Source organism: Bombus terrestris, chromosome 7 (genome assembly GCF_910591885.1).
Source record: "Bombus terrestris chromosome 7, iyBomTerr1.2, whole genome shotgun sequence".
NCBI classification, from domain to species: Eukaryota; Metazoa; Arthropoda; class Insecta; order Hymenoptera; family Apidae; genus Bombus; species Bombus terrestris.
The window spans coordinates 11,924,837-11,988,464 of NC_063275.1; the positions used below are offsets into that span (position 1 = coordinate 11,924,837).

General features: G+C 34.5%; 6 protein-coding genes and 1 long non-coding RNA gene across 13 annotated transcripts in view; 3 read left to right on the plus strand and 4 right to left on the minus strand.

Moving 5' to 3' along the window:
• Nucleotides 1-323, minus strand: part of LOC100645125 — a 15,933-nt gene extending 15,610 nt beyond the window's left edge. The window contains exon 1 of the mRNA XM_003396682.4: nucleotides 54-323. The gene's annotated coding sequence lies outside the window, so the exon portion shown is untranslated. The remainder of the gene's footprint in view (nucleotides 1-53) is intronic.
• A 12,042-nt stretch (nucleotides 324-12,365) lies between these two features.
• LOC100648165 (phytanoyl-CoA dioxygenase domain-containing protein 1 homolog) lies at nucleotides 12,366-18,789 on the plus strand. Its single transcript, XM_003396867.3, has 5 exons — nucleotides 12,366-12,522; nucleotides 17,137-17,280; nucleotides 17,364-17,477; nucleotides 17,569-17,719; nucleotides 17,811-18,789. The coding sequence occupies exons 1-5, from the start codon at nucleotides 12,502-12,504 to the stop codon at nucleotides 18,227-18,229; spliced, it is 849 nt and encodes a 282-aa protein (XP_003396915.1). The 5' UTR covers nucleotides 12,366-12,501; the 3' UTR covers nucleotides 18,230-18,789.
• On the minus strand, nucleotides 18,316-22,677 carry LOC100646660 (transcriptional protein SWT1). 2 transcript variants are annotated; one of them, XM_012310116.3, is made up of 12 exons: nucleotides 22,364-22,677; nucleotides 21,511-22,129; nucleotides 21,193-21,372; nucleotides 20,683-21,116; nucleotides 20,338-20,574; nucleotides 20,034-20,264; nucleotides 19,706-19,960; nucleotides 19,427-19,619; nucleotides 19,233-19,348; nucleotides 18,987-19,144; nucleotides 18,783-18,923; nucleotides 18,316-18,708 (listed from the first exon to the last, which is right to left on the minus strand). In XM_012310116.3, exons 1-12 carry the CDS (start codon nucleotides 22,493-22,495, stop codon nucleotides 18,474-18,476), a joined length of 2,931 nt encoding a protein of 976 aa, XP_012165506.2. In that variant the 5' UTR covers nucleotides 22,496-22,677; the 3' UTR covers nucleotides 18,316-18,473. The 2 variants fall into 2 exon arrangements, with proteins under 2 accessions (XP_012165506.2, XP_012165507.2); XM_012310117.2 differs by having other exon boundaries at nucleotides 22,248-22,398.
• Nucleotides 22,678-22,831: 154 nt separating this feature from the next.
• Nucleotides 22,832-27,181, plus strand: LOC100645447 (exonuclease mut-7 homolog). Of its 4 annotated transcripts, none has more exons than XM_003396518.4 (13): nucleotides 22,832-23,226; nucleotides 23,299-23,439; nucleotides 23,631-23,815; nucleotides 23,896-24,134; nucleotides 24,200-24,381; nucleotides 24,453-24,647; nucleotides 24,709-24,906; nucleotides 24,987-25,136; nucleotides 25,216-25,494; nucleotides 25,698-25,846; nucleotides 25,945-26,328; nucleotides 26,403-26,593; nucleotides 26,673-27,181. In XM_003396518.4, the coding sequence occupies exons 1-13, from the start codon at nucleotides 23,061-23,063 to the stop codon at nucleotides 27,043-27,045; spliced, it is 2,832 nt and encodes a 943-aa protein (XP_003396566.1). In that variant the 5' UTR covers nucleotides 22,832-23,060; the 3' UTR covers nucleotides 27,046-27,181. The 4 variants fall into 4 exon arrangements, with proteins under 4 accessions (XP_003396566.1, XP_012165505.1, XP_012165503.1 ...); XM_012310115.3 differs by having other exon boundaries at nucleotides 26,412-26,593; XM_012310113.3 differs by having other exon boundaries at nucleotides 24,453-24,644.
• A 405-nt stretch (nucleotides 27,182-27,586) lies between these two features.
• Nucleotides 27,587-30,984, minus strand: LOC100647264 (paraplegin). Of its 3 annotated transcripts, XM_012310118.3 has the most exons (10): nucleotides 30,817-30,984; nucleotides 30,472-30,705; nucleotides 30,144-30,413; nucleotides 29,860-30,076; nucleotides 29,481-29,786; nucleotides 29,232-29,400; nucleotides 28,800-29,152; nucleotides 28,225-28,721; nucleotides 28,023-28,148; nucleotides 27,587-27,837 (listed from the first exon to the last, which is right to left on the minus strand). In XM_012310118.3, the coding sequence occupies exons 2-10, from the start codon at nucleotides 30,637-30,639 to the stop codon at nucleotides 27,712-27,714; spliced, it is 2,232 nt and encodes a 743-aa protein (XP_012165508.1). In that variant the 5' UTR covers nucleotides 30,640-30,705; nucleotides 30,817-30,984; the 3' UTR covers nucleotides 27,587-27,711. The 3 variants fall into 3 exon arrangements, with proteins under 3 accessions (XP_012165508.1, XP_003396581.1, XP_048263791.1); XM_003396533.4 differs by having other exon boundaries at nucleotides 30,472-30,984; XM_048407834.1 differs by lacking the exon at nucleotides 30,817-30,984 and having other exon boundaries at nucleotides 30,144-30,427; nucleotides 30,472-30,608.
• A 5,970-nt stretch (nucleotides 30,985-36,954) lies between these two features.
• Nucleotides 36,955-38,763, minus strand: LOC125385385. The gene is made up of 3 exons (XR_007224568.1): nucleotides 38,511-38,763; nucleotides 38,350-38,399; nucleotides 36,955-37,693 (listed from the first exon to the last, which is right to left on the minus strand). It is a non-coding gene; the product is annotated as an uncharacterized LOC125385385 (long non-coding RNA).
• Nucleotides 38,764-57,018: 18,255 nt separating this feature from the next.
• The window catches only part of LOC100648711 (fork head domain-containing protein crocodile), a 6,793-nt gene continuing 183 nt past the window's right edge, over nucleotides 57,019-63,628 (plus strand). Inside the window, exons 1-2 of the mRNA XM_012310119.3 lie at nucleotides 57,019-59,148; nucleotides 59,993-63,628. The exon at nucleotides 59,993-63,628 is cut by the window's right edge and continues 183 nt beyond it. Of these exons, the coding sequence (XP_012165509.1) occupies nucleotides 57,788-59,148; nucleotides 59,993-60,119 (1,488 nt within the window). The 5' untranslated portion in view covers nucleotides 57,019-57,787 and the 3' untranslated portion in view covers nucleotides 60,120-63,628. The remainder of the gene's footprint in view (nucleotides 59,149-59,992) is intronic.

Here is a 63,628-nt window from a genome sequence, read left to right on the forward strand (position 1 = left end):
TATTAGATATTATAAATTTAATATTAAATAGAAGAAAAATTAATATTAAATACAAGGAACTGATTACTACGATGATCCCAAATTAGACGAATTTGACGGAATACTCGAAGGATAAGTTTGATATTAGATTATTTAATATTAAATACAAGGAATAAATATGGTTATCACGATTCTGAGTGGGCGAGCAACTAATTATAGGGAACGTAGGGAGTGGAAGGATAGGAAAAACACGTTGCAGGAATCGAAGAGATTCGAGAGAAAACGTCGAACGTCCACGCTGACGTCGAGCGTACTACTACGCGGTTCCACTCACGATATGCCAGTCGAAAGAGATTAGAACAGCTGGTTCCAGGTCCCTACCACGAGTTTCCCCTAACTGCATCATGTCATTCGCGATTCCATCGAAAATGGTGAATCATTGTGATCTTCTCATTCGATCGGTCGGACCGATCGCCCTATCGATGGAGAGGATAATTTTCTCTGAGCTTAAAAGCAATTTACTCCTCTTCCCTGTTGGGAGATCCTATTTTCGTGAGAGACTGTGAATACAGATTTTTACTTTTCTTGTAAGACCAGGGGATTCCAAAGTTTATTTGTAAATTATTAAATTTACTAATTCGAAGATCGTACATCGTGATAGGAATATTGCTGATCGTTTCAGAATTTTGTCAGATTTTTTTAAAAGCTGAAATAGTAGAAAAAAGGGTGGGGTTTGGTCTAGATTATTAATCTTAATTTTGAATCTGTATTTTCATGAGAAATTAATAATTAATATGTAGATATATGATAATACGATGATACAAAGTATGTATTATTTTTCATGATTATCAAAGCTGTGTATTGTGGAGTATTAAAACACGATAAAATTGATTTCGACGTATTAATCGACGTATATGCATTTTAATTATTACGTTATTTATTACTTTATTAATTAAGTACGTTATTCGATGTGCACGAATACAGCAAGCTTGTTATTACTACAAAAAGGTGCAAAATTATATATTTCATACGAGAAGTATCAATTTTCTAACTTTTCGATGTTAATTAAGTATTTTTTATTTCCCTTGATTATCGATTTATCATTTCTCTTATACAATTACTTCTCAACGGAGAAAGTCGTAGAAAGTGATTCGGCTTGTTACAATTATTTCTGAATAAACGCGATGAAAATTAATATCTAAATCGGTAAATCCGTAAGAGTATAAGTTTCGATTATAATTAATAATTTTTATCGATAATATGTAACACGATAAATCAATAATGTTTCGGTCATAAACCGAATGCTTGTCGTCGTAATGTCAGTGAAATTAAAAATCCTCCGTTAACGTAATCGTTTGTATATTAATTTCTTTAATAGTTACTCAGACTCGCAGTTATAAATACGCTGAACATATAAAAATTCGATAAACACACGTAGTAAGGAAATTGCAGACGGTTTCAGCGTACAGTAAAAGCCAATGAAACGAAACTTTCGTGTCGACACGATGACGACAAATTTCTGCAATATCGTATCGAAATATTAATAAACAGAAAATAAAAAAGAAAAAAAACGAGAGTAACAGCGAAAAAATGCGCACACGAGCTGCTTTCTATCGTACTGATGACCTAGAGGTCGATCCAGTCGACCACCATTGATTTTATCTGAGGTCAAGAGACAGTATGAGTGTTCTACCGTAATACTTCTACGTAATCGAAGATCGTCGTTTTTTCAGATAAATAATACACGAGCCAACAACAATCACGTTCAATAGGCAAATAGAATCAAAACGAACGTGTCTCTTTAACTTGAAATTAAACGTTGTTCCTACATGAAGAATTTGCATAAATCGTATACGCCTTAAGTATCGTTTTATGTGGCTTCTGATGAAATCGAGTAAGAATATACTCATTTATACTCTGTAGTTCTAATTGAAATAGCAATGTGTATCTGATAAAAATAAAAATATATTGTAAAAATGAGAATTTTGTATAGCGAAAACATTTCTATCGTATTTTTTTGATTTGAACTTTTTTTATCGATATGTATGAAATTGTATTTCGTAATACAGTCTTTCGATACAACACGAAAAATACGTATTCTAATTCGTTTAATTTTTATTTTGTCTAACGACTGTCGGAAGACGTAGATAAAAGATGACAGAGGTTGAGAAATGTCTCTGTACCGGAGGAACACTTGTTCGAAACGAGTTCAAAAACTTATACAGACGATAAAGTCTAGACGAATGAAAAATCATATTATAGATGATGAAATTTGTATAAAAAAATAAATATCTATCTGATATTTAAACTACAGGATGATAAACGTTAATCTATTAATCACGAAAATGGCCATTATCAGGTTTCCTTGCTCTGCCGCCGTACAAGAGGTCATCCTAGCTTAGAAAAACTAATCGAGGAAAACATAACTTTACGAGCTTCTTCTTATAAATAAACGTATCTATTTTCAGAAATAAAAATACATTAGAAGTGCGAACGATCGTGGCAAAATCTCGCGGAATAATCGAAGCTGCTTTCAAGTACTTGGCACGTGATCGGTGAGCAATGCACGTGCAGTCGGCACGTGATCGCGAATGTAAAAGCTCGGTACACGTGCGTCAAACACGCACACATCATTCCAAAAAACGATGAAATTTCGACTACACTCGGGCAAATTAGCGATGCGTGATCGTGATTAATCAACGCACGCAGGACTGATGAATTTTTGGCCGCGTCATTAGTCCTCGTGATTCGGCAGAAATTACACGAACTTCCAGCTACTTCCTTTTTTTTGCTCCATTAGAGTCACTTTCAGGCTTGAGACATCACAGTTAAAAAATAAACGGAAGCTTTTGTACGTTGTTTCTGTTGTGATGTAGATCGATATTTTTGTTTACTAATTTGTAACTGTGTATGATCGAATCTCGAGATGAGTTAGTGAACGCAAATATGATTTCCCTCGTAACGTAAGATGCACATATACATATTTCCATTGTTCTTATGAAAATAATGGAAACAAATCTATTTCGGAGACAAAAATCCTGTTTGTTCCGGTTGAAGCGATTGTTTGAAGAAGATACGAATGGATTTTACCGGAGGCTAAGACGAAACTCTTCGAACTCTTCGACGAAAAGCCATTGTTTCGATATGGCGAAAATAGGAGTTTTAACGTTTGTTACTGATCGTAAATGTTTTCATTCTTGTTATTAATAATTACCGACGAAAAGTATTTCTACCATTCTATTCAACTTGCTGATAGATTTAATCGCCGAAATTATGTGTTATTACATAATTTACATATTGTGCTATTGCATATTAAATTATGTATATTATATAAAATTATGTGTGATTTTCTTTTAAATTGGTAATTCTGACTTACGTCACTTTTTAAGAAATAATAACTTCTATAAATAATTTTTATATAATATTATTGTTATTATTGTTATTATTATTTATATATAGAAAATCCGAAACAATTCAGAGAACAAATATACGGACGAGGAAGAACGAAGATGGTGAATTAAGCGAAGCGCCTAATAAATTGATTAACCTACGAATCAAACTCCTTAGCCCGTTGCTTATTGATATTAATGATCAGCCTTCAAACACGTGCGCATCGATTGTTCAAATTGTATCGAGATCTATTCGAACTTATCAGGTCATCTATTAGAACACTTGCACGGAAACTACGTTTAATTAACTCCTCTTCTCTCGCACCTAAGCTATAATATCTTTATAATTCGCAACATTAATACCTAGAAAGTTGCTCGTAGAGACACTCGTTGATTAATCATCCTCTATTGCATTACCCTTATTCGTTTTAAAATTGGAAACTTTCCAGGGAAACGTTCGCAAACGCGACAAACGAAACGACTTCTTCCTCGTTGCATTACGCCTGCCTCTTCCCTTTCTTCTCTCAGCTTTAGAGCTGACTTTTCACCCATAATTATGTTGAGTTATTCTTCTGGAATGGTAGGAAGTTTCTGAACTTGACAATTACTTTCTCGAATGACGAAAAAATGTGTTACTAAAGGAACATTTATAAATAATTCACGACAACCTATATTTTACTTTATTAATAATCTTTCGAATTGGTTGAAAGGGTGAGGAAGAAAGTACTGTAGCGGCACTCGACGGTAAAATTCATAATGGTTTCCGTCCAGTGAACCCGCTACACAAAAACTGTGTTTATCGATAGATTAGTTTATCATAGATCCGACAACCTTAGGCGGTTACCGAAGGTCAATCAAAATCCGTCGTTTTTGTTGTGATCATATGCCTTCGATTCGACCACCCGAAAAGTGAAAATTCGTAAACAAGGTCGAGGGTTCAGCGACCGTTGGGATCTTTCGAGAACGCCTTCGAAATTAAAATCCGGACGCCTTTTGTCAACTCCGACGGTTATAAATATAGCGAATAGGGAAGCGAGGCAACCTTTTGTTATCGAGTGACACGAGCAGTAACAGTTAAGTTGGTACTTCCCTGCGCCGATATATTCGTAATCACGAATCAAGCCAGCAAGTGTGTTATACGACTAGTGTACACTTAGGATATACATTAGTAAATTATATTGTTAAACATACTCTAGTGTCTCTAAACCTTCTATCGCCTACATACACCTCAGTACATATTTAACCTACGTAATAACCGGCTGCTGTTATCCTCGAATTCTTTACCTTTACGAAATAAGACAGTAAATATACGTTTGATAAATAATTGTTGAGCGACAATATACACACATAGAAGTAAATTAAGTAAATTAATACAAAATGACAGAACAACATAAATTAGTACAAAATATTGTAATAAATATTACAAATTTGAAACTTATAGTAAATTTCTGAAAAATCCGTAATTATTATAAATTTAAATAACACGTCAACTCTTTCCGCTTCTAACAAAGCAGCATTTTTATATGACGCCTGATTAACGATGGCCAACTTAATGTTTGACTACTGGATATTATCATTATTATTATTATTCACAGGTTTACAGCTCTTTAGTATACAACTCCGTTACAAATTGTAACGTTAAATAATACAAACTTATGGCTGACAATATTCTATTAATATTATACCTGAAGAAGGATTGTGAACAGGAATAATCCTTTACTATTACGCGGTTAAATTGGCTACAGATCGTACATTGATGCAACGGACTACTTGATTTCGTCCGAATAACGCTGACGTATATAACTGGAGAGGAGACAGCATATCAGGGAACACAATGGTGTCATTTAGATGTACAATATCTCATGAAGCGGAAGTCGTTTACTATAGAAAAATCCTACCGGTTTAACTAACTCATCTTAAAAAATGACAAATAATCGACGAACCATGCGAGTTTCGACAGAAAATCAAATTTCCCCAAGACAATTTTGTATTCGCTGCTCGATGGGAAATCCGTTTTAAAGCGAATCCCGGATTATGAAAACCACCGCGGAATACAGCCGCGTTCCCGTAGTCTCCGGTCAATAAATATAATCCAGAAATCGCATTATCAGCCGGTACGCTAATCGGGATAATTAGTTCAATATCAACCCGAGCCAAATTCACCCCACGCGGGCTAACGCCTCTCGCTTCTCCTCGTACGGAATTCATATTATCGGTTCGATCCTGTCGCGCCGTTTCCTTGTTACCAGTGACGGTTTTTACGAGATTAGCCACCTACGAGCTTCGAATAAAATTCCTGCACTCTGCTTTTCTTTGGTTTCGCCCTCATCTTTCCCTTCTGTTGTGTTTTTGCTTCGCATACACGGTGGTCACCTCATCGTTTGTATGACACTTTTATTCGGCGTTTTGCCTTAACTCTTTCGGCTACAATTTTTGTGCCACTTCTATCTCGCTATTCTGCTACGGCCAACAACTCCGTATAGCATAAATATCGTAGACTCGAAGTATTGTTAGATGTAAATATTTTTAAACCAGATTTTCTGTCCCATTATTTCACGACTCTGTTGCCTGTGAACAATTGTTCCGTGTACATTTTATACATATGAACGCTTCTAGGTTGTTAGAAATAATCTATATTTATGGATGCTACGAAATTAATTCGCCATTTTTTAAAGTCCCGTAATAGTAAATAGCTGTTAAATAATTCTTGGATTCTTACTCTGAGAAGTGATCAGAACATTCTCAACGATCATTCTAACGTAACGTGCATGAAATAAAGTATCTTAGCAAATATAATAAACAAGAACGAAAGGAACGATAGCGCGTGTATTCTTCGACGGTGATCGTAAACGCGAAAATAGGAAACAGAACGAGAAAGCTGTTCGCTCGAATGCGTTTCTCTATTACTGGCAGCTTTTATGGGATGTTTTGAATAAAGCTTCTCTTTTTGTTAGTCGAGCAGCGTGTTTCTCTATTCTCGTTTTGTTTACCTCCTGTTTCTGCTATTTCTTTCCTTCCTCTTTTCACACGTTTCTCTCGTTTTCCGCTCTGTACCGCGTCATTTTCCTTTTTTTCATCCCCTCTGCCTTTCCTCATCCTTCTTTCCTCACCTTTCATCAATCTCGCTTCCCGAATTCTCTTTCATCGGCTTTTTCTTATTTTCCTTTTATTATCGCGTTACCTTTTTCATATTCCGCCTCCTTTTTCGTTCTCTTTCGTTCCCTTAATCCCCTGTTTTATCCTTTCTCATTCGTACAAACGTTTTACTTCTCCGTGCCTCGTCTTCTATTTGGTTCTCGTTCTCTATCAGTGTCTCTTATCCCGTCATCCCTCTAAAACGAACGTTTACGACCCAGTTCTCGCCGTTTATCCCTCGTTTATCTTTTTTCTTCCCCCTCCTCCCTACATCATTTCCTCGCTTTCCAATCCGCTTCATTCATTCTTTTATACTCTTTTTTAATCGATCGTATTTTCTTCCTTCCGCTTGCTGTTTTATTGTGTCCTTGTTTCCTTTCTTCTGCTGCCTTGAATCGAATATCTGCCGATCCAATTCCTGCTGTGTTCGTTTCCCTAATTCTTATCCGTCTTTCTTACTTTTCGCTCGAAAACAAGATGTTACTCGTCGTTGACTTGCTCCGTAGAAAATTACACAACTTTAATGTGAAGATTAGGAAACGCTATTTATTAATCGTCGAAAACTAAAAACGCGGTCTCTTACCATCCTTAAGATTTATCAAAGGCTAACAAAACGAGGGATACCGACCAAAACAGCCAATAACACGTCAGAAGAGAAGGAATTGCAAATAGTTTGGACCGTTCAGGTGTGCCTAGCCACCAAAGTCTCCGACACTGCGTCCTTGGCAAAATACCAACGTTCCCCCACAACGTGTACATCCCCGTCAGGTTATCCGGATTATCAAGAAATAGTCGTAACCTGCCCCTTTCTCGAGAGGAGGGATGGATGATACGAAAGGGTAGTTGCATCTCGTTCCGGGCAGCGGCACTAACGACGACCCGGCATTAATAGCGCAATAATGCTGCACCAGCTAAGCCTTACGGTCTAAAAAGAAACTAAGTCGGCGTCTGGCTTGGCTAGCAGTCAAATGGCACCCGCGTGCGCTACAATTCCTGCGAACTTTATTCCGGTCGAGTCTTGATTTCGAGCTGTTTTCCTTGTTCGTGTCGCAACCAAAGGAAGTCTAATCGTTTTTCCACCTGGGACTCACGGTGAACGTACATACTGCCTGTTATGCGAATTTTATTTTATATACGTATCTTGTTCTGAAAGCTGCAATAGATTGAAATATATACCATTACATTTAACGTTCGCGAAATATTATATTGCGCTTGCGAATTTTTCTCTGGCAATGTTATTCTTGCTACTCTCGTTGTCGAGAATTTTCTGGCCCATGAAATTCATCTTATTTTAATCACGTTCAAAAATTTGGTAAAACGTCACCGATCAACACCGTGCCGGGGTTGGAAACATCTTCTAATTCCCAATGTAACTAACGTAACGAATGGTTAGACTACGAATATTTCTACTAACTTATATTTATATATATATATATATATACACACACACACACACACACACACACACACACACATACAATAATAATAATGTAAGACATGGAACTTAAGTAGAAGATTGTTTTATCTAGTAAATATGGTAAAAGATATACTTTCAATGTTTTATACGTTTTTGCGCATTACAAATTTCTTTTAAATTTCCCATAAATACGTAAGGATGCGGCATATACTAGTGACACTTGTTGTTACATATATTCAAGATAAAACGTTCGTTCTAACGTTTAGCGAACATGGCAACAAATATCTATTTAGGAACCACTTCTTTACTTCCATTCATAGAAATATGAAATTGCATAAACATGCCGAGATATAAGGGGCACGAGGTCGCGTCACCTGTACTGATATACTACTGGCTGGAAATATAGTCAGGTCGCGATAAGCGATGTAATATATTTCTCCAGCGCGGAAAGTCCGCGTCGTGGGACGGATAAATCGTTCTTCTGCGCGATTTGATGCGGATAAATTATTTCTTTCGGGGAAATCATCGCCGCTGGGGCCATTTCCCGTGATACACTGCGCAGATGAATCGGCAACTCGCCCGTATACCTATACGTGATCTATCTCATATACGCGATCGATTTCCTGAAATTAATCAAACATTTAAAAAAAAAACGTAAGATTCACGTACAATCGGAAATTTGAACGTAAAAATCGAAAGAAAAATTTTACACGGATATGTAGTTTTGCTAAGATCGCGGTCTAACCGATTTTACACTCTTCTCACCGTGCAATACCTGTAGATAATTTTTAATTTGCATGAAAAAGAAATTAATTCGAGCGAATACACGGTGATTTGCGTGTCCCAGTTTTTCTTGATAAAAAGAGGTCTTTTTATTCCTTGCACTTTTACATCGCTTTCTTGTGATATCTCTATTTTCCCATGCTCTCTGTGTTTTCTATTATGTTTTCCCTGTTTCTTTCTTTTGTTTAAGAATATTTGTTACATCTCGCTGAGCTTTCATCAATTCTTTCTAAACAGTGCACGTATCGTAAGTACAGAAGTATTCCTTGGAATTTTTACATTTTTAGTTGATAAGTTACCTTAATTATTAGATACCTTCACAGATTTAAGGTAACGATAAATTTTGCCGAATAGATATGCATGCGTACGTGTTCACCGGAGCAGAAAGCATTAAACGTTACAGTTGTATTGCTTATCTCATAAACTTGTTCAAGTTATTTAACGAGTTTAGCACTTTGATACTTTGCGAGAACGCGAATATCGTTAATCGTTAACGGGACTCTCAATCTTTTTTTTAAACGTTCTTCCTTTTCTATTCTTTCCATCCCTTTAGGGGAATGAAAAGATCACGTTGGAAGTCCCTCGAATTTTTTACATTCTCTCACTAGAGAGAAGAATGGATAAAGTGAAGAGGCGCAAGGTGGGAAGTTCGTTTCACGCGTCACTCGTTAATATGTTAATCTTACGAGCAAAAATCTTATTTTATTGGCCGACGCCAGGCGCGGAAGACCCTATCGCAGGCAGAAAACGAGAACGTAAACGATTATTGCGACTTGATAAAAACACGGGATGAATAGGGTGTCGGTGTTTTCAACCCTTCCGTCCCGACAGCTTTTTTGCTCGTTCCAGCTCGGCAATCGCGACGAATAATAACTTTTTGCCTGACATTCTCAAACAGATATTTTCAAATAGGACCGTACATTCATAAATTCTTAATACTGCCATCAGTGAAAATACACGTTGCCTTTAACACTTTTGTGTCACTTTTTCTCATCTAACATCATTTTCTAACGATAATAGAAAAATTTATGTCACGTTTAAATTCTAAATAAACAACCAAAACTATATATCTATATATATATATATTTTTTTTAGATAGAGATGAAAAAGAAAAAGAAAAATGGAGAAAGAGGAAGGTGTTAATTCGGTTTATAACATTTTGATTCTGAGTAAACGAGAAAAGATATTATATTGTCTAAGAGAGAAACAAAAAGAAAATAAAAAGAGCGAAAATGTTCGTTTAATTTATCGTTCGTTGGATTTTAAACAAGTAAGAAACAATCTATGTTATCGAATAGAAATAAAAGAAAAAAATGGTATTTGACTATCTCTGTCTCTATTCAACGAACTTTTTGTGAATTTCTGCAACGTTCTTGAGAACTACTTTTATGAAGAAAGCTATGAAGAAAGTATGATTTAACGAGTACGTAATTCGCCGATTATCAACGTCCAATTCGTCTGAATCTCAATTGGTGAAACTCATTTCATTCAAGAAACAAATGAGTAACAACATGGGAATTCGTTGCATCTCGCGTATTTTGAATCGAAGAACAAGAAGTTTATAGAAGTCAAGAACAATTGTTATGTTTTTATTCGAAATTACTTGTCTTCGTTAATATAAAAAATATTGTCGTCGTGCTTTTTAACAAGTAATTTACATACTGATTCTGATTAATTCATCGTTAATTTGAATACTTTGATAAAATTCATATGTCGTTATAGTAAGAATGGACAAAAGTATCAGGATATATAATTATTCAGTATATGTTATTATTCTGGATATCGAGATCAATGTAGGACAGTGTGTTAGAAGTTTTCTCCGGAACGAAATAATTCTGAGGAAAATGTAACGTGGGAGATTCTGTTGATACTTCGAATAATTGTGTCTTTGGCTGAGTCACGTTTAGAAAAGAAACGATGAGGTAACGTAAGGGGTAGCATTTAGGCGGAACGTCTGAGTAAATTTAGTTCAAAATAAAAGCTAAAAGCAAGTGTGAGTAACAGGAAGACTGTTCAAGTTTTGAGTGAAGAAAGTTGATTCATTGGTAAATTTGAAAATTGACTGTAAGAAAACAAATTAAATTGTAAGCAGTAACGAATTTAGGATCTATCGTTAGACTTGTATCAGCCAATAATTTTTACAAAATTCCATATCGTACGACTGTACATATGTATTTTACGTGAATTACTATTGAAATTTATATTATCTGAACTACATAAATAAAGAATATAAAATAGTATTTTCCTAGCATAAAAAGTTCCTTAAGTTTACAAAGAATACGAGAAAACCGTCGTTCATACACAATTCATACATCAATATTTTTCTTGAGCCACCGAAAATTTGCTTATTCGTTGAAATGGGAGCGCGATTGAGAGATAAAAATTCGAGAATAGTAACGGAATTAAAAAACAAAGCACCTTGGGTGGGTCGAAATATATGGCAAATAATTATTCATTCGTTTGGATTAATTTTAAACGCGGAAACCATTTCATAAACATCGAGGCATTAATTAAAACGGTATCAAATAGCGAAAACAATATCTGGTCGTATTGAATTATATAGGTTACGTCAAAATTCACGGGAAGTCAGACTAAAATTGAAGAATTGCATTTGTTTGAATCGCATTTAAATGGAAACGCGTCTGGAAAGACCAGCACGGTGAAGTGTTGCGGTCGACAATTTACGAGACCGTTTCAATTAAACTTAAATGTACAGAGCGTTTCAGGAAACGAGGCGAGAAGTGAAATTAAACTTTCAACATTTTGCTAATGGTCAACAGAAACGAGTTGGAACGCGGAGAATATTCTGCATGTAATTCGCCAACAAATTAAAACTTTCAAGTTAACTGGGCTATCCGTTTGAATATTCCACCAAGATACAGGCTTCTTCAGTTTTTCGTAAGTAACCAGATGCGTAGATATTGAATCGTACGTTGATCGATGGTCATCTAAGTCAAATAAATTTAAATATATTATGTACATTCTATAGATAACATAATATCTAACTGATTGAAAAAATATTATAAGAATACCATTGCTACAGCTTGTTTCACAAAAATTGTCATCGATGTTATGAATATATTGATAAAACTTGAAACCAACCTGAAAATATGTATAGAAAATATAAAGTACTTATCGCAAACATATATTTGGTAAAAAATTGATATACTGCGTGAACCTATCTTAACCATAATACAATGAGTGCTAAATATAATTACTTAAACACTTGTATCAAATATCTTGTCATTTCTATATACGTTTTCAGATTTGTTTCACACTTTATCGACATAACCATGATAGCCAAGTCTCATACTACGCGGTATATACTAATAAAATTTCAAAATACTTCGTATAATGCACGTAATAAATTTGTAAAAGATGTCCACGAATGTTCTAATACTTTCGCGAGCTTATGTATATACATATATTTAACTCAATATAATATATTTAACCCATAGTGACTAAACCGCGTAAAAAGTTCATAATCGACGCATGCGTAATCGCGTACACGTGTTAAAGAAGCGCACCAATAGCATAACGTGGCGCGTACGCGTTCAAATGATGACTCGACTCGACCCGACCCGACCCAACACGACTCTGTACGATTCATCGCCGCGTAGGCCGACTCGACTCGATTCCACACGACTCGACCCGAGTCAACCGTCGTCACAGAGCCTTCGCGGTTCACCTAGTCATTTCGTAGTAGCATTCAGTTGCGGACGCGGACGTATAGGCTCGCTCGACTGCGCAGCAAATCCGACCGACCAGTCCGAGATCGGCTGTGACGGACATAATAGGATGAAGGATATCCGCTCGCAGGTGAGTTAGTTGCTCACGACTCCGTTACCTTGTTTCGAACAGAAGTCAAGGTCCGACAGAATGTTCGCGCCATAGCGACCACGTGGAACTTTGCCGCGTTTAAATTCTCCGATATTCCGACAGTCGCTTCTTATCTTGTCAGTTACATATATTTTTAAAATCATTTTTCTTCCTGTCAATCGTTAATTTTTTTATTTTTGCATTTTATCTTGTTTGTATTTTTGTCAGAATTTGTAGGTAAAGAGAAAGTTTGTTAATGTACAATAGTATACAGTGAAATTTGTATTTTTTGATTAGAAGATAGATATTGTGTTCGTGAAGTGAATGTAATATTTTTGTTGGCTCTTCTTGTGGCTTTGTTCGTGAAACTTGGCAGGTACAACGTAAGATCAGATAAGATCGTATAAATTCAGCTCGTGTTTTTAAAAGACGTTTTACCTTGCCTCTTAATAAACGTTCTACCTTTTTTAGCGTTGAGATTATTCGTTTAAATTCAGTTCGTGTCGCCGACATTTTAAGTACTTTCTCCCTTCTCCACAAATTCAATCTTTATTCCTAAAACGATATTCCATATTTACTAATCAAAATATATCCCAAGAAAGCAAATTTCGTATAATTAATGTAGAAAATTACAATCTCCTCCAAGTTTAACCATCCAATTTTCCTATCGGAAATCAAACTCCCATTCGAGATACCATGGAACGCGAACAGGCTGTTCGCCTGTATCAAAAAATTACGCTCGATATCATAAATATCGTCATATCGTCTCGACGATACATCAAAGTCTAGAACAAAAGCGACGAAGACTCGGTATTATCGTTTCAACTATCTACGAGCATCGAAATATTCTTTGCCTTATTTACAAGTAGCGACCACGTCGCGAAAGAAAAACAAGTAGTAGTCGATCGATCGCGATTCTTAATCGCCCTATCAAAGGTCACCAGACCTCGTTCGTCGATCGAACGATCCGGTGTACGATCACGACGCTATATACGGGCTCGCTAAAAGCGAATCCCAACGACACAGTGTCTCTGTCGAAAGGGAAGAGACGACAAAATCAGAGCTGAGAGACCAATGGCCGGTGCCGTTATCGGAGAAGACTGACATAATCGAGCCCGACCTATCGTTTCAGGGAGGTCAGCATCCTCCTACTATGGACCACGTCCCAAACAAGTCGATATAGAATAACGTTAACCGTTCTTATATACTCGTGAAAGTATTTGAACGCTTGTAAATATTTTTTACGTGTATATTATGTATGTTATGCGAAATATTTTGAAATTTCATTAGTATTATGAGTCTCGACTATCATAATTATTTTGGTAATGTTTGAAATAAATCTGAAAATGTATATAGGAGTCACAAGATATTTAATGCAAGTAGGTATATAGTTAGCAGAGATCACAAAAGGATTTAATAAAAAAAATAAATTCTTTAGTAGATGATTGCACGTTGAAATGAAGTTGTTGATATCTACTGAATAATGGTAATATTTAAGTAATTTCTGTTAAGTAATTAATGTTTTTAAGACATTTGTATGATTAATCCTTCGTAACTAAGATTTCATTTGATCACAAGAAATTATTCATTTGTATACTACACAACGTTATTGATATATCTTCGTAGAATCACTGTTACGCTTAGGTTTTACACGTATAATTGATCGATCATTGTGGAAAATATTATAGTATCAATCTGCGTTACTAGTATTTTTTTCTGTATCTATTCAGAGCGTCTGAGTTAAATAAATTGTTTTCATGGAAATCCTTCGGAAGAATGATGACATTAGGAATGTTACACAGACAATAACGAGTTAAATAATTTACCTAAATTGTGATCGTTGCATAATTTATGTCACTATTATTAACAAAGGACTTTCCAGCGTATTCATTGCAGTGTTTGTTGGTAAAAGTGTCTAAGTAGTTAACTAACTGTTTGTCTTGATAATATTATGATAATATTCAATATTTGTAATACTTGAAACGATCTGTCAATTTATTCAACGTTTTACCAACACACAGTTATTATCTCTGCAATTAATACTCTTGTTAATTACATCATCGTTACTTCTGGCTTTATTTCACTAATGCTCGAAATTCGTGTAAATTGTGTCCAAATAATTTTATACTAAGTTAAAATCGCGTTAGCGCATAATTATTTTTTATAGAAAAATGTAACAACTCATTTTATCACAACTTTATTTTACATAGATAAATTGTACATTATATATGTACACATGATCATGAATACAAAAATACATCATGATTTAGAGTGAAATTTTAACAGAGGCAGACAAATACGACCGCTAGATTGCAGATATTTATGCAAAGTCATATTTTTGTCAAACACGATTGAAACAACAAAATTTAGACAAAAATTTATTTCACCTAATATCACGATGAAATCTCTACTTTGTAACTCTGCGCATTTTTTCATCTTTAAATTTCGCTTTAAATAAATGCATAAAAATAATTACATAGTCTAATTATTATATATATATAGACATTAATATCGTTATTACCGACAATATAATCGGTCAAACAATTTCCAATCGCTGATCGAGACATATATAAATCGTATATATAATAATCGGATGCACGTGGTCAACGCTGTGATCCGGCGATCCATTTTTAGATTCCGGTTAAGGTGACGATTAAACGACCAAGGGAGGCCAACGCGTATTACATCCGTGTTCTTGGACGACGAAACGTCATTCTTGATCCTCCCACGCGATCTCTTGAAACGGAAATACCACGATGGCTCTAGCAAAGAGAAAGAGAAGAGCTAATTTCTTTAATGGGATGCCACGCTCGGTTTAAGAGACTTGTTCACATTCAATGTCCTTTTACTAAATACATTAATAATTACCCGTGCAATCGTTCTTCTCTTTAATGATGCGTTTAATCCTTTATAACAAGGGAAAATCATTTATCACGCTAATAGTAACATTATCTATAAGAACATGAATTTCCAACGAATAAAAAAATTTCTGAAACATTTATTTAAGTATTTAATTACGGGCAGTCTACTTGAATGTTCGAATGAAAATTCTTAAAGCTTGTGAATCGGTAATTACGATAATCATGAATCAGGTTACAGAGATTTCTTATACAATTACATAGTGGTAATCAAAATAAATTAATGGTACTTAGATTTGATAGGAAATACATCGATCCAACGTGTTTATATTGAAATACGACAATTAAGGAATCAATAATATTGTGATTCTAATAATCGGTGAATGAATAGTTCAGCGTGAAAATACAAACGTCCCGCATTCCCGCCACGTTACGCATTTCTAATTGCGACTTGGCGCATCGAGCGGCAATTAAAAGTGACGCGCGCTTTCTACAAAGCAGAAGATTAATACGCGCATTCTCTGCTCTACATACGCCTTGTTCGTTAAAACATCTCTTCTTACTCTCTCGTCTCGCTACAGCGTCTCGTTCAAACGCTTACAAACCCACCTTTTTCCTCCGTTTCCTGCTCCTCCTCCCTCGCTAAGATGCAGCCGAAAGCGAAATACTACGTGCATCTTCGTGTGAACTGTAATCGCAAGCAACGTCTTTTCACAATGATATTGAAAACGTGAATCTTAAAAAATAACATTTGCACCGTTGTCTGATCTTTTTCGAATTTGTGGAGATGATCAATGTGAAACTCTTTTCCTAAGCGGTTTATATTTCATCGGTCTGACGCATTCGTCGGATAGAAAGTTTGTGGGAACACGAATTCATTGTAATCGTAACTTTAATTGTACGTTATCAAAGTGGTGAATGGTGGACGAAGGGAAAGTTCAGATACGGTCTCTCGCGAAAGAACAACTGGGTCCCGGGGTCTCGACCTTACTTTGGTCTAATGACCACATAAAACGCAGGCTCGTGGACCCGTGAAACACGAAAGGCTGCACCGTGTCCATTCACGAAGAAGAATGAACGCCTACGCGCGCGCCTTTCTATTCTGGTCCGGACGAATCATGCTCATTCGTCTGATTCAGCCGTGACATGGGATGAGATTTTTCCACGATCCCCTGAATCTATCCGAATTATTCGATTCCTGTATAGGAAAAGAGGAAAGGTGGAAAAGTCCTGAAGTAGAAAAGAAATGTCAGATTCGGTAAATCATTAGTTTTTCGAAAAGAACTTCTATAATATGTTTTTCTTCGTCTTATTATACAGGATGCGGTCGAATAACATGTACAAGCGGGCACGAGGTGATTATTTATATATTTCGGAAATAAATAAATAATTTAGGAGAAAATATAATGACAAAAATAGAAAGTTTCTCCACGCCTTCCTTATTTTTCCTGTAAATTTTGTTACTTAGAAATCACAAACGAAAAATACCATAAATAATATGAATGTAATTTAATATCAGAAGTGAATAATCGAATTGGTAATGCTTCGGGAGCTCGTTTATAAACTAGAGCCAAGCCAAGCTTGATTTATGTACAAAACAGTTTATGCCTAATGTTTACGTTCGTATAAATTATATCAATAGTATTTAGTGCCAAACGTATCGTGTTCTTTCGAGAGATACAAACGAAAATGAATCATCTGAACTCGTCGCTATTAGCATGATTAACAACGAGATAAAACATTTTCATGTTCACAGTTTGAGAAAAATGGCTTCGTCGTTCTGGAAGATTTCTTCCAACCGGAAGAGATCGACGAACTCAAATCTTGCGGAGAAGAATTCACTACCAACTTGCCTCCGGAAAATGAGAGGAAAGTTTTCAGTACGATAGAGTTGCAACAGGTACGAGTTGAATTAAGGAAATGTCTTATTTATTTAAGTATCATCGACACGACGCTTGCATTTCGAATTTATTTATTATTCAGAGCAAAGATAAATATTTTCTGGACAGTGGTAACAAAATCAGTGTGTTCTTTGAGGCTGAAGCTTTAGACGATAATGGAAAGTTGAAAGTTCATCCTCGAGTGTCCTTAAATAAGGTAAAATAGAAGATACTAATTTGAAATAATAATAAACATTTACAATAATTACTTATATAAATATCAAATATTTCCTTTGACAAAATTACAGGTAGGTCACGCCCTGCACTGGCTTCACCCTACATTCAAAAAATATACTTTTGATGAAAGAGTTAAAGAAGCAGCTTTCCAATTGGATTATCAAGAACCAGCTATTTGTCAGTCAATGTACATTTACAAAAATCCAGGAATTGGATCAGAAGGTAAAGAGAAACAAATATTTCTTACTTTTTTTTTTATTTCGTTAAATTATTTCAATTTTCAACATCTAAATATAAGTTAATTTCATAATAGTAATAATGCACCAAGATGCAACATATTTGTATACGGAACCGGTGAAGCTTGTTGGTTTCTGGATCGCTTTGGAAGATGCTACTCAGGAAAATGGATGTCTATGGATCGCACCAGGTTCTCATAAGAGCGGTGTTCATCGACGTTATGTAAGGAATAAGGATTCAGAATCCAAGGAACTGTTAGTCTACGACAGAGCTGCACCTTGTTACCAGCTTAGTAATTTTCGACCAGTCCCAGTTAGCAAAGGAACCTGCATTCTCCTTCATGGACAAGTAGTACATTTTTCACATCCAAACAAAAACGATAAATCAAGGCACGCTTACACGTTTCACGTAATCGAGACGCAACACACCTCCTATTCGAAAGAAAATTGGCTGCAACCACCTCCAGGAGGATTTCCAAAGTTGTACAGAAATTAAATTTACAGAGATAATGCTCGATCGGTAGAGCACTGTCAAATTATTTTATTACAAATTGCCAGGGAACATTATTTAATATCTATTGCTATTCTGGCTGTGCATTTTTATTTTCCACCTTGTACAAAAGTTATTTCTTGTATTATAATATAGAAATATTAGTATAAGTGTTACATACATTATGTAAAACGGATGTAGCTGAATTCAGAAGAATTTTAGTCGGTTTATAAATAATCATCTATGTACATCAGTAGTTCGCTAATCTACTAAAATGAATATTGAGTTCTTGGAGCTGACGTAGACCTCTATCCAATACGTCCTCCTTTCGTTTCACGCAACAATATACATCAAGAGGCTCTATTTTAACATCGTTTAACTTCAGTGCTATTAATGCATTCTCAGGAAGAAACGTTATCAATGTCTGATATAAATCTATTAGTGTTCGATAATCCGTACAAGAATTTTTGACTTGTTCTACTACACTGCAATAAAATATGATTGTTACTATGTACACATATAAAAGAGTGGTTAAATAATTTAATAATAAACAACTTACGCGCTTAGATTGCATTCTAATTTATTTACATTCGCTGCAATTTCTGGTACTGTTTTTTTTATAAATTCTACAGATGGAGCTGGATTAGAAACATTGTACTGCAAAGTGCAGGGCATTCCTATTGTTTTGGCCGTTATACCACTGTACATATAAATGAATAAATATCAATAATACATCATAAACAAATATAATTAGGAAACTTACGCCATATCTCGAGCGTAAACATATGCTGCTTCAAAATACTGAAAAGCTTTCTGTGCTCTTTGTTCTTGTTTCTCGACATCATTTTCAACTCCGATTACATTATACAGTTTGTGATTATTTATTTGAGATTCATATTCACGACATTTGCCTTTTAACTCCTAAAAAAAACGATACCGTTAGGAAAATGCATATTATTTCAGGATACTTTAAAATGATATTAATAGAAGAAATTGTGAGAATAATTACATCAATTTTTTTAGATATTCGTAACATTAAAACTGAATGTTTATCTATATTAACCATTTGTACCAGATCATTAAATTTGTCCAAGATATAACTATTTTCCTTTAAAGTCTTTGGGCCTTAAAGAGAAAAATGTTTAAACATTAATAAAAATCTTTGAAACGATGATCTTTTTTAAAATATAGAAACAAAATTACCAGATATATCTTTAAATATCTGTAATAATTCTTTTAAAGTATATTCTGCTGCTCTTCGAAATGATTCACTTGTAGCAGCTATCCAATGTTTTACAGCACATTGTAAAACAGTCAAAGTTGTCCAAGGTGGTTTTATAATAACATATTTTTCCCAAGATGATCCATATAAAGCATACATTTCTTTACTGACTATCTGTAAAAAAATTACTATTAATTTATATATATATATTTTTTTTTCTTATATTACCTAATTATAACATATATCATCTTTATGCTTACTACTGTTAGAAAGTCTCTTATAACACTTTTTATGTCCTCGTATATTTCATCTGATAACTGCAATTCCTCACACATAATTGATGTAGAATTCAAACTGAAACTTTCTCGATTTCCATTATTAGAATTAGACAATGATTTATTTACATTGGTGGCATTAAGATAGTCGACTTTTTCAAGGGGATCATTTCTTCCAAGTGTCACAATATCATAAATCATCGCTTTATTACAAAGATTTACGTCATAAGATAATAATACCTAAATAATAAAGAACCAAAATATAAAGTCACATTTAAATATTTTGATAAAAGTACGTTATATTATAACTTACCACGGATTTCCCTAAATCACGAATTTGTAAACAAGTCTGTAGAATTTCATCGTCTGGACAGTCGATAGAAAATCTTTCTTTATTTTTAGCAACATCTTCTGGTGTTTGACCAATTACGTGAGATTGTTTAGAAGAGAAAAGTTTATTAATGTAATTTATAGCTTTCCTTGCATTCAAACATAACGATATTGGTCTTGATTTACCATTATCGTCTTTAATGTAATCAAGCTCCTATAATAGATTATTTATGAAAGCTACAAATGTTAGGATATAGCAAAATAAATAAAAAAATATGGAATCTTACACGTATAACAGTCCATGGTATTGTAATTATTGAATGATCGTAAGTTTTAAAAATAGCTTCCCTTGCCAGTTCAACAGCATCAATATTTGACAGAAAAACATTTGTATCAACAACAATATACAAATGCCTTTTTGCTTGTTGTTCTGATAATAAGGGATATTTCGAAGTATTACTAGGGATATTGCAGGTTGTATTTACATTGTTTTCTGTACAAAGTTGGGTTCTAACAGCTTGAACCTAAATAATGTAAATATAAGTCATACTTTAACATTTGTATATCTATTATTCATTATAATAATCTATATATGACAACTGAATAAAATTTATAAAAGTACTTGACATTACTTCAAACATAATTTTTTCATCTTCCAATGGTTCCCAGTCCATTTCCTCACAAAAAGCATCTTCATAGGCTGACTTTGCTAAATCATCTGAAGTTGTTATTGAATTTTTAGATGCATTTGCTGTTTCTTTTATTTTGGGAGGACTTAAATTTGTATTAGTGGCAATCTTATTATTCGAACATCTCTCCCTCAAGCGTTCCAATCTAACTTCCGCGTCTTTATAAACACTTGACATGGGCATTTCTTCACAAACAGAATCTTCGTAGGTCCATTTTATTATATTATCTACAGTTGTTATTGGATCTTTAGATGCATTTGCTGCTCCCTTTATCTCACGAGTATATATACTTTTATTATTAGCAATTTTATTATTTACATGTGTCTCCTTCAAACGTTCCAATCTAACTTGTGTATTTTTAAAAATGCATGGCATGTCTATAATTGTTCAAGAAATTAAATACTAAGAATAAACTTCAATTTATGATATCAAAAACATTGTTACAACACTTACCAAATTTCTTTGCAGAAGTAGAACTTGTAGGACTATTATAACTCAGATTATCATCACACTGCTGTGATGATAGGCTTGTTTTCAATCTTTCCATACGTTCTTTTCCTAAATTTTTTTTCATAGACTTTCGACCTTGCACTTTTGGAATATCTTCACCTGAATTGCCGCTTTTTCTTTTGCCTACCAATATTTTTTTTTATTACTATGGCTATGTAATATACGATTTACATTAATATTTTTTGACTTTAACTTTTTAACTATGTACATAAAAAGATTATAGAAAATAACATAGTATAACTTCTTCTTCCGTATACTAACCAACTTTTGGGCCTTTTTGTACTTCTCTCTGGCTTCTGCTATCTGAGGGAGATGAAACCTCTGAAACACTTTTTTGCTTAGATACATTTTGATTTCTTAACCGTGTCTTAATTGGATTTTCTCCTTTATCTATCACATTGCTTCTGTCTTCCTCTGTCTTTTTGTTAGGACTACTTTTTGATGTCCTTCCCTGCCTTTTTTCTAAAAGTATTTGCATTTGTGGTGTATAAGATTCTTTTGAGTATGTATAAACATCAGTTTTTTGTGACAGTGGACTAATTTTACTAAGCCTTGAGGGTGATGATTTTGAAACATCTTTAGTTGATTTGGAACTCTGAGGACTTCTAGGAATAATTTTTTCTTTCTTTTTTAACATTTTCTGACGAATTTCTTTCATTTGAGGTGTTTCATTTCCTTCATTAGCTTTAGTTTGCGTTTGCCTATGGAAACGTTTAGCAGTAAGTATATTTCTTCTTGTGATCTCTTTTTCAGATGCACTCCCTTCAGATGAATTTCTTTCAGAAACAGTAAACTGCGCTCCATTATCTTCATCATTTTGTAAGTTCATCTTTCGTGAGTGTTTACGTTTTTTAGCAGATCGACCTAATTTCTTTTCAACCTAAACAAATAATTTTTTACATTATAATTATAACAGAGATTATGAATTATAATTAAATTATGTATGACAAGTATTACTAGCTAAAAATGTGCGAAAATATATAATAAAGATAACTTACTATAATCTACAGGTTAGAACAGGCAGTACAATTTTAAAAAATCTAACAAAATATCATCCACTTCCTATTACCATTAGTATTAATTAAAAATAAAAGGAAATGAAATATCAAATTACTTGTTCTGTCTGATCTTCTGTCGGGATATCCCAAAATGATTGCTTTGTTTTTTCATTAAAATAATATATTTTATGCGGATATCTCTTTGAATTCCGTATACTCCAATTTTCCGGTAACTTATGTTTCATCATATTTGAAATAGTCGAAAACTATGTAAACACTACTTTCGCGAAAAATTAAGTCGTCATTAGAGGGCACAAATTTTTTGTTACGTTTCATTACATTCTCACTTATAAGCTTCAATGATATCATATGCCAATAGGCGGTGACTGATCATAAACAAAATACAGATGATGTCAATCATGTGTTCCAAAATGATGAACTTTAGAATTATAATAGTCTTAATAATGAGAATATTTGCAAACTGTTCTCTTTTTCATATTTTATTTATAATTCGATACATACATACACTCTATTTAAAATTTGGAAAAAATTATGAAAAAATAGTAAATAAAGTAATTACAGAAATTGGGCCGTGTAGGGAATTTTAATGTTATCGTTTTACTTCGTGTATATAACAATCTAACTATCGAAAACTTGAGAAATGTGTCTTTCCCGTCGACGTCTATATGAAACATTGACATAACGTGTCGATACAATTATATTTTTACCAAGTTTTGTGCTAAACTGAAAGAATACAGGCCACAAAATACTTTAGTTTTATTACCTTTTTCGATATATTGTTAGTATATAACAATGCAAGCAATGTCAGACTCAATTTCAGAATCTAAAAGTAATGATGATTTATTATCAGCGATAGAATTTTTGTCCGCAAAAAATGAAAAAGATCTAACATTCTTTTCAAATGTGGACAAAGCTACAAAAGAATGGCTAAAATCTTTAGAATCTATATGGCAATTATGTAAGTGACAATTATATACTGTAACAATAAAATTTATTAATAATTATTAATTTATGTTACATATTTTTACAGGGAAAAAGAGTGATGTTATAAGCAAAACATTAATAGAATATTTTGACAGCGCACCTGATCCATATTTAAGCACAATACGATTATTAGTGAACATTTCAGATTTTAAACATATAAAAAAGAATTCATCATTAGCATTTACAGGTTTACTTTATACATATAATATAAATGAAATGACATTACTAAGTTATATTTATTATGTGCAAGTATATAGGGAAATAGTATTAAAATTGAGTACATAGTTTTTATACATAGTTTTATAGATACTGTTGTACAGATTACTATAAAAATTCTGTGATGTTAAAGATAAATTAATATCTCTTTATGGGTTACAGTCATAGAAGAATTTGCAAACTGGTTGAAATTGGAGATACCAATACGTAAACTGTTCCTAGATGTAGAAATAAAATTAGCAACATTTCAATTAATTATTAAACAAAAAAATATGGAATTCATTAAAATAGTTGCTGCTACATATGAATTCATAGAACACAAGGAGGAATTTCTTCCTATATTAAAGGTATCATTTAGACTACAATATTTAACTTTCCAATTATTATATAACATATTATTTAATTAAAAAATTGTATATTCTTGCAGGAAGTCATTAAGGAAAAGAAATACAAAGAAGCAGCACAATATGCAGTTGTATTGCAATTACAAGATTATTTTGCCAATCCAGAAACGTTACTATTACCACTTATTCTGCAGAATAAATTAATAGTTGTAGAAGATTTTTTAGCAAATTATCCTCATTTGCAGAAGGTTCTAGTCTTGTATTTGGATAATTTAATTGGACCTGAGAATAACATGACTGTCATGTTAAATGATATAATTATGTAAGTTTCAATAATGAACTAATAAAAGTAGTTTTAAGCATAATAATATCTTTAATATATTATAGAAAACATAATATACCAGACGTAAAGATGGCAACAATAAATATAAAACCTATGACTAAATTAATAGCACGTTTTATCAAATTATATAATCTTCCACCAGAACTTTGTTCTAATTTAAATAAAAAAAGATGCGTAGGTGGTTTACAGTTCCTAATGTATAAACGTTATGTGGAATCTAGTTTAAGTATGTTAATTTTTTACATAATATAAATCACGGAATTGTGTGAATAAAAGATTAACTGTTTTTAAATCAAGGTACTGCCAGCTGGAGGGAAATGGTACAAGATGCAGTAGGAAATGATCATACATTACAACTTGTTACAATAAAGATGATAATGAATGCCAAAGATGCAGCTGAAGCTATATATTGGACTAAAAAATTTAATATACCTAGAGAAAAGTGGCCATTGGCACTTACATATGAAGAGGAACAAAATGAATGTGACAGCAGTAATAACTCTTCTTTAATATCACATGTTGTTTCAATTATTTATAATATTTCATTATGTAGGTATAAATGAAGGAGCTTCAACTAGCAAGATGAATGATTTGAACATTGACAATGATCCTATGAATTATCATGAATTGAAATTATCAAGAGATTCTATTAAAGTAGTAAATGATCTTTGTAGTTTTGCAGAATTTCTTGATAATGGATTAAAAGATGTCTCTATTGTTGGTATTGATTTAGAATGGAAACCATGCTTTGGTAATATTTGAAGTTAATGGTTTAATTTCTTTCACTAGAATGTAATAAAAAATAATTACAAAATTTATTGTAATTATTAGGTACGAAACAAACAGGATTAGCTTTAATACAAATAGCTACCAAAGCTAATGTATACATCTTAGATGTAACCACAATAGGAAATAAGTTAACAGAGTTATGGATTAAATTATCCAAAGCTCTATTTGAAAACAGAAACATTTTAAAGCTTGGTAAGCTTCTTCTAGTTAACAAATGTCTGTTCTAATTATTATTTCTATTCATGTATATTTTCATGAATTTATGATATAGGATTTGGAATAGCACAAGATGTAACAGTTATACGCAATAGTTTGTCTGCATTTTCAAAAATAAAAATATCTGGACAAGGTTATTTAGATATTGTACACTTATGGAAAAAGTTAGTGGAAGATTATAAATTTGTTTTTCCACATGAAAGTGATGAACAATTTACCAAAAAAAATTTGAGTAAACTTGTAGAACTTTGTCTTGGACAGAAACTAAATAAATCTGATCAGTTTTCTAATTGGGAACAGAGACCTCTAAGAGAAAGCCAAATAATATATGCTGGTTTGTAATTTTTTTTGCTGTTGTTTTTATTATAATATAATATATTGGGTTGGCAATTAAGTGATTGTGGATTTTGTCAATACCACCTAATGACAAAATCCGCAATTACTTAGTTGTCAACCCAATATATTCTCTTTATTATAATATAATATATATTTACATACAAGAATCAAATATAATAATTATATATCATAATATTACAGCATTAGATGCATACTGTTTGTTAGAAATATATGCAACATTAGAAATTCAATGTGAACATTTGGACATACCGTTTTATGATGTGTGTTTGGAAGTGCAACATACACCACATCAATTGCCAGAACGAAATATGAGGAAACCTACACAAAAGGTAGTTCCATAATTTACTGTATTTCTAATAAAGTAGAACTTCTGTAAAATAAATAATTCGTGTATTCTCCATAGTACTTTATAAACATTTTATTATAGTCCTACTCCTTCCATAATAAAGAATTCAGTTATGATAAACAAAATTTTCAAAGAGATTCACCGCAAGGAAGATTGAGGAATAATTTCTGGAAATCAAATAATCAAGATCATTATCCTTTTCACAAAGCAATACAATCACCACGAAGAACGGGGCCCATGAATTTAAACAGACAACATTACAAACAAGTAGTTAAACGTGAATCTATACCAGTGCATCAATGGCGTGTAGTTTGTGATTCAATGTTAGGTGGGCTAACAAGTAAATTACGAATGTGTGGATGCGATTGCGTTCATCTTGCATTTGATCAAAGAGGAGAACGATCTGTTCAAGTAGCGCTTTATGAAAAAAGGGTGCTTCTGACGCGTAATAAAGAATATTTAAGAGTAGGTCTTAATTAATAATCTCGGACATCTAAATAATATTGTTCATTCTTAATTATTTTAATTACATTATACAGTTTTCACAGTATATACCATCTGAGGATTGTTATTTTGTAATGGCAGCTAATCCTGATGCTCAGCTAAGAGAGGTATTAAAGTACTTTAAAATTATAGTTACACGTAGAGACATATTTAGTCGATGCCAAGATTGTAACAGTGATGAATTTGTGAAAGTTTCAAAGCAATTAATGGATAAACTTTTAAAAAGGTTCATTACACATTTTCTCTTCTTAAAACTATGCATTAAATATTGGTAATGACGTTAACAGGATTTTATCTTCTTTTAGTTATGTTAAAATAACACGTAAAAATAATTATAGAATTGATACAAATCCATCAGATCATGTAAGCAATACATATCATTCAGCTGTAGCAACAAACTCAAGCAGTAACGATTTACAATACGATACTTTTATGAACAATCAGTTGGAACGCGAGGATCGTACATGGATACTTAGCACGAATTCTATGGATGTTGATACATGTTCAACGAAATACCAAGCAAGAATACAAATTGACAAAATACCAATGAAGGTGTTACAGGATATAGAAGTTTTTTACATTTGTGAACAATGTGGAAAGATATATTGGAATGGTACACATTTAGATCGTGCGCTCAATGGTGCTATTAGGGATCTCATTGTTCCATCTGAGTTTTAATTACTATTACATGTGATATAGTGTTTAAAGATGTTCAGACTTTGAAAGCACAAATCAAAAGTGTTTTTATTTATTTGAGTCAATAAGAATTATACTTATAATGTGGAATCACAAAAACAAAGATATGTTTAATGTACTTCATCTATTTTAAAATGTATTTTAATATTATTGAAAACATATATAACATATATATATGTTCAAACATATATATATTATCTTAACCTTTTACTTTCGTTTATTCCTATTTCGTATCGAAAAATTGGTACATTTCATATAGCCTTTGTTGAAATATCAAAAATGATATATTTTAATATAAATATGGTTATATGTGTTGTATTGTAAAAATAACACTTCATACTTATTTCCATTAGTTATGAAAAATAATGTACTGTAAACAATGAAATAATTATCTATATATATTCTTTTTTATTTTCGCTTTTATCCTTTATTTTTTCTATATACAGCACAAGATTTTAGATAATAAAGGAATAATTTTATATATTGAATTGATTTCGTAAAATATTTTGTAAAAGTTTCGTCATTAAGTTGTAGTTTCTTTTATTGTTTCATTATTATACAAGTTATACAAGTAAATCGTTGTTACAGAAATTGAAGATATACTGTAGAGATATTTTGAAAAACGTCGTATATATTATCAACATTTATTTATTCCACACCTGAATTATATTCCTGCAATTCTAGAATATCTTTTTTCCCAAAAAGCGGAGGTCCAATTAATGCTTCTATGTCCTTGTATGTCAAGGTTTCTTTCTTTAGAAGTTCTTCAGCCAACTATAAATTCAGGAAAGGAAATTTATTAGATATTTAAGGAGATTAACATAGTTCCATGTGCTGTAATAAAATAGTACTAGACACTTATCAAGCAGAAGGCTGTAATATTTAGTAATTATTGAAACAGTGTCTAAAAAATTATAGAAACTGCTTAGGTATATTATACATGTAGTAATCATACATACAGTTATCAATTTATCTTTATTATCTTGTAATAACTTCTCAGTTGTTTTATATGCTTCAACGATTATTCTTCGTACCTCCGCATCCATTAAACTTCCTAGCTTCTTGCTATATGGTTTTTTAGTTTTCTAGTTGATAATTTCAATCAAAAATATAAATCAGTGGTATACTACTACCATTTGGTAAATTATAAATATATCTTACCGTGCTCGTTAACTCTTTATCAAAAGAAAGCAAACCCACAGAGGGACTCATTCCAAACTGTTGAACTTGGAGATATGCCATATCAGTTACCTTTTGTAAATCATTTTGTGCGCCAGTGGAAATTTTGTTAAACATTATATTTTCTGCAACTCTACCGCCTAATAGTACACACATACGTTCAAAAAGGTGTTTTGAACTTAGAAGTTTTAGATTTGAATCGGAATACTGAGAAAACCCCAATTGTTTATTTGTCCTTGGTACTATTGTTATTTTAATTAAAGGATTTGCATATTCCAACATCCATGCTGCTACTGCATGACCAGCTTCATGATAAACAATAACTTTTTTCTCAGAGGGTGTCAATGTACTAGATTTTTTCACTGTACCACCCAATACTTTATCAACTGCATACATGAGATCAGTATTATCAATTTTAACTTTTTTTTCGTTTGCTGCGTGTAATGCAGCTTCGTTACAGACATTTGCTATCTCAGCTCCTTCAAAAATACCATTCAAAACAAGAGTATTAAAATAAAAGTAAGATTCAAATAATTTATTGAGAATTACACACATACCACTAAAACCGGGAGTAAGATGAGCTAAATATTTAGCATATTTCATTGGAGTGCCTTCCAATGATAACGACTGAAGATGATATTCAAAAATGTCTTTTCTTTCTTCTAAAGTCGGAAGATCGATTAAAATATGTCTATCAAATCTACCACATCTCAATAAAGCTTTATCTAGAACTTCTGCTCTATTTGTCGAGGCTAAAATAATAATATCCTTTGCCTCTATCATTCCATCCATTTCTACTAAAAGTTGATTTAATGTTCTCTCGGATTCACTGTCAGCAGATCCGATATATGAGTTTTCTCGTTTCTTCCCTATTGCATCAATTTCATCTATATAGATGATACTGGGCGCTCTTCCATAACAGATAACACAACAATAAGTTTAAATATATTAATAACTGCTTTGTTTGTCAAAATAAAAATCAGTAAAACCTTTTTTTAGCTTCTGCAAATAAATCCCTTACACGTGCAGCACCTAGTCCCCCTATTACTTCAGTGAATTCAGATCCATTCATTGATAAGAATGGAACATTTGATTCAGTTGCAACAGCTTTAGCTAAAAGTGTTTTACCGCAACCAGGTGGTCCCAAGAGTAAAGCTCCTAAAATCAATTTCAATGAATTACAAGAAAAAATATTTCAAAAGAATTATAGATATTTGAGTTCTACAAATATAGAAAACCTTTAGGCACTTTAGCACCAAGCTTTGTATATCTTTCAGGGTTTTTAAGATAATCAACAAATTCCATAACTTCTATTTTGGCTTCTCTCAAACCAGCAACATCTTTAAAACGAACACCTTTACCAGAAAAAGGTTCCACTAACGTATATTTTGCTTTATTCATGAAGGAAAAATTGGCAAATTGCTTTTTTATCATTGGATGACGGAAGAACAAGACAAAGAACCCAAATGTCAATAATATCTTAATTATCTCTGATATAGCCATTTCTTCATTCAGGTGAACATATCTAATTGAAATTCCATCCTCTAAAAATTATTCAATGAATTTCAGTATTAAAAAATGGTTTATAGATTTATTAAATATGTATAATAATTATACCTGATCTAATGCCAATGCGTTTTTCTATTGCCCTAATTTTTTCTTCAACATCATCAGGAATATCATAAAAAGTAAGCTGTTTAAACAGGATTTTTCCTCTATAAGTAGCACCTGTTCTTACTATAGCTCGTACCTGATTTGGATAAATCCTAATTTCTTGAACTTGTCCTTTTAAAAGTACTTCATTTATAAAATCATTCCAGTCCATTCCTACGACCTGGCATAAAATAATAAATTTTATGAGTAAATTCTTTCAACCGGTAATTATTCATTTACAAACTTACTATTGCGTCGAAGATTCCAGACATAATTAAGTAATATACGGAACATATGATGAATATTATAGCAAATTTCAGTAGTAGCATATTTAATTCAGATTTTTTAGGGTTTTCTTTATTAGAATTGTCAGATTCATTGGAACTGCGTTGATGATTACTAGAGCTTGTGCTGAAACTTCTTGCGTTACAGAACTTTGAAAAGTAAATTCTAAATGACTCATTTTTTGAAAACAGCAATTTCGTCCCACTTAATCCAGTGTGTTTTATTTTATACGACTAAAACAAATTTTCTAATAATCATACCAGTGTAACATTAATTCATTGAAATAATTACCTGATGTGATAATGGAAAACATAACCTATTCCATCGGTTATTAAAACTAATATTTCTGGAGATAATGTTAAATACATTGTGTTTCTTTAAATTATATTTGAACAAATATCCAAGAAGTTTCCGTGAAACGATGTACTGTCGTTCGGAATATATTATCGAACTCTGCATGTTTGTATCATGCAATATGAGATCACATGCGTTAACCCATTTGTAAACCCAACATATAAATCACAACTGTAAATTCATTGTAAGTTAATTATATAGTAATTATTTTGGCGAAATTCCAATATTTAGATTAACAGATGGTATTCAATTTATAACTTGTTCATAGAGTTACGTATATACATGAGTTGTTGTACTTTAAAAGCTTCGTAATATTTTGCAATATTGCAAAAACCAGATGAGAAAATTGGATATTTTTATATTTTATTTACTGTTACATTTATTAATAGATTTTACTTAATTGACTTTAAGTGTAATGATTCACTGATATAAAAATATACTAATCGCTAAATAATTAACATGTTAAAATTGTTATAAATAAATTATAAAAGATGTTACGACGCGTAAAAAACAATTTTGCAAATACATTAATTAATATATAATCAAAATTGACTAAAAATAATTTACAAAATTAATGACATTGCTAAAATGAACAAAATCAAAATTATCCTGTCTATGACAACAATATATTATCTATATTATCTATATAATCTATCTATATTATCGACGGAAATCGAATTCCATATTATCGACGAAGACAGAAATTTATATTATCGATAAACTTACATACATATAATTGGTGTAAGTCGATAATATATCAATAATAGGTAATATTCATATAAAATATTTATAATTTAGAAATTGATTTACCGAACACTCGCTGTATGGTGAACTTTGTTTTATTTTTTACACAATCATTAAAAACGTACGTAATATCAGATCATACATTGAAAAATGATTTATTAAACTTATATGAGAAATTGATTGTTAAAAGGGTATCATCTTTTAGTTATTAATTAAAGTATATTTTTATATATTCCAAAATTTAAATGTAAGAGATAGGAGTATATCAACAGGTTTTCAATGTTGCATGCATTAAAAATTGCGATGTTTTTGAAAGTGCCTAATGTTAAAGCTTCAAAAAAATAGTTTTTTATAAAATTTTATGTAACAAATGGATAAGCCTTAGAAAGATTCATTGTAATCACAGAGTATAAAAGAATCAAAGGTGAGAGGAGGAAAATAGAAGGGGGGGGGGCAGAATGAAAGAGAAAAGAGAAAGAGAGGAAAGGGAGAATGGTGGAAGCTGGCTGAATATTTTTACCCAAGCCTGTTAACTACACTCTGTTATTTTATCTCACGTACGCAGTTTTTCCACCACTACCATGCCGTTACGCAGGAATATAAGTTTTAAGGCGTGTTTTGATAGCGTCAGGGTGTGTCAGCTGGGGCTTCCTACCTAATGGATCACTTCTTCGTTTATTCGTTCATACTTTTTGAAGTATATGACCCCATGATACCACGAACACTCTGATAATTTTAGTTGTATCGTAATTATTCGTAGATGTATAGATTTATTTGTAGAATTTATTTAGTTATTTGTAGAATTGCACATAACGAAGGAAGAAACTTACCTAAAAAGTAAAAAATAAAATTAATTTTGATCTATTCTCGTTTATTTAATTATAAGATTTAAAAATACATGGTTTACTTTAATTTATTAGATTGTTCCGAAAATTCATAGCGAAAATTAAGAGAGATTTAACTAGAATTAGAACTCTCACACATACTTCTATCTTCAGTATCCAACTCACATTATTCGATATAAACTTGTAATCCAATATATTATTATCAAAAATCTATAGAATTACTGAAGAAATCTTATAGAAGTGCTGACTAATTAAAATTAAATCGATGCATGCTTTCTACGAAATGTTCATATTCCTGCAATTGAAGCTGGCAAAATTCTTGATGACAAAGTGTTGACAATTACAGCTCTATCGCTTAAAAGGCGTGAAAAGGAAAGGATAAAAGTGGTTCATCGCGAACGTATATTTACGTAAAACAATATTTTCGTTGGCTTTAAGAAGGTGGCGACAGAGTATTTCTCTCTCCCTCTCTTTCTATTCCGACATACTTCAGTAAAGAGTACAAGAAAGATACGCGAAGACATCGTCAATCGTCGACTTTGCATTTTACCTTCTACATACGTACAAATATCAAATTACTAGTGTGTTAATTTTTCTCCTTATTTTATATCACAGGGCAATATGGTAGATCTATAGACTCCAAATATATATGTAATGAAAAAAAGACATAGTGAACTTCTAGAAACTGTATTAAATAATTACTTATCATTGCACGTAACATTACTTGCAATTATGAATTATATACAAGTACTTTAAAATACCTTCTCTCTGTGAAAATCATTATTAAAGACAATAAAATTTATACCAATAATACAATTAATGTTTTTTTTCACGAATAGACAAACCGAGTCGAATGATATAACCTAAAAAAATTGTTTAAGAAGAAATAAACGTAAAGAAGAAAGACAAAGAAGGAATGATACTTACGCTGAAAAAGGAGGATGGAACCAATTGATTTGTTAAATAACAAACCATGTTGTGTTAGGTTTGCTATGATAACCAAACAACGTCACGGATTGTGGCCAGTGTACAACTTGGTTCATTCAGTTCCTCTTACTATGCGGTATCCAATTCATTCATAAATTTCGTATACAAAAATATCAAAGGATTCAAATACTCACTAGTAATGAGTCATTACATCGTATGTAAAAATGCTTCTTCTTTAGATATCATTTTCTTTTCGTTCATTTCCGGTTCTCCAGGAAAATAAATCTCAAGGAAATATTTTTTGTCCATGAAACTATTATCGGTAATGGATCTTTCGTCGGGATTAGTGTTCCCGCGTAAATGTGGTTAATCAGAGCCTGAACGGGCTTCCAGAAATCCATTTCACGTAGCGTTCACGTAGCGACGCTACGTATAGGGAGAGCTGCAAGAACGGACGTTGTTATTACAGATGCCACTCGTTCAGAATCCCGGGGTATATTTCAAACAAAAAGAAGCCTCCTTCCAATCCGGAAGAGTGACGCCTAATTTTCAGGATCGTGAGTTCATAGTTTTCTGAAAAAAGAAAAAAGAATGACCAAATTACATTAACCAGGAATTTATTCTCTAGCCTTATTGTTATCATCAGTACTATCAAATTTCAAAATCCAATTGACACGCCGCAAGATGCCACCACCGACAACAATAACAACCTTACCTATAAAATAGAAGAAAACCCGACAAAGAGATAATTGCGGGTAAAAAGCGAGAGATGTTTTTCTTCTAGCAAAATGGCAAGATCCCGAAGCATCCAGGATAAAGACAGACGAACAAGTTCGACTTTGTTGAAAATAGGAGAATGAATAGAGGAAGAGGAAGAAAAGATAGGAAAAGAGGAGAGAAAAATGGAAGGGGGAAATGGAGAAAAAACGAGAAAGAGAGAGAGAGAGAGAGAGAGAGAGAGAGAACACAATAAGAGAAAGGAAGACAGGGTGGGCAGAAGGAATTCGTACTGAAATAACACTGGATGATTGTGGTATTGTCAACCCTGGTAGTAGTGCGTGCTTTCGCGTTTCACTCCCCTTCCCTACAACACTACGTCCTTCCTCTCTCTCTCTCTCTCTCTCTCTCTCTCTTCAGCCCCTCGAATTGTGTCTTGCCACCCCTAAAACTCGTACTATCCTACCTCTAGCACGGTTTAGGCACTAGAACGTAGGTGCTACCGGATAGAATAGACGGCGCTGCTAGAAGGGATGGAACAACACCCCGTTCCCACCGATTCTCCCCTCTTTCAGCGTCGTGGCCGCCTTTTTCTCGCTCGGTCCCTCTCCTGTTCTTCGGCCTCCACTATTCCATTCCCTAAATGCAGCCAATAAAAACAACACCACGCTTTGCCACGAGAGCCACCGCAGGAGAATCGAGAATATAGTGAATTATAAAAATAACACTGCGAAACCATCGAACAATCGGTTGGTTCAATAGTCGTTCGTTTCATTTCTGTGGCTCGCGAAAAACCTTCCCATTCATGTCTGGTGACAACTGTTCGCCGCCTCCCTCTGCTTCTTCTAGCTGCTTGTTTATCTTCTTATTGTGCGCCGATCGGTGAAAATTACTGAAAAGAGCGCCAAATAAAGAATAAGGAACGTTTCGACATTTTCGACGATTCATGGCGAGTCTGTCGAAGATTCGAGATTGATTTGTTTTTAAAGATAGTGATATTTTAATATTTATAGCAATCTCGCGAATCTTTGTTTAATCCTTTTGCATCTGGAAAGTGGGTCGCTCTTGCGACGCTTTGAACGAGATATTTTGTGTGTTTAATATTCGTATACAGTGGTTACAGAACATATCAGTAAATCATTGTGTCCATTACATTATTTAGATACTAATTAATTAAGTCTAAGTATGTTAAATTAAAGTTTAGTAGTAGTTTCATGTGATTACAAAGATCAGATATAATGGAAATAAAACGTATAGAATCCAATAAAAAACCGATTCATAGAAAAATAAGGGTACTATATGCTAATACATTTTGTAACCATTGTATATAATTAATACTGAATACATATAAAATAAAATATTGTTTCATGTAAAAGTAATAACGAATGCCCATGTTCTATACATAGTAAATATCATTAGTGAAACATTAAAAATATCACAAGAGATATCTCCTGAACTAATTTTTGCCGAATTTTTTTGTAGATATCTTGCATTTTAATGGAAAGACGCGCCAGATATCTCGTTCATAGATGAGAAAGGGTTGAAGAAAAATCTCGTCGACGTAACGGAAGCAAATTTTTCTCTAGCCAAGCCAAAATAGAAGCAATCCCTTTTCGATTTCTTCTCTTCTGTCATTCCGGCTGATGTTTTCCTTCTTTCTACCGGCATTCCACAGATTTTCTCCCGGTTTTCGCGTCCTCCTCCTCCCGCTCGTGGTGCACGCGAGTACACGAACGCCTACTCGCCTCGGCGAAGTCAAAGAGAGATAAAATCTATAAATATGTGGGAGGCGCACGCGACCCATTCCAGTGTTTGTTCAACCAAGAATAACCTCCGTTTCTTCATCGTACGCAGAACCCCGAGAAGAGGCTGGTTTTGTGGCTTGACGCAAGCCTAATCCAGGGTGATGCTTCGTTAACCACCTCCGTTGAACGACTACCAAAAGATTTTTTTCTTCGTCAATTTACAAGTTTTCCACGACGATATCGTATTGTTTTGTGAAATTACTCCGAATCAATATATACCTGACACTTTCTCCTATATCGAGAACGGAAGTTGGAATGGAACGTCATCGACGAGGAACTTCAGGATTATGAAGACTCTTCGAATGGAATAGAAACGATGATATTATAGATGAAGAGAAAGAAACAGGTTTTTCTGTGAAGAAATAAGGATTTTTTAAGGTTACGTTATTAGATGTAACAAAATGAAAAGTTTAAAATAAAGCTTTTACTGTTATATTTATTCCTAACCTAATCTTCCTATCTTTTCATTATACTTCCATTTTAATGAAATGTCCTTTCTTAGATTCACACCGATGCATTTTTCACGATATTCTCGATTCCGTACTCAATCATCCGTCGGTGGAATTCAAACAATTTGTCGACGCAAATTCGGGACGCTCTTCGGGATCCTCGTTCCGCCGGGGGCAAAAGTTAGTTGGCTAGACGTGAACCGGCAGCAGACGGGAATTAGTTAGCGGTAAACACACCTCATCAATCTTCCTCGAACGTCGTCATTCTCTTCATCATCGCGACACGGTGTACCGACGATCTGAAATACCCGCGACACGTGTCTCCATTAAAGTAGCGCCCGTTAAGAACCTTGAGTATATAATTTTCTGGTTGAATCGTTTGTTCGTTGGAAACTTGGCTTTTTTCAAGCGAATTTATAGCCTGCCTGGAAAACGTAACACTTCATCGAAAACTGAAGGCACTGAAAATGGATCATTCGTAGGAAATTAGAAGAGCTTGAACGATTTAAGAACATTATACTACACGCATTCACTGTACTCTTATATAGAAGAGAGTTGTCAAAATCGTAGTAAATATTTTATATTGTAATTTCTATTTGATAGGTATCAACTGCATAAGTTCATATTGAAAATTAAAGCTTGATGTTCAAGGCACTTACGGATTAGGACAAGCAAATTATACAATTTTTTATTGCAGCAATAAATATTTTAAATAATTTTTTATTGCAATTTTTTATTTTTTATTACAGCAACTCTGTTACTTAATTTCGAACTACTATGCAATTACTTCTGATAGATTTTTTTATTATCAACATAAATATTTAAGCTTGGTAAGTAACGTTATTTGCAAGATTCAACTCATAAGTATCATACAACACACTATTTTAATTAATTGATATTTTCAGTTGACAAAAACAAGCAGGTTTCCTTTTTTCCAATAAATCAAATAAATAATGTCAATATCAATAAATCAAAAATATTTAATACCACATACAAGTATACAATGTATATACTATACCGTACTATGATTCTACTATCTGAGTATACTATAACTGAAAACAACCAAAATTAAAGTAAATATTCTATCAGCACTTTCAACATCACATTAAACAAAAGAAAGAAATATAATCTACTATAACACTGTACTACACTACAACAATGAAACAAGGAACTTGAATGCAACAAGGAATACTAAAGATTAATTACGAATGTACAATGATTCAATAATCTAAGGATCTAAGAACTACACTAACGCGTGTAATCGCAAATCAGAAAGCTGCTTCCATTCCACGTGTCGCAATTAAAGCAAAATCTTTGGTGGCGGTGGCGAGAAGACTTGAAGTGTTGTTAAGAGAAGCCGGAGGGCCACGGCGAGAAAGGTCCGCCATTCTCGACACCTGGCAACAGCCAATGGTAGGATAAAGCGGACAGGAGAGAGCTTTTGGTCCTCGAACGCCACACCCTTCATTGTGACCACATATCGACCGTCTCTCACAGCTTGGGGCTGCGTTCCCCGTACTAATTGTAAGTACTTGCTGTACTTGTGCGCGCATGTGTGAGAGTGCAACGCTTCCCAACTGGGCGCAAACACGCGCGCGCGCCTGCACCTACTTCTGGATCGTGGATTCGTGGTGATACCGGAACCGATGGACGATTTTACTCGCACAGTTCCCTAAAATTAAAATACAGAAATGAAATAGAAGAATACATAGAATCTTGATATTACAATTTACATATATTTTGAGTAGAGCTTCAATATTTGTCTACTTAGATTAAAAAACAATGTAGAGATTTTTCACTTGGTTAGAAATGAAATATAAAAATGTAGAAAACATTAATATTTAAATTTATATATATGTATATGTGTGTATATATATGTATTCTGAATAGAACTCTAAAATTGTATTTTTACATTGAAAAGCAACGTAGAAATTTTTCATTGAAATTAGATAAAAAATGGAACGCCAGTTATATATTGCAATTTTGCTCCTCTATAATTACATATACAATATCTATAAAGTCGACGTATTTGTACAGAAGGATATTTTTGAAAATCTTGAAGAATGAATAATATTGAAAAAAATGTTATTCATAAAAATACAGATGAAATACACGTATGTTTTCTTATCTGTTGATAAAATCGATTTGTTTTCAGATGGATATGTCAAGGAGATTTCAAGAAGATTTCTCTTTGTCATCTGTTTTTTAGAAGCGACACATAAATTTAATGATCATCCTGTAAGAGAAATAAAAAGAGGTATCACGAATCTTCTTTTAATTCCACAAAATAAAATAAATTATTACCAAAGTATATTATAAAGTACTTACTGTCTTTTAATTTTTGCAGAATAAAATGAGAAACGGTGAGATACATTCTCCTGAAAAGGGGAATACAATTATTTGTAGCGTGTTTTAATAGATAAATGATACAAATTCGAAATAAACCAAACATGATGGATTAACCAGTGGTAAATATGAAATTCGTGTACCGCCATGAGGTAGTCGAGTGTGCCAGCCTGTGCGGTCAGGTTGAGGGCAATAACCATCCACTTTAGCTTCAACAGGGCTCCTATATGGCGCGAGAATGCGGAGCTACCCTAGGTAACCCTCGAATAATATTTTGATATCCCCCGGCCAGGACTTTTCTTCTCGTCCGATCCGCCACATATCAGCGGCAGGAAATTATTTTTCACACTCTCGTATCCTTTGCCTCCTCCCCCACTTTGCCAAGCATTGATGCTGTCTTCCCTGAAGGAACAGAAGAAAACCTTGTATGCTCTCGCGTAAGCTGGTATTCGTTAAATATTACTATTATATTCAACATAGCGATAAATTTATTTTAAGCAGATATTAAATAATTTACATTTTTGTAGGAAAGACGCAAGTAATTGCAAAGGAAGCAATATTAGAAATATTATACGCTTTTTTATTTATGACGAGATACTTTGAATCTTGTCTAGCAAAATTCTGAACGTTGCATTTCAACGAAAATACAAAACTTCGAAATCAAACTTTGGAATTGCAGTGAAATAGAATTGGAAGTAGTGTATATTATGCTATTTACTTATAGAAAAATTTGTAAAATTTTAGTGAATAAAGTAAATTGGATATTACATTCGAACAGGAACGTTGTAAGAAGCAACATTGTAAGTATTGCATTTCTCTGTAAACAAAAAATTATTGGAGCTATAAAACAAAGCTCTATGCATAACAAATAAGCGTTTAAAGTACTAAAAAATATGTCACGGGGTTTGCATAGGGACAACGACTGTAGAAACGCTACCAGAATGAAATACCTGAAGACTGAATACCATGTCTGAACCAGCTAGCTTGTACACACGAAATGAAGCTTTTACTAAACTACATTGATGGGCACTTAATAGTTCAGTAATGGGTGACCATGTGGTCCTGTGAAAGTTAGCCTTACTAAAGGACTACTTATACAAAGTGTAGGCAAAGAGACAGGTATCCTGGTGACGAAAATACACACAAAGTGTCACAAGAATGACTTGAAAATCTGAAAGCTTGCACAAGAAAGTCATTATTAATTCACATTAAATAATACATCCACTTCTTTAACTTCGTAACATTTCAGTTAAATGGAAAGTTTCTTATTCATATTTTCATGTTTTAATAACTTTTTAATGTTATTCTTTCTTCTAATTTTATGTTTATCATCGTTTCCAAATATGTTGAATACGACATTGAACATAACATAACATTTACACACCGCTGCATTTATTTTATTTGCATACTACTTGTTTGCGGATTAATCGAATTTCAATTGTACCCACTTCCTTATTAATTAACAATATTTTTTTGAGCCAAACTGATAAACATATGTGCATACAAATATTGTATACTTTGTAATAATAATAATAATTACATACTAAACAACTGCACAATATATGTATACAAAAATCAGGCAAATCACACTGAGAATTACGGAAGGGACAGAAATAGTAACAACAATAATCATAAAAAAGAAATAGTAACAGTAATAATAAATGAATAAAGACAGAAAAAGTAAGCAATAATACCAAAAACAAATATGGCAACTAGAAACTTCATAAAGGGCAGTACGAAGTTGAAGAGCTTCCTGCATAAACGAATAGAGAAACCAAGAAGATGTATAGCAATCTATATAGTAAATTAAGATGTATACATATTTTAATAAATAATTAAATGAGATACAACTTTAAGGAATAAACTAAGATAGAAAGAAAGTATATCAATCGTGCACATACACAAAAAATTGTTAATAAGCCTCAATGCAATAAACGAATGCGATACAATACAATGTTAATAATAATAAAAATAGCACAAAAATAAACATGTAGGATAAACATAACACTTATTAAATATTTTTCATGCTCACAGGAACTAAAAGCATTTTAATCATAAGTAACGATATTAATTAGAAAACATGTAGCATACTAACCGATTACATTGAAACAGAGAATCATTTTGATTCCAGGACACTTGCACAGAAGCTGGCGTAACACAGGTATACTTGCAGATAAAATAGGATGCAGTGGACCAGACAAGTCCGGCCTAAATGTTATTTCATGCGACAGAGATTGCTTCTTCAGGTAACACGCTACCGACCTAGACGTTGGACCTGCACGAGAGGAGTTCGTCAAATATGTATGCGGATAAACACGAGCAACGTTGACAGAAATAATATCCGCGGGTGAAAGCGATTGCACCTGTCGGTCTGAGTAGAAAAAGAATTCTTTGGGTCGAACGATCGACCACTTTCGATGGTTCCTTTGCAACTTGACGCGTCAACTTTCGACACCCGTCACTTTGCAGTAGGTACATATTAGCAAGTAATTATGAATATTCTTGCCTGGAATCAAGGTTTTATACTTTAGAATGGTAAAAGAGTTTCTTTTCCAAATTGTTTCCAAATAAAAAAATAATGGGAAATTTAAATTTCAGAAGTTAGATTTATTTATTATACATTTACAAATGTAGATACTCGAATTTTTGTATACTTAAAATTTAAAAAACTCAAATATTCCAATATTCAAATTGAAATATTTGGAATTTTAGAATCTCAGATATTAAAATTTCAATATTTAACATTCCAAAAATTCAAATCTTAAATTAACTTTAAATTCAGAAAGTTGATTCCAGATTTTTAAATTACAAAGATTCGAAATTTGAGGCTTATTGCTTTTCCTTTCCTGTCCAAATCTGAAAAATTTATTTCTGAAATAAGTTTGTAGTTTCAGTAGATTTGATCGATGAAGTTGGATATGTTAATTGTTTAAATCTCCTTAGGTATTATGAATAATCCTGAAGATTGACAGTGATTCTTTTGATCTGTTTGACGTAGAATGTAATTACAATGAACGTGTTGTAACTTGGTCTGTGGCCACCTCATTCTATTGAATTATCCACACTGATTCGAGTTCATCGAAACCGAATGACCTGTTTACACAACCACGCCGTTGAGCTGCATCGGATCACAAAGGGAATATTCGTGTCACGTTTACCGTATCGAATCGAGTAAATCCGACCGAGGAATTTCTTTCCTGTATAGTTTACAACCGACAAGTGTGAGATTTACGTCAATGCTGGTAGAAAATCTTTTTCCTTGAACAGATAGCGACGAATCCGATATAGTTTCGATTCTATTAAATTCTAAGATCTAAAGAAATAAATCATTTTTGCCAAGGTAAATCTGTTTTCTCATTCGCTATCTTTTGCAAATTTGACTACTTGAAAAGTTTTGCAATTTTCAAATCTCTAAAACTCATTGAAATTTGTTGAAAGTTTTAATTCGCTTCTCTAACTTTCCAATATTTCAAAATTGATAATTGTATTAATTCTTTAAATATCTAAACAAGATTCTACGTTGAGAATTGAAATACAAAATTAGATATATCTACAGATGTCTCGATACTGGATGCAACAGATGAAGACACGAGTCCCATCGTCGAACAATGAACGCAAGAACGATGAAATGACCGAGAAATCGTAGGCTGACGTTCGAGCATAATAGCATGGGATCTAGCGAGGATTTCGATCCTTTTCAGTGGAATAAAATCGCGCGACCACGTGAAGATTTTCGACAGGATCATTGAAATGGTCGATATTCGTCGATTCGTCTAGCATTTTCTACGCATTTTCTACGCATTGTCACATTCTTAAAGGTATACGGCTCATTCAATCGAATCTCCAGCACGGTGGTCTACCACCTCTTACCTTCTTCCATCGATCACCTGTTACAATTTTATGAAGATATAGAATAGCTCCAGAACGAAATTCTTTTTCGTTATAAACATTTCTAGCAATAATTTCTTGTTATTCCATAAACGAAGAAACGATTGAATATTGAATTCCGCGTGTATCTCATTTTAGAGTTACATATCTTTGTGCAATCTTAAATTATTAACAGAAATCCATGACGAATTTTCTATTCGCTAGAGATCAAAATATTTTCCCGATTGGATCAGGAATATTTATATCAATGGAAAAATAATATATAGACATTTCAATTAGTCCCAAGAGTCATAGACTCACTGAAATATATTTCCCACATCCTATCGCTTTAAAATTCCATGCTCACGTATAATTCTAAATTAATATCCAATCGTCCTCTATAGATTATCATCAAATAACATACATTGTTAAATTGATATTCATACTTTATTTCGGTCGGAAATACTTTACTTATAATTGTTTACTAATAATCAAGGAACAGAAATGTTTTAGTAGCTTATAAACGAGCAGATACGTTTTCCTGCAAAATTCCGTATTACCAAAAATTCCAGGAATTATCACAGAAGAACAAAATCGTAGAAGCGGCAAAGCTGTTGCATTTCCTAATAATCTTTCGTCTCATCAATTTTCTTAGAGAAGAGGAAGACAAGTAACTCCGGCGAGGGGTTGCTTCCGTTCGTATCGACGATGTAATAATAATAACCTGGCGTTCCTTGCCGCGGTGAACGACGGCCGTCGGTAACGATTTTAATAAATTTGGCGCTGGCTAAGCTGCAACAACAGCGTCGGGTATGAATTAAGAGAGCCCCGAAACACCGCTTGGGTAAACATCTCGAATTAGGCACCGAGATTCTTTTCCGTCCATCCGCGTGCAACGCTGGGAGCTTTACGACTTCGGTATGTTTCGGCTGACGTGACTCGATATGTATATGAGCGGTTAGAACCGCGGTGAAATTGCGGTAATGGACGAGATATTTTACAGCCGAGGGATTCCAGTTCAATGTACCACGGATTAGCCCTCGTCCATCCTTCATCGCGCCCCATAATCCCTTTAACGTGACTGTTTTGATCGATTACGTCAAAATAGAAGAGTATTTTTTTCTTTATTACACGAAAAGATTTGAGGATTAATTGAGGGATTTAGTGGGGAAGATTACAGGGAAATGTTGCTTGAATTATCGATACAGAGACTGCTAGATCTTAGCGACTCTTTTCTCTTTTGGTGATTTAAAAAATGTGTTTATTTATTACACGAACGTATCTATATTTTTAAAAAATTTCTTGCAAATAGTCGAACGATTAGTGGAAGATTATAGAGGGGACTTGGTTAAATAAATCGTTGATACAAAGGCTGTTAGATTTTAGAAATCTTTTTCTTCTCTGATAGTTTAGAAAATATGTATGTGTATGTATATACGATAGAATTTTTTAGAAATTGTACAATGAATTCATGTTGGATGGATACGATGGACACGTTTTAAAGATGTCTCGAACGGCAGCTATGTAAGGCCAGGAGGATGATGCTACGAAGAAAACGATTTAATGGTCGACGACTGGCGTTCGGACGGTGACGTGACATCCGAATGGAAGCTGCATCTTGTCAGTGCGAAAGAGAAGTCTCACGGCGAGCACTCAGCCTAGACGAGCGAATCAACTGCTCTCCTCTTCGATAGAACGCACACGCGTCTCATGAATCTCTCGACATTACGTCAATGAAATGTCTTTCGTTTCCAATGATTATAATGAATATCAGCAAGGAAACTGTGCAGAAACGTTTGTCTATCTAAGCAAATCAAATAATATCTCGATTTCACTATACAACTCTCAAAGAAATCCGCTATATTACTTTAATTCCACGATCTTTCACTTACGAACTCCTTTTCCTTCTTCACAGAAGCAGCAAAGAAAATGAAGAAAGCAAAAAGAAGAAAGCAGAACCGAAAAGATATCGGAAAGTCACGCAACATCGGTGGAAAAGTAAGGAAAACAGATCAGCGCAAATGTACTTACAGGAAACAGCAAAATGTATAAACGAAGAATAAAACAATGAACTATCTTTTCTTATAGAAGAACGAAAAAACGAAAATACGATAAAAGATGGAAAAATGGCGCGGAAAGAACGGAAAGCAGATCAACGCAAATGTATTTACGGGAAAGAGGAAAATACGTAAACGAGTTGGGGTAGCCAGAGCGCCGTTTGGTGGAGGCAGCAGCAGCGTAAATAGAGTCCTGTGAAATTGTCCGCTGTTCGAGGAATCGTGAGTGCATCCGATGTGCAAATCGGTTTAACGAGAGGTCCCCCCGCCGGGCCAGTATTCCACCCCCATAAAATAACAACAGGCATCGTTTCCATGCGTCGCATTTTCAGCTCGACGCCATTATCTCTGCCGGCTGCCGCGGCAAACTGGCTGGTTGAATCTCGTGCGAACGATTATTCGTAACTCGCGACATAGAATTCGTTTTATAGGATCGTCGACTTCCAGACGATCGCTGGAAGATTGTAATTTTAGAACGATGCGATTGTGAAACGACATCGTTGCACATGGAACGTTAAAGACAGACTTATGTCGTATAGTGGATTCTAGTTATGGGATTCGATGGTGTAATTGTACTGGATGTTCGTGAAAAAGTGTAAAATTAGCTATAAAAGTGAAAAGTTTGAATTGAGATTAGAGTTGGATATGCTGAATTTGTTTTTGGGGAAACTTTTATGGATTTTGAAGCTACGTGAAATGTGAAATGGTTTTATTTAATTTTATATTGTAACGAAGTTTTGTTATTATAATTGTAATCTATAATTCTTGTTGCAGGGGAAAGCACTGCGATCTAATTTCAAGCTTGAAAACTTTCTCAGTTGGCATTTCATATTTCTTAAATGCTGGCGACTACGTAAAATAACATCAAGACAATTATTCGTATAGGTACGTGGACAAACGTGTCTTGCAAATTTTTTAATAATAAAGGTCTTGTGGTTCTAAGAGTAAAAATGGTACTCGAGTTTTTCTATGTCACGATCTCTTGAATATTCTGCCATTTAAGCATTTTTATTACTTTACACTACCTTTTTCCATAATATGTAGTTTTCTTTCGCGTAAAAACGAGGACATTTTCAGTCAGAAACTAAATACAAAATGAAAGCTGTGAACCAAAGGTGTAAAATATAATATATATAATAATCAATACATACTCTGCTGTCCTCATAAAAATATTACTTTCGTATTAAAGAAACGTTATTCTTGCTATTAAAATAGTTAGCTCGTTTTTTTAAATTTTTATTTTAAGAGTGTTACTTTGTGTTCTCACGAGAATTATTCCTTTTGTTATAAAAAAATCATCCTGATTTTTTCACAAGAAATGGTTATCCTTCTTATCAAAAATCAACATTTCAACTTCATGAATGTTACTTTGTCCATCCACGAAAAAGTATCTTTCTAAATATCTATCTAATCAAAAAAGTTATTTGGCAAAAAAATTAATCTCTCAGAAAAGATTACTCTACATTCTTCATTGAAGGCAATTATTGCTTCCACATAAAAAAATACTCTTACTCTTATTCTCACTGTTCTTATGGGGAAAAAGCATTCTATTCGTTTACAATAATATTATGCACATCCACTCCCTATATCGCTGCGAATAATATAGCTATAGTACTCCCACGTCAACCAACTCCTATTCACCAACTACGTAACTCCCTATTCATCAGTCAAGCTGATTAAATGCTAAGAAATACGCAATATTGTGTCGACGACCGCGACGATTGCTCCAGAAATAATCACTGGGTGGATAAATGAAACGATGCTGGAGGGTTTGTCAGGCGATGTTAAGGAAAGCCTTATCAAGGATGGCTACGCATACAGAGGCTGAGGCATTTACGGGTGCCTCGGCCAGGAAAAGCCGAAGGGAGGAACGTGCGCTTATGCCGGCGGTGTTTGTTCAGCCGCAACTTCTCTAAATCTTTTGTGCATCGCAGAGGGTTGCGGTTGTCTCGGCGGTGTACAGGCGGTTACATATGTGTTCTGTTACCTATGTGCCTACTTAACGTTCAGGTACTTCGTATCTTTCCAGAAACGCAATGAAAAATGTCTTCGTTTACGACGAAATAAGAAATTTTAAACCGTTTCATGCTCTGTTGACAAACTGGACATTTTGTGTCCAAATATAATACATTTACCATTCTAAGACTGTAAAAAATTGGAAAAAAGTCAGAGATACATGTTGATGTCTCTATCATATTATGGCATCGTTTGTTAAATCAAGTAGCTTAATCCACAAGACGCTATGATGTAAATCTAGCAAATTGTAAATTATCTTTACGAATCTTAAAATCACTCTGTACTTGCCATTGATGTTTTCCTAATGATAAAATTCTTCCCTTAACGATTTCACCAGAGTCTATTTTGAATAAAATCGAAGCCAAAAGAAGAATACAAAGAGGAGAACAAGACAGGATGTTCGAAAGTCCAAGAAAAGCAGAGAAGACGTAGTTGTAACTCTGCGTCTTCGTACGGAGTTGTTGAAGGGACTCGTGGTTGCATCTTTGGATGCGTGGACGTAGGAGAAAAGTGGGATCGGGCACGAACCACCTAATGATAGTGCGGTAACGTGGAAGATAATAGCCATAGAGAGAAGTAAACGGCGAAAGCACCGGTTTCCTCGTGGGCGGGTAACGCGGCTAATTCCGACTGTTTGGTTAGCAAGCATTTAAGGTTTGTCTTGGCTGTTGCTTCGTGTCTTTTAGACAGCCGATCTGTGTTCCGACCAAACGAAACGGAAGCTAAACGCTCCTGACGAGGTGACGAGCCGACGACTCCGCTCGTTCGACGTTCTGGCCCACTCTGATTCTGTCTGACCGATCGTCTGCCTCGAATTCGCTGTGATCTACAAACGACTTTTAACAGACTCAGCCCTCAATCCTCAACATGACTATTTCAATTAGTAACGTACACATTTATAGTACACATATATCGCAGATTGATATTAATATAACGATATGTAATATGAGTGTATATACAGTTACTTACTAGCGTATAGTAATCTTCAGCAGTAAGTATTTATAAGAGTATTGATTATTATACTCGAAGACCACACGAGAGGATTATGATAAGTCTAAACTCGATGATTTTTATATCCGTTGATGGCTGAAACAAAGTATTTTAATATGATTTCATTAGAAAGGAAAACTGTTGAAAATGACAACGTTCGTGTTCGCCATCTATATGCAGATGCGCTAGTTATAATAAATAGTAACTAGAAGATAGTTCTAGATACAATCGATAGATTTAATCGATAGGTTTAAGATGTTCTTTTGTTTTTATCCCTAGTCTATGTAAGAAAGTGCAATAAAGCTTTTTCGACTCAGAACGGTGTGATAGATTTATCCAAAGAATAAAATAATAGCTATTGTGATCCTACCTCTGAATATAGAAATAACAACAAAAACGAAAGTAGATAGTAAATCACGAAATTTTATATGGAACCGACAGAATAATTAGCATTGTGACAAGAAATATTAAAAAAAAATTCAAGGATAGATAAATAGTAGTGTACCTAAGTCAAATCAAATAAAAAAATAAAATTGTATGATATTGAACCAGTCGACAATATATTAAATTTCAAAATTGACTTTCCATAAGAAAAATATTACTTCATAGAAACAAATAATCTTCAAGTTTATCCGATAACCAACCACATTTCTACCTTAAACATATCGTCTCGATTTTTCTATGACGATAACTGTTGTTTTTCTGTTTGAATAACTGCATTGATTCTTAATAAAGAACCAAGGGAAGATTGCTTGGATTTTGGAACAGAAAGGAAGATGAAGCAAGCGTGCAAGAGGAAACGACCTGGCCCGGGACAGTCTGGCAGTAGATTTATTTCCTTAAGACAGACAATGAGGAAGGAAATGTGGCTGATACGTTTTCAAGAAAAATAAACGTCTCTCGTGGCAGGAACGGAGGGTACAGAAGGGGACAAAGTTGGACTTTGCAGACGTTTGTTTTCGTCCCAGGCGAATCGGTCGCATTATAATGTTACTAAGCTCTAATCAAAATAACGTGGATTCGATGTGATTTCCTTGAACGACTCAACGATACTACTTTGCTTTAGAAAAACCTCGGTATACGATTCTCTCATGAAATTTGATCTGTGATATTAAGTTACAATAGAAATCTTCAAACTGAGAATTCTACAGTTTAGACGATTTTTGGAGCAAGTGTAAATCGTTGAGAACAACGTGGGAAGATATACATATCGAGAACGTATAAAATTACTTTAAACGGATAGAATTTTATGGGTTTTATTCGGTGAATGATCGAAAGAAAAGCGAAAGAAGATAGAAACATTTAGATGAAACGTTATTTCTTAATCACATTTTTTAATCATATTCTAGGTGTTAGATAACTGCGATTGGAAGTAATGAAAGTGAAAATGATGAATTTAGAAACATTTAGAATAAGAATGGAACAGATCCAAGGGAAGAGATAAACTTGTATTCTTGGAGATATTTAGAAGAAAGAAATAACCCCTTCTATACAAGAATTATTACCATAGATCACTACTTTTTACACAAACCTCGTAGAAATTGAGTTTATTATTTTCTTCTTATGTCATAAATAATAAACTTGTCTTTACAGGCTAGTGACATCGATTTAAGGGGCGATGTCTCGTGGGGTTAATCGGTTTGCTTAACCACAGGTGGGTTAGACTTTTATTGTCTACATTTCTGAGATCATTTTTTAATTGATTCAACGAACGATAATTTATCGGTATGTTTCGTTTGATTGATTGCAGAAATTATAAAATTTATGTAATTCTGAGCATAGTGGCGTAGAACTTTGTAACATAACACATCGACTTCCATCGTTATTTTAATTGAACCTGCTTATGATCCGTGCGATAATCAGGAAACAACGAAGCAGACTTTTCCTAGTTACGCACAAACGGTGGAACGTAGAGTCGACTAAATCTGCGGGCAATAGAGAAGACACAGAACGCAATGGCAAAACGTGTAGATACGTGCAGGCGAAACTACGCAACCCTATCTGCCGGAGCCAACCGCAGAATATCACTGCACATCCAGATAATCCCGCTGGCCTATTGATATGCTGATGGTGAGACGTGTCGCGTGAAATTGCCACCCAGTACGTATTGTCCGCCTGAATTCCGCTTGGGCCCTTTTCAACTTCGCACCCTCGTACCAGCCCGGATTCAATCCTATCGGTGCGAGCCAGGTTCCTCGTTTTAACCGAAAAAACCGTCGATTCCGAGCTGCAAGATTCGTTAGATCGAACAAATTAATTTAAACGATTTTAAACTGTTTCATGAAAAATTTCCTCTCTATATTCTCCGGTTTTTGAAAATATTTGTTAATCGACGAATACAAGGGAATACTTCGAAGTCGTTCAAGTAATTTTTTCGCTAAACATCTTGCCCTATCTCGGCCAATTCGAAGAAATATAAAAGAATTTAGAAACAGCGAGATTTCTTCGCGAAAAATTACGAAGACTTAACGTTCGCTCCTCGAGAAACGAGTGACCTACTCCCATAAGTTTATTTACGCTACGAAGATGACACGAACTTACAGTAAACTTTAAGGTGGATTTAAAAAACCGTGCGCGTAAAAACATCATTTTTCTACACTTTTTAGTATATACAGTGGACCGTAATGTAACCGTTGAACAGTTCAATTGTAGAAGTTTATGATAAATTTGGGGAAGATGATAAAAAGGTGTTTCAATGAATAAATATTCCCAAGTATGTAAACTAGTTTCGCGGAAAGTCGAGTCAACCTGAATACCAGTTTTGCCGCGAAAAATAAGAAAGAAATAAAATGTAACTCTCCCTCTGTCCATAATAAATTCATTCTCAAAGAGGCAACATCGTAACTATCGATACCGAATGGTAAACTTCGCGTGATGGTGAACAAAGAGGGAAATTTATTTCTTTAAACCGAACTTGTTCGATTGTTGATACCTACGATTTAGATCCTGAGGCGAAATCCGCGGCGAAAAATCGGACCTGGTATCGGGCCGGAAAGTGGTAATGCTAACCAGATTAGCTTTTTCTCTTAGTCGATTTGAGAAACAGCAGACACGCTGCACCGACGTGTTTGTTATCTTTATGCGCGGATCGCATCGGGCGCGCGCGCGTCATATTCTCTTGCATGAAAACGCGCGGAAACGGCGCTGCGTAAACCCTGGACGAGTTACAAGCTCGTCGAAGATACGACGCAGAATTGTTGGTTCCTGTAAAGACAAACACGAGCAACTTGCAGCAGAACAAGAACCTGCAACCTGGAAGTTTCTCCTCTCGCAACGTAGAGAAGCGCGAAACGTTCCAGCTATTCGATCGACTTACTACCTGCTAGATCTTTGATCAAACTGCCGGTTGCTGTTTGATTATTTTCAAGAACGCTGAAATTCTGTGAAATTTATTCGAATGAAATTGTTACGAGTATCTTACGTTGGATTCTTTATACGAAGGCCTCGCCAGCCAATCGGTGTAAGTTACTTTTAATTAAAACCGACTTGCGTCATGGAGGTACCTTGTTAAAAATCTTCGATCGAACGAATAGTTTATGTTTATTTGAATATGGACATTGTAACATAATCTAACTAAACCGATCCGTCGACTGATAATTCTGACAATGGCAGCATATTTGCTCGATTCGTTTCTAATGGACAGTAACTTACATTGATTGGTATTTGAACTGTTCTTTATGGGTACAGAGTAAGGTATGGTAGTTTGAACAAGCTAATCTACAAAAAGAAATGAATATTATTATAAATAATTGGAATTCTTGGAAATAAGATATGAGAAAGATAGCTGCCACCTGATTGTAGCGGCTTAAATTATAAAGTAGAAGTACATAATTCACAATGTTAGTTGAAGATTGTTGGCGCAAAACGTAATAACTCACATTTTCTGTCTATTTTATTATTTAATTTATCATTGAGATTAAATGTGCAAAATTTTAACTAAAACCACCTTCGGTAACGAAAGGGTTAACGTATTAACTGGCACAGTGGTCGTCGGTGAGCCACGTTATTAAAATTTTTAGAATAATTAAGACAAAGTAGATTTCATGGACTAACAAAAGCTCAGCAACGCAAATGGCTTAGATGCTTAAGATTTTTGAAAAAAGCGTCCGAGTACGACATAACATTTTGCAAAAATTGAATGTTACGGCGTAGCATATTTCAATTTGCTACAATTACATTAATATGAATTAAGATAATAATTCATATTAAACTCATACGTAAAGCGTCAGGATATAGAGAAAGGTATTTTATGAAAATTATTTGTTAATACAGAATTTTATGTTAATAAACATTGTATGCTACGAACATGTTAAAACGAATCCAAATCGAATCCGAAGGAGGAACTCAAAGACTCCCACCTATTTTTATCGCGCGAAAAAGCTCGCGCGAAGGGAACGAGTCGACATCGAGGCGCGTATGATCCGATCGGATTAACTCGTAGGAAGTCTCCATGTATTCCGTATGCCTCTCGTCTGCTCCCAGTTGTTTATACAACGATGAAATTTAATTCTCGGGACCACCGAACTCAGGAACTCGTGTAAACCAATACTCGCGGACTAACAGCCAGCCTTCGAGCGCAAAAAACTTCAAAGAAAAACCGAAGTGAAAATCGTTCGAACGAATGTCGTCTTCGATGGCGACCTCGAACGTCACACGTTCGTCCGATTCGACAGACACTTTGACTGACGGAACGAAAAGCCGTCTAATAGACTGTTAATTAACTCGATGAGAATTCCAATCGATGGGTTGATAACTTTGCTAAGTAAATGCCTCGTGATCATCTGACCTTATACCGTTTCCTCCGCTCAATAACTTTTGGAAATTTACATACGAAAACGATATACTATTCTATACTTATTACTTGTTTTATATTATCCCATACTCGTGTCTAGTAATGCACAGACTGCGGATTTTTACGCATTCATAGAAAATTTATGGGAAACCGTAGAAGCGCACAGAATACACACGATGAAAAATATGAAATATGCGAAGTGCTGTTCAACTTTTACTTCCTTGCTCGTACGTATAAAACTTTGAATTTGCGTAAACATCGTAACCTAGTAACGAATACGCGACGATCGACATTAACGCGTGAGAATATCATTTTTGTCGTTATATTGGGTTGGCAACTAAGTGACCGCGGATTTTGCCATTACCACCTAATTACCAAATCCGCAATCACTTAGTTACCAACCCAATATACCTACCTACCGTATTTTATTCGCAATTTCATGGGATAACGTAGCGTCATAAAGTGGCAATAGAAAGGAATTTCAAATTGAGCAAAATTAGATACCGTAGATCAGAACACGATATTTGTCAGAATAAATCGATAAGGAGAACAGACGAATCTGATAACGATCGTCGTGTTCTGACTGAGTCAATGTGAAGTTCTGTTCAGCTGTTTCATCATTTAATTCAACATGTCTGGAATTTGACGACACCGTAGGTCGCGACAGTGCCAAGAATGTGAGAAAATGAAGGTTATCGTGAATGTAAATATCGTTAATCGAAGTGGTGTTGTTCGCACAAAGAGCGTTCCGAGTTTTAAAGAACAAACATTGGAATCCTACAGGAATAGTTAAAATATTTTCTTGTACATATCTGTCGTACCACGTAATTCTCCGCCTAATTATAATCTTTTTAAATTATAGAAGTGCTCGTAAAAGTACGAATTTCCATGATTACAAAGAAGTCTACGCTCTTAGAAGATTACAAAGGACGGTCGTCTACTTGGGATCCATTTTTTAACTGCATACACGAAAAATATGAATTTGCACAATCTAATAGGCGCGAAGGCTGAAACATTAAGTCAAAATGATAAAAACCAATCCAACGATCTATCAGTTCGAATTTCGAGATTTCGAGTTGCGAGTTTGTTTTTTCTCTTGGATTACTATTTTAGCTCCAAGAGATGGCGTTTTGGGAGGCTAGCTGACCTTATTCCGTTCAACGGAAAACAGTCACTGTTCCAGAGATTTCGGAGATTTCGAGTTCGCGTTCGAGTTTATTTTTCCTCCTGGATTACGAATTTATTTCCAAAAGATGTCGTTTTTAAAGGCTATCTGCCTTTATCATGCCCAACGTAAAACATTGCCTGCGCTCGGAGATTTCAATTCCCGGCATTGAAAACGGTGCCTAAGGAACGTCATGGGACATTCGAAAAAAGAACACGAAACATCCGCGTAACAACGTTTTTTCTCTTTTTTTTTTTTTTTTTGTGATTCGCCAACAGCATGCGTCATAAAGAAAATGTACTTTTCTTGACGTGGCCCGTGACGCAATGCTGCCGGCGAGGCCACGAAATTCCCGGTTTATTGTTTCTGCCGGGCAAAAAAGAGCCCCGGCCATATCCACGCCGATCTTATGGGATAGGTCATGGCGGTGGTTTATTTGGAAAGACCTCGAAATTTCTTAAACACCTCGCGAGAGGTGCTTGTCGACCAGTCAACGCGAAAAGGAGCATGGAAATTATTGTCTTTTTTATCGTTCATCCCAGCTTCAAGCCGCCTTTTTGCTGATTACGCTTGACAATACGAATGAGATCTACTGAAATTAAAGCTTCACTGTGGTCTACTTGACAATTTTTTCTATGCACCTTCTATTTATATCGTAGCTCGTAATTTTCATATGTGTAACTCTTGCGCACAACAATTAATTATCGTTATGGTATACAAATTCAAAAGGATTTATTATAACGATGCGTGTTTGGAAAAGTGAATTGTTTAGGAATAATTTGAGTTAAAATGTAAAATGTAGATAGCCTACAACGCTATAACACGCGAAGCATCTTTCAGTCTCTTTTTCCTTTTTTAACTGCAGAGTCTTATCAAATGGATTAACCGTTGGAGGAACTACAGCTGTGGCGAACGACGAATTTAGATAGAACGCAAGCAAAAGACAATTAAACTTTGGCCGAAAGTTCGAAAGCGTTGCCTGTGTGGGTAGCCTTAGGGACTGTGGGAGGAAAGAGGTCGAAAGGGACCCGAATCGAAACACCTACAATGAACGTTGTCTCATTTAAATGAAAATTAAACGTCGCAGGTTGTGTCATCGATTTTTCCCGTTTCGAACTGAACTCACGCTTATATCCGTGGAAAATGAAAGAGATCAAAGATAAAGACAATAGAGTCAGCTTGAGATAAATTCTCCATAATAGATCTAACGAATTAGGAGGAAATAAAATAAGATCATGTAATACCTGATACATTTCTAAGAAATGATTATAATACGTTCTAAGAGATAATTATTAAATTTTGTCGACGAGACAGAGACGATAATTGTCAAACAACGCTATCTAATCAGGCGATTATACTATTTCAAACTAGTCGTAGTCAGTCGTAAAGAGTCCGTGGAATCCAGAACACGTGAAACCATAAGCGCGAATATGCGAACTTATTCAAAGTCGTCCTACCCGTTTCTCAAGCTGCTCTAACAAATTTAAAGAAGAACAGAGGAATTAACATTTATCAGCGTTTCTCTTCTCGAGGAGTAACTTTTGAATATCATTTTGGCGAAGGACGACGTATTTAAAATTAGTCATATTGTTGTCTCTTATCGCGACACACGTTCGTGTTCGTCATCCGCGAAATTACAGGAACCGACGTCAAACAATTTTTATCGGCAGTACGATGAATTATTGTATGAAATGTTTTCTTAAGATAACCTTCCTTCTCGTTTTCTCGAAGACTTCCGCAATTTGCAAACTTTGCAATTGTCTGCAGACGTGCCGAAGGTTCTCAAGATCATTTGTTTTTCGCGATTTGCAACGAAAGAGAAAAAACATTTTAAAACGCTCGTTTCGAACTACATTAAACATGGAATTGTAGTCAGACAGACAAACAAATGCGAAAATAAAAAATCTCTTTGAACGCCGAAATGTTTCACGTTGTTCCATGAAAGCAGAAGAATATGAACACGCAAGTACATTTACCGAAAACAAAAGTAAACGAGATTTTGTCAACAAAAGGTTTATTCAAATGAGATCTTTCAAACAGGCAAAGATAATAACTTTTTTAAACATCAAATAAAAATCACATTTTCTTCGACGATAACAGCAATAGATACTTTGAATTCTGCGTTTCTAATCGATAGGTTGAGATCTTCAAAATGGTTGCAAAACGTTCCCCAAAGAATCTCTACGGTTATTTTTAATTGGAATTATTTTTAAAATAAATTATTTTCAAAGTGGGAAAACTCCGTGCGCGATTCGTCGCTTGTTATCGAATCTATTGACTAGTTTGAAGAATTGTCGCGGATGATGCACGTGATTTGTGAAACGCGATTCGCCGAACTGGAAACGAAAAAGTGGAACATCGCGACGATCGAAGATATTTTGAGAACCTGGATAGAAGTTCAGGGAGAGGGATTCATGAGGAGCCCAGTGGAAACGCTAAGATGGAAGCCGAGGTGTCCTCTCGAGTGTTTTCGCAAGACTGGAGTCGAACCCTTGGAAAAACAGACGCCAAATTGAATCCCTCGTCTATAAGAACGTGATGTCTCTCCCTTATCTATATAACTCTACCACTCGAGAGCCTTTTCCCCGGGGGTTTCTAGAGTTTCTTCGTCCACGGATTACACACCTATCTGTATTTCTCGCGCAAGAACCGCGTCGTACTTTCATTCGTCGCGTCTTTCAAAACGAACCTCTATAAAATACAAGCAACTCTTATTTTCGACAGTACTACGAAGATAAAATCAATAGAATTACAATTATCAGTCTGAAGTTTCACGCAAGAATACGTATTATTAATTATTTATAGATATCAGATAGAAATTTGATGAAAAAATATTGAATTTTTACAGTTGATTAAATATATTGACCACGATAGTTATGTGAAAATTAATTGAAAAATATGGACATGTATTGTCATCGAATAATTCGATTTGAAAGACAGTTCACAATAGTAATTACAGTGATAAATTAATATATTCGTTGTTGGTAATTTTACGAAGATCCTAAAATAGCAAGCTGAAGATTTTTACAATTAAGGACGACAATTTCAAAAATTCTCTCATATCACACAAAATAATTCGATTCTCTTTCCTGTACATATAATCCTTGATAACTACTCTACCTCACTATATTTTAGTCAATTAAACAGTATCCATTAAATATACCTTAAACCACTACATATATATGTATATAGTTGGAAAACTCCGATTAGTTAAAAAATATGTCACTCAATACCCTAGAAAATGAACACTGTTATAAGTAAGAGAAACGCGAATCGATCAGAACGAAATCACCACGTGGTCGTCACTTCTAAATTCTCCGTGATCCCGCGACCATATCCGTCGTTATCTGTCGAACCAAACAACGTAATCAAAACTCTCAAAAACTCTCTGGACAAAGAAACTCAATAATCCAACGCCCAGCCTTCGATCTTGTAAAATCCGTCGATTGATGGGTATACGGTGTAAAAGTATCCGACGGCCGCGTAGTCGCGCGCGGAAAAATTTCGCGTGTGCTCTCACACCACACGCAGGGCGATGCTCATTGTCTCGCTTTTGTTGCGTCGGCCCTGCGCGAGTCACGAGGGCGTGACTGAGTTAGGAGTGTGGCACGATCCTTGGCAACCTAACCGTAGAGGCGTCCACGAATTTCCCTTTAATACTAGCCCTCTGATTGGTCGACTCACGTAGGTGGAGTCACATGATTGGCGGCTGGCCAATCACGTGGCCCGTTGAATAACAGGCGGCAGGCCGTCACGGGGTTTCTCGTGATTTTTCGAAGAGAAGCGGCACGTACGGGTCGCGCAGCCGTGCTGCCCGACACCGAACACTTCGTTCGCTCGCGAGGCCGAGGCCCCAGTGTGTTTTTACTCGGGGTTGAGTAAACTCCGGCCTGTTGTGTATCATAATACGCGTGCACGCGGGTTTACGGGTTAGCCTTGCATCGACCACTGGATGCACCCTTGTCTTGCACCACGCCGCGCCGCCTGTCTCTTCCTCGATCGACGGAGACCAACTTCCCAACAGACTACAGAGATATTCCGAAGCGTCAACAAAACACCATTTAAACGGTCTAACGAGTAAACGAACGCCGCCGTCTCCGTCTACCGCCGACGGAATTGATAATTCGCCGACGATCTATCGAACCGAGTGGCTACCATGCCGATTCGAAAGTTTCAGTGAGTGACTGTATCGACTTGGCCAGAAATATCTAGTGAAATTCCCTATATCATCGTATATCGATTCTGCCATCCAATTGTTTAGTGACTAAGTGTAAATAACTAAATGTGACTGATCGAAATCAGTGAGTGAATGTAAAAATCAAAGTTCACTGCCGTCTTTCGAGGATATATAGGATACTTAACTTAACTTAAATAAAAATGTCGTTACGTTAAAACTATTCTGCAAATATATAGAGCCAGTGATCTAGATATATTATATAGATTCACGTATCACAGGGTCAGGCGTTACTGTATCCTTTCCAAAATCACCCCCTCGTGTTTAAAGTAAAGCCAAGATCAGGTGCAATTGTAAAGATGCATACGCTGTTCAGCGAGCAGAATGCATATTACAGGCATGCAACGGCGGTTCCTGTTGGGATGGGGACTCCGTCGTATCCAGGAGTGGGTGCCGCACCAGGATACTACGAACAATACCGGTACGGCGGTTACGCGACGGCGGCAGGTTACCCAGTCTCGGGTATAACCCAGCAACACATTCACCATCCCGGTAAGGATATGGTAAAACCTCCGTATTCTTACATAGCTTTGATCGCGATGGCGATCCAAAACGCTCCCGACAAGAAAATCACGTTAAACGGGATTTATCAGTTTATCATGGAGCGTTTTCCTTATTACCGCGAGAACAAGCAAGGCTGGCAGAATTCCATCAGGCATAACCTCAGCCTAAACGAGTGCTTTGTGAAGGTACCGAGGGATGACAAGAAGCCCGGAAAAGGAAGTTACTGGTCGCTGGATCCGGATAGCTACAATATGTTCGATAACGGTTCTTATCTAAGGCGTCGGCGGCGCTTTAAAAAGAAAGATGCTCTGAAAGAGAAAGAAGAAGCTTTAAAGAGACAAGGCTTGGTTCCCGAGAAGCAACGTAATCAGGACGAGACGAAACCTAGCAACATCGTAATAGCGCCACCGTCGGATGCATCTACGAAGAAATTGGGCACCCTGGAGACGACTTTGTGTAAACCGAAAAGGGAGCCGGTAAACGACGCTGGTAGTCATTGTATGGCTGTACAAGCGAAATACGGTCTTCACAGTCCTATCCAAGACACAAAGACAGCGGTTACGACGACGTCAGCCGTCGCGGTAGCTGGCCAAAGCGTCATCCAAACTGCTCTGGGTCATCAAGTGCATCAAGCTCATCAGGTTCATCAAGACAGCATTCAAGATGTGTCTATGGGATTAGATCCTACTAGTTTTAGCGTGGATGCACTGATGACGACGAGAGAGAACAGCGCAGCTCTAATGACAAGGGATAATCCACATCATACGCATCATCCTCACGGTCTTCAACATCCTCACCCTCACGCACACTCGATTATGACGAGCAGGGAGTCGATGGGTTCGGGGGTGGTCTCCAGGGACCACCTGCCCTCCGTTTGCGCGACTACAACTACGACGACGGCCGCCGTCGCGGCAATGATGGCAACCACTGGATACGGTCACAACAGCACCGTGTCTAGGAGCAACGGCTCGCCGCCTGGAACCATGTACGCGCCTTATTGCACGCCCACGGCTGGTTACATAATGGATCATGCGGAATACAATTCGAGAAACCATAATAACAGCGCGGGACACTCGCAATGGTACCAGGAGGCGGCCAGCCCCGACGCCGCCGCCATTTATCAGGATACCCAATCGCCGAGCTGTCAGCTTTACAGGTAAAAACAGAAATCACTGGTGGATCCTTTCGCTGTTCTACAGTCGTTTATCCTTTACCTGGGCAAGATGTCTAATGAATTGTAATATACGAAAAGTAAAACAGTTTAATTATTTAGAACTTACAATAGTACTGTAGTATGTATGTATCTAGGTCAAAATTATTAATTGTTTCATTGTATATTTTATTACCATCTTTTCTTAACTTAAAAAAGATTTTTTTTTGTAAGATTTCTTTCCAAAGATGTCTTTTATATGTAAGTAGATAAATGTATAAAAGAGTAAAAGGATTTAATTACTTGAAATTAAAGATTGTATTGTAGTTAAAGCGATATGAAATTTTATGATGTAAATAAGTATAATATAAGTAATATGAATATAATATTGAAATATAATTGTACTACGATATATGTAGATAGTGTAGTGAGATTGGTGACGTCTAAGAGTAATAAGATTAATTATTTACAATTTTAAATTGTATTTCCTTAAAATGTAGCAAAAGTGCAGTTTTATGATGCGCAAATATATAGCATAATATAAATTTTATAACGTATTCTAGCGAGAGCAGAATAGATATTTATTATTAAAAGTAAGAAATTTAATTTCCTGAAACTTCATTTTAATATGAGCGAGAGAAAATACAATTTTATAATATAACTGTAATGTAACATAAATTCTATAACATAATTGTACCATAATATGACAATGAGATATTAAATATAACAAAATTTAATTGCTTGAAAAAATGTAATAACAGTGTTACATATATCGCAAATTATTATCCATGGATGTTTTCCTGTGCCAGAACGACTTTGGAAAATGTGGTAAAGTATCCACAATTTTCAGATCCAGCCCACCAACTCCACTCTCATCGAGCGCAGCTCCGTCTCCACCCTTGTACCACAGATACTACCAAGACTGCAATACTGTCAACACTAGCGGAAATCTACCCATCACGTTGCACAAGTACTGAGAATACCGAAATTCAAGGCCTCATCACCGAGGCCTTGAAGAACATCACACCGAGCACTACGACCCGAGCTTGGTTTATGTGAAACAAGAGTGGATCCCGTGCACGGAAGAGCTCGCCAAAGAGTGGAATTAGATAAGTCTAGAAATCCATGATAAAACGGTGTGAAAGTAATATCAATTTGAATCTCAATTTGCCGAAACTATACGAACTAAACGATACGAAAATAGCTGTAGATATTTCATCGTTCATGTACTTGATAATAGTACAGTGAATGTATAACGTAGCACTTTATAGGTGCAGTAAAAAAGGATTTTAACGAATAGGTGAGAATTGAAAGACTCATGACAAAAACGATCCTTGTTCACCTTTATCCCTAGCATCTTTTATTTATTTCAATCTCTTTAATGAAATATTCTTCGTATTAAACAACTGAATGGACTGCCACAATACTTCATTTTCATACTTAATTTGTGTAATCTAAGAAAAAGCAATTTGAGATTAATCAAAATCAAATCACTTTCTGGAATGTGCTATATATTCATAGTCAGCTAATATTCGGGTTAATACACTTTTAAATACGAAAACTGCATTTCTTTCTCATCAAAACAAAAAAAAAAAAAAAATACATTTTAGGTATTGGCGCTGTCTTTTAATTACTATAAATATATTTATATTTATATTGTAGAAGAATTATATTTAATGAAATCATAAAATTTTATATCTCTTGATAAAGATTGTTTTTCTTATGAGTCTGTCGATTATTACCGATTCTTATCGAGGAAAATGCTTGCAGTGAATTGTGCGAATAATTCAACGCAACAGCATTCACTAATTTCTACTTCGATTAGAGATATGTTGTTGGAGTGGAACTACATATAGTTCGAGGTATTTTATACTCTATCGAATCTTATTCCGGTTCTATATATATATATCGATCGAGAAATAACGAACGAAGGAAATGAATCGTTGTATACCAACTAAAGTTATACATACTTGACATTTTCAAGACATTATCGCGATCAGAGTGAACACGTGTCCTTCTTCGGGACGTAAAAAGTTTAGTACACATGTACTACTTGATCTAAGGAGATAGCAGATTGACATATAGCTTCAAAATGGCCGCAGCTGGCAGCAGTAATTTTTTTTTTTTCATTTCTTTGTTTGTATTGAGTAAAAAGCAGAAAATTCGATGACCGAGAATTTGATAATAAATAATATTATTTTGTAATGCATTTTTTAGCTTTCGTCTCCAAAGTTTCTCTTTTCACATAAATTATCGTTTAAATCAAATGTCAGAATGTTTCATTTCATGCTTTGAACTTGTTGTAGAGCAGTTTAATAACGAAAGCAAATTCTGCTCCTATCTAACATTTCAAAAAACTCGGAAAAGTTGGTTTTATTTTTTATAATCTCTGTTTTTCTTTATTCAATTACAAATATTTAATAATTGTTTCGTAACAATCTATATAACTTTACTTAAAATGCAGAAATTGTAGCTTTAATTTACTTAAAGTGCAAGAATTAAAGCAATGGACACGGAAGACTTTAAATATTCCAATAAAGTTTAAAAAATCGGAAAATATTAGAGAGGACATTTTAACTACGTAAACATATAAGGAGGGCAGTATTATACAGATTGAGGTTTCGGGATGATACTTTCGATCTCTAAATACTTACGTGATCAGTTTTATTGCATGCTGGATCATTCATTAATGAATCGGAAGAGCGAATGACGCGAGATGTGGCGTGAAAACAGATGTGAATATCAGTGATGATCGTCGTCACCTGAGCAAACAAAGGCAGATCTCTTTACTGATCTACGGTAATTTTGGCCGATTCAAAATTCCTTCTCGCGATGATCTTGTTTGCATCAAGATACGAACGATTCTGCACACATTGCAACTGTACAAACCTGCAGCGAATTAATGAGACAGAAAAAAATATTTCAGGCAGTGCACGTGTCCCTGTCGGAATTATCCATTTCCGATAAAAACACGAGATCAATATTCAAGATACTTAGAAACAGATTTTTAGACTATAAAATAGAAGAATTGATAAAGAAGTGGATAATTATTAATGCAATTTAATACACCAGATGGTTTTAGCACTACGATGTCAATATAATTTTTAAACTGATAAATTTTATTTTAGTAATCATTTTCGATAGTTTTTAAAATCAATTTCATTAATAATATTCGCAATATGTTGGAATATTATTTATATATTTATTGATCTTCTTTATATAGCTCTTAATCTTGGACGCCATATTGAAAATGAGAATATACCGTAATGATGTTTACAATCGAGGATTAATGGAATATTATTATACCTGATACAGAATAGTCACTGTAGCAAAGTCGTTTTCTCAATTGGGTTAAGAATTGATGGATGAAGAAAGTTACATCGATAATTCGCATCAAACGTTCTTGTGACCATAATGGATACAGTTGATGGGAGTGATATAGTGAGGTTATAAAATTTTCAACGTTTATGTACATATTTTGAAAGCAATTCTGTATAGTAATTTGAGACACGCAAAGGGAGATAAGACGCCACGAGCCTCGTCCAGGATGATAATGTTAAATAAATGACAGTAATATTTTATTACACAATCTTTGGTAAGACGCTTAAATTATACATAGAGAGATATAAAAAAAGATTGCATAAGGTTTTAGAACTAAATCATTTGTTATTTTTCACAATTTTAAATACTGATTTACAAATAATTCTTCCAGTTTGAGATTTAAACTATTTCCATAAAAACGACATCAATCGGTGTTTCAATCTGAAATCTGACAATTTATAATTATAAATAGTGTTTACTTATTAGCAAGTACAAATAATACTCTATTAATAAGATACAATTGTGCAATAACAGGCAAATAAAAGAAATTGAAACAAAGAAATCTATAAGTACGTATGTTATTCTTATGTACGTACAGTAAACAAATAAATAAACAATAGTTATTTCTCGTATATCTGTCTCGGACTTAATGTTTTAATTTATAACCTCAAAATATCAGCCCCAGCCAATTATACATTCAATGAAAACGATAAAAGTTCTTTCTGCTAGTTAATTAAATGGAACGAGACAAAGGTGATAAAAATTCGTAAAAAGTAATACGATCGTTTCCTGTAGTGCGTTTGTGTGTCTCGTCATTTTGTGCATTTATTCGCGTAACATTATTCCTTGCAACCAATGCGCGCGATTTGGTTGCACGAAATTGGTAGTTTGACGAGGATTGAGATATAATATATATTTATTGCAAAACGGATCGTGTGAATAATTAAACGATTGAAACGGAAAAAGTCGTATCGTAGATAGATCTCTGCGTGTATATTATTAAAAAGAGTATATATATATATATAATGTTATATATATATATATATATATTAGATATATAGATTGTATAGATAAAGCTATATATGTATAGACAGATCTATATATACAGAAAACGTATTGATATTACGAATTAGTAATAATAATCGCAAACTTATTAACGTAGGAT

Excerpts from the sequence above, each read along its gene's own strand:
- LOC100647264 (XM_012310118.3), bottom strand. The coding sequence starts at position 30,639 with ATGCAGAGTTCGATAATATATTCCGAACGACAGTACATCGTTTCACGG. Across the intron at positions 30,414-30,471 it reads GTTTTCCATTATCACATCAG|TCGTATAAAATAAAACACAC; the intron begins GTAATTATTTCA and ends AATTTGTTTTAG. Across the intron at positions 29,153-29,231 it reads TTTGCAGAAGCTAAAAAAAG|AGCGCCCAGTATCATCTATA; the intron begins GTTTTACTGATT and ends CTGTTATGGAAG.
- LOC100645447 (XM_003396518.4), top strand. The coding sequence starts at position 23,061 with ATGCAAGCAATGTCAGACTCAATTTCAGAATCTAAAAGTAATGATGAT. Across the intron at positions 24,907-24,986 it reads AGAATGGAAACCATGCTTTG|GTACGAAACAAACAGGATTA; the intron begins GTAATATTTGAA and ends TGTAATTATTAG. Across the intron at positions 25,847-25,944 it reads TGAGGAAACCTACACAAAAG|TCCTACTCCTTCCATAATAA; the intron begins GTAGTTCCATAA and ends ATTTTATTATAG.
- LOC100648165 (XM_003396867.3), top strand. The coding sequence starts at position 12,502 with ATGAAGGATATCCGCTCGCAG. Across the intron at positions 17,478-17,568 it reads CTCGAGTGTCCTTAAATAAG|GTAGGTCACGCCCTGCACTG; the intron begins GTAAAATAGAAG and ends ACAAAATTACAG. Across the intron at positions 17,720-17,810 it reads TCCAGGAATTGGATCAGAAG|TAATAATGCACCAAGATGCA; the intron begins GTAAAGAGAAAC and ends ATTTCATAATAG.
- LOC100646660 (XM_012310116.3), bottom strand. The coding sequence starts at position 22,495 with ATGATGAAACATAAGTTACCGGAAAATTGGAGTATACGGAATTCAAAG. Across the intron at positions 19,961-20,033 it reads GTGATTTAGGGAAATCCGTG|GTATTATTATCTTATGACGT; the intron begins GTAAGTTATAAT and ends TTTATTATTTAG. Across the intron at positions 18,709-18,782 it reads TTAGAATGCAATCTAAGCGC|TGTAGTAGAACAAGTCAAAA; the intron begins GTAAGTTGTTTA and ends ATTTTATTGCAG.